General features: G+C 45.4%; 3 protein-coding genes, 1 long non-coding RNA gene and 1 pseudogene across 7 annotated transcripts; 2 read left to right on the top strand and 3 right to left on the bottom strand.

Moving 5' to 3' along the window:
• Window positions 1-21431: 21431 nt before the first annotated feature.
• LOC109738660 (uncharacterized) lies at window positions 21432-27851 on the bottom strand. Of its 2 annotated transcripts, XM_073502941.1 has the most exons (9): window positions 27353-27851; window positions 26448-26602; window positions 26231-26339; window positions 23970-24107; window positions 23652-23885; window positions 23125-23232; window positions 22725-23042; window positions 22532-22593; window positions 21432-22431 (listed from the first exon to the last, which is right to left on the bottom strand). In XM_073502941.1, exons 1-9 carry the CDS (start codon window positions 27693-27695, stop codon window positions 21955-21957), a joined length of 1944 nt encoding a protein of 647 aa, XP_073359042.1. In that variant the 5' UTR covers window positions 27696-27851; the 3' UTR covers window positions 21432-21954. The 2 variants fall into 2 exon arrangements, with proteins under 2 accessions (XP_073359042.1, XP_040250895.2); XM_040394961.3 differs by lacking the exons at window positions 26231-26339; window positions 26448-26602 and having other exon boundaries at window positions 27353-27774.
• Window positions 27852-32206: 4355 nt separating this feature from the next.
• Window positions 32207-36535, bottom strand: LOC109738659 (probable methyltransferase PMT18; annotated as a pseudogene).
• A 5166-nt stretch (window positions 36536-41701) lies between these two features.
• On the top strand, window positions 41702-46138 carry LOC120968309 (uncharacterized). The gene is made up of 2 exons (XR_005762697.2): window positions 41702-41980; window positions 42282-46138. It is a non-coding gene; the product is annotated as an uncharacterized lncRNA (long non-coding RNA).
• A 510-nt stretch (window positions 46139-46648) lies between these two features.
• LOC109738663 (probable methyltransferase PMT17) lies at window positions 46649-50542 on the bottom strand. 3 transcript variants are annotated; one of them, XM_020297756.3, is made up of 7 exons: window positions 50346-50526; window positions 49698-49999; window positions 48879-49581; window positions 48578-48788; window positions 48171-48468; window positions 47234-47701; window positions 46649-47129 (listed from the first exon to the last, which is right to left on the bottom strand). In XM_020297756.3, exons 3-7 carry the CDS (start codon window positions 49560-49562, stop codon window positions 46901-46903), a joined length of 1890 nt encoding a protein of 629 aa, XP_020153345.1. In that variant the 5' UTR covers window positions 49563-49581; window positions 49698-49999; window positions 50346-50526; the 3' UTR covers window positions 46649-46900. The 3 variants fall into 3 exon arrangements, with proteins under 3 accessions (XP_020153345.1, XP_020153346.1, XP_040250894.1); XM_020297757.4 differs by lacking the exon at window positions 49698-49999 and having other exon boundaries at window positions 50346-50542; XM_040394960.3 differs by lacking the exon at window positions 49698-49999 and having other exon boundaries at window positions 50351-50523.
• Window positions 50543-54048: 3506 nt separating this feature from the next.
• On the top strand, window positions 54049-54366 carry LOC109738661 (ethylene-responsive transcription factor 3-like). The gene has a single exon (XM_020297754.1). It carries the CDS (start codon window positions 54049-54051, stop codon window positions 54364-54366), a length of 318 nt encoding a protein of 105 aa, XP_020153343.1.
• Window positions 54367-71376: the final 17010 nt, after the last annotated feature.

The following is a 71376-nucleotide window of genomic DNA, read 5'->3' as shown; positions in this document are numbered from 1 at the left end:
TGAAAGACGATGGTAGCAACTATACGGACTGGGTCCGGAACTTGAGGATCATCCTCATAGCTGCCAAGAAAGCATATGTCCTTGAAGCACCGCTAGGTGAAGCACCCGTCCCAGCAAACCAAGACGTTATGAACGCCTGGCAAACACGTGTTGATGATTACTCCCTGGTTCAGTGCGGCATGCTTTACAGCTTAGAACCGGGGCTCCAAAAGCGTTTCGAGCAGCACGGAGCATATGAGATGTTCCAAGAGCTGAAAATGGTTTTCCAAGCTCATGCCCGGGTCGAGAGATATGAAGTCTCCGACAAGTTCTACAGCTGTAAGATGGAGGAGAATAGTTCTGTCAGCGAACACATACTCAAAATGTCTGGGTTGCACAACCGCTTGTCTTAGCTGGGAGTTAATCTCCCGGATGACGCGGTCGTTGACAGAATCCTTCAGTCGCTCCCACCTAGCTACAAGAGCTTTGTGATGAACTATGCAGGGGATGGAAAAGACCATTCCTGAGGTATATTCAATGCTGAAATCAGCGGAGGTGGAGATCAAAAAGGAACATCAAGTGTTGATGGTGAATAAGACCACTAAGTTCAAGAAAGGCAAGGGTAAGAAGAACTTCAAGAAAGACGGCAAGGGAGTTGCCGCGCCCGGTAAGCAAGCTGTCGGGAAGAAGACAAAGAATGGACCCAAGCCTGAGACTGAGTGCTTTTATTGCAAGGGAAACGGTCACTAGAAGCGGAACTGCCCCGAGTACTTAGCGCATAAGAAGGCCGACAATACCAAAGGTATATGTGATATACATGTTATAGATGTGTACCTAACCAGCGCTCGTAGTAGCTCCTGGGTATTTGATACCGGTGCGGTTGCTCATATTTGTAACTCAAAGCAGGAGCTGCGGAATAAGCGGAGACTGGCAAAGGATGAGGTGACGATGCGCGTCGGGAATGGTTCCAAGGTCGATGTGATCGCCGTCGGCACGCTACCTCTACATTTACCTACGGGATTAGTTTTAAACCTCAATAATTGTTATTTAGTGCCAGCTTTGAGCATGAACATTGCATCTGGATCTCGTTTAATGCGAGATGGCTACTCATTTAAATCCGAGAATAATGATTGTTCTATTTATATGAGAGATATGTTTTATGGTCATGCCCCGCTGGTCAATGGTTTGTTCTTAATGAATCTCAAACGTGATGTTACACATATTCATAGTGTGAATGCCAAGATATGTAAGGTTGATAATGATAGTCCCACATACTTGTGGCACTGCCGCCTTGGTCACATTGGTGTCAAACGCATGAAGAAACTCCATGCAGATGGACTTTTGGAGTCTCTTGATTATGAATCATTTGACACGTGCGAACCATGCCTCATGGGAAAAATGACCAAGACTCCGTTCTCTGGAACAATGGAGCGAGCAACCAACTTATTGGAAATCATACATACTGATGTGTGCGGTCCAATGAGCGTTGAGGCTCGCGGTGGCTATCGTTATGTTCTCACCCTCACTGATGACTTGAGTAGATATGGGTATGTCTACTTAATGAAACACAAGTCTGAGACCTTTGAAAAGTTCAAGGAATTTCAGAATGAGGTTGAGAATCAACGTGGCAAGAAAATAAAGTTCTTACGATCAGATCGTGGAGGGGAATATTTGAGTCACGAATTTGGCACACACTTAAGGAAATGTGGAATTGTTTCACAACTCACGCCGCCTGGAACACCTCAGCGTAATGGTGTGTCCGAACATCGTAATCGCACTCTATTGGATATGGTGCGATCTATGATGTCTCTTACCGATCTACCGCTATCATTCTGGGGTTATGCTTTAGAGACTGCCGCATTCACTTTAAATAGGGCTCCGTCGAAATCCGTTGAGACGACACCGTATGAATTATGGTTTGGAAAGAAACCTAAGCTGTCGTTTCTTAAAGTTTGGGGATGAGATGCTTATGTCAAGAAACTTCAACCTGAAAAGCTCGAACCCAAGTCGGAAAAATGCGTCTTCATAGGATACCCTAAGGAAACCATTGGGTATACCTTCTACCTCAGATCCGAAGGCAAGATCTTCGTTGCCAAGAACGGGTCCTTTCTGGAGAAAGAGTTTCTCTCGAAAGAAGTAAGTGGGAGGAAAGTGGAACTTGATGAGATGACCCCTCTCAAACCAGAAAGTAGCGCGGCACAAGAAAATGTTTCTGTGGTGCCTGCACCGACTAGAGAGGAAGTTAATGATGACGGTCATGATCAAGTAACCACTGAACTTCGTAGGTCCACAAGGACACGTTCCGCACCAGAGTGGTACGACAACCCTGTCCTGGAAATCATGTTGTTGGACAACGGTGAACCTTCGAACTATGAAGAAGCAATGGCGGGCCCAGATTCCAACAAATGGCTTGAAGCCATGCAATCCGAGATAGGATCCATGTATGAAAACAAAGTATGGACTTTGACAGACTTGCCCGATGATCGGAGAGCGATAGAAAATAAATGGATCTTTAAGAAGAAGACGGACGCGGATGGAAATGTTACCATCTATAAAGCTCAACTTGTCGCTAAGGGTTATCGACAAGTTCAAGGAGTTGACTATGATGAGACCTTCTCACCCGTAGCGAAGCTGGAATCCGTCCGAATCATGTTAGCAATTGCCGCATTCTACGATTATGAAATATGGCAAATCGACGTCAAAACGGCATTCCTTAACGGCTTCCTTAAGGAAGAATTGTATATGATGCAGCCGGAAGGTTTTGTCGATCCTAAGAATGCTGACAAAGTATGCAAGCTCCAGCGCTCAATCTATGGGCTGGTGCAGGCATCTCGGAGTTGGAACATTTGCTTTGATGAGATGATCAAAGCGTTTGGGTTTACACAGACTTATGGAGAAGCCTGTGTGTACAAGAAAGTGAGTGGGAGCTCTGTAGCATTTCTCATATTATATGTGGATGACATACTATTGATGGGAAATGATATAGAATTCTTGGAAAGTATAAAGGCCTACTTGAATAAGTGTTTTTCAATGAAGGACCTTGGAGAAGCTGTTTACATATTAGGCATCAAGATCTATAGAGATAGATCGAGACGCCTCATAGGTCTTTCACAAAGCACATACCTTGACAAGATATTGAAGAAGTTCAATATGGATCAGTCCAAGAAGGGGTTCTTGCCTGTATTGCAAGGTGTGAGATTGAGCACGGCTCAATGCCCGACCACGGCAGAAGATAGAGAAAAGATGAGTGTCGTCCCCTATGCCTCGGCCATAGGGTCTATTATGCCATGCTGTGTACCAGACCTGATGTAAACCTTGCCGTAAGTTTGGTAGGAAGGTACCAAAGTAATCCCGGCATGGAACACTGGACAGCGGTCAAGAACATCCTGAAGTACCTGAAAAGGACTAAGGATATGTTTCTCGTTTATGGTGGTGACGAAGAGCTCGTCGTAAAGGGTTACGTCGATGCTAGCTTTGACACAGATCTGGATGACTCTAAGTCACAAACCGGATACGTGTACATTTTGAATGGTGGGGCAGTCAGCTGGTGCAGTTGCAAGCAAAGCATCGTGGCGGGATCTACATGTGAAGCAGAGTAAATGGCAGCCTCGGAGGCAACACATGAAGCAATCTGGATGAAGGAGTTCATTGCCGACCTAGGAGTTATTCCCAATGCATCGGGGCCGATGACTCTCTTCTATGACAACACTGGAGCTATTGCCCTTGCCAAGGAGCCCAGGTTTCACAAGAAGACCAGGCACATCAAGCGTCGCTTCAACTCCATTCGTGAAAATGTTCAAAATGTAGACATAGATATTTGTAAAGTGCATACGGATTTGAATGTCGCAGATCCGTTGACTAAACCTCTTCCACGAGCGAAACATGATCAACACCAGAACTCTATGGGTGTACGATTCATCACAATGTAACTAGATTATTGACTCTAGTGCAAGTGGGAGACTGTTGGAAATATGCCCTAGAGGCAATAATAAAATGGTTATTATTATATTTCCTTGTTCATGATAATTGTCTATTGTTCATGCTTTAATTGTGTTATCCGAAAATCGTAATACATAGACCATAACATGTCCCTAGTGAGCCTCTAGTTGACTAGCTCGTTGATCAATAGATGGTTACGGTTTCCTGACCATGGACATTGGATGTCATTGATAACGGGATCACATCATTAGGAGAATGATGTGATGGACAAGACCCAATCCTAAGCATAGCACTAGATCGTGTAGTTCGTTTGCTAAAGCTTTTCTAATGTCAAGTATCATTTCCTTAGACCATGAGATCGTGCAACTCCTGGATACCGTAGGAATGCTTTGGGTGTACCAAACATCACAACGTAACCGGATGGCTATAAAGGTGCACTACAGGTATCTTCGAAAGTGTCTGTTGGGTTGGCTCGGATCGAGACTGGGATTTGTCACTCCGTATGACGGAGAGGTATCTCTGGGCCCACTCGGTATTGCATCATCATAATGAGCTCAATGTGACTAAGTAGTTAGTCACGGGATCATGCATTACGGAACGAGTAAAGTGACTTGCGGGTAACGAGATTGAACGAGGTATTGGGATACCGACGATCGAATCTCGGGCAAGTAAAGTACCGATTGACAAAGGGAATTGTATACGGGATTGCTTGAATCCTCGACATCGTGGGTCATCCGATGAGATCATCGTGGAACATGTGGGAGCCAACATGGGTATCCAGATCCCGCTGTTGGTTATTGGCTAGAGAGGTGTCTCGGTCATGTCTGCATGATTCCCGAACCCGTAGGGTCTACACACTTAAGGTTCGATGACGCTAGGGTTATAAGGAAGGTTTGTATGTGATTACCGAATGTTGTTCGGAGTCCCGGATGAGATCCCGGACGTCACGAGGAGTTCCGGAATGGTCCGGAGGTAAAGATTTATATATGGGAAGTCACCATACGGTCACCGGAAATATTCGGGGGTATACCGGTATTGTACCGGGACCACCGGAGGGGTTCCGGGGGTCCACCGGGAGGGTCCACCTGCCCCGGAGGGCCTTATGGGCTGTAGGTGGGAGGGAACCAACCCTTAGTGGGCTGGGCGCCAACCCCCCTAGGGCCCATGCGCCTAGGGTTTGCGGGGGAACCCTAAAGGGGGCGGCCCCCTTGCTTGGGGGGCAAGCCACCTCCCCCCTTGGCCGCCGCCCCCCCTCTAGATCTCATCTAGAGGGGCCGGCCCCCTTCCCCCTTCTCCCTATAAATAGAGGGGTGAGGGGAGGGCTGCAGCACCACATCCAAGGCGCAGCCCCTCCCCTCCCCAACACCTCTCCTCCTCCGCGTGTGCTTGGCGAAGCCCTGTCGGAGAACTGTCACTCCACCACCACCACGCCGTCGTGCTGCTGTTGGAGCCTTCTTCCTCAACCTCTCCCTCCTCCTTGCTGGATCAAGGCGTGGGAGACTTCACCGCTCCGTACGTGTGTTGAACGCGGAGGTGCCATCCGTTCGGCGCTTGGATCATCGGTGATTTGGATCACGACGAGTACGACTCCATCAACCCCGTTCTCTTGAACGCTTCCGCTCGCGATCTACAAGGGTATGTAGATGCACTCCTCCCCTCTCGTTGCTAGTAAACTCCATAGATTGATCTTGGTGATGCGTAGAAAATTTAAATTTCTGCTACGATCCCCAACATCATTCCGTTTGGACTCTGTTTGATATTCCTTTTCTGCGAAACACTGAAACAAGGGAAAAACAGAAACTGGAACTGGGCTCTGGGTTAATAGGTTAGTCCCAAAAATAATATAAAAGTGTATAATAAAGCCCATAAACATCCAAAACAGATAATATAATAGCATGGAACAATAAAAATTATAGATACGTTGGAGACGTATCACTACTTTAGCTAATTGCTCCCACTTTCAATATGTATCCGGATTGTGACTTAGAGTCATTCAGATTGGTGTCAAAGCTTGCATCGACGTAACTCTTTACGACGAACTCTTTATCACCTCCATAACCGAGAAATATTTCCTTAGTCCTCTAAGGATAATTTTGACCGCTGTCTAGTGATCTACTCCTAGATCAAAATGTACTCCCTCGCCAAACTCAGGGCAGGGTATACAATAGGTATGGTACACAACATGGCATACTTTATAGAACCTATGGCTGAGGTATAGGGCATGACTCTCATTCTCTCTCTATCTTCTGCCGTGGTCGGGCTTTGAGTCTTACTCAACTTCACACCTTGCAACACAGGCAAGAACTCTTTCTTTGACTGTTCCATTTTGAACTACTTCAAAAACTTGTCAAGGTATGTACTCATTGAAAAAACTTATCAAGCATCTTGATCTATCTCTATAGATCTTGATGCTCAATATGTAAGCAGCTTGACCGAGGTATTTCTTTGAAAAACTATTTTCAAACACTCCTTCATGCTTTCCGGAAAATTCTACATCATTTCCGATCAACAATATGTCATTCACATATACTTATCAGAAAGGTTGTAGTGCTCCCACTCACTTTCTTGTAAATACAGGCTTCACCGCAAGTCTGTATAAAACTATATGTTTTGATCAACTCATCAAAGCGTATATTCCAACTCTGAGATGCTTGCACCAGTCCATAGATGGATCGCTGGAGCTTGCACACTTTGTTAGCACCTTTAGGATCGACAAAATCTTCTGGTTGCATCATATACAACTCTTCTCTAAGAAATCCATTAAGGAATGTAGTTTTGACATCCATTTGCCAGATTTCATAAAATGCGGCAATTGCTAACATGATTCGGACAGACTTAAGCATCGATACGAGTGAGAAAATCTCATTGTATTCAACACCTTGAACTTGTCGAAAACCTTTTTCGACAATTCGAGCTTTGTAGATAGTAACACTACTATCAGTGTCCGTCTTCCTCTTGAAGATCCATTTATTCTCTATGGCTTGCCGATCATCGGGCAAGTCAACCAAAGTCCACACTTTGTTCTCATACATGGACCCCATCTCAGATTTCATGGCCTCAAGCCATTTCGCGGAATCTGGGCTCATCATCGCTTCCTCATAGTTCGTAGGTTCGTCATGGTCTAGTAACATGACTTCCAGAACAGGATTACCGTACCACTCTGGTGCGGAACGTACTCTGGTTGACCTACGAGGTTCGGTAGTAACTTGATCTGAAGTTTTATGATCATCATCATTCACTTCCTCACTAATTGGTGTAGGCATCACTGGAACTGATTTCTGTGATGAACTACTTCCCAATTCGGGAGAAGGTACAATTACCTCATCAAGTTCTACTTTCCTCCCACTCACTTCTTTCGAGAGAAACTGCTTCTCTAGAAAGGATCCATTCTTAGCAACGAAAATCTTGCCTTCGGATCTGTGATAGTAGGTGTACCCAATATTTTCTTTTGGGTATCCTATGAAGACGCACTTCTCCGATTTGGGTTCGAGCTTATCAAGTTGAAACTTTTTCACATAAGCATCGCAACCCCAAACTTTAAGAAACGACAGCTTAGGTTTCTTGCCAAACCATAGTTCATATGGTGTCGTCTCAACGGATTTAGATGGTGACCTATTTAACGTGAATGCACCTGTCTCTAATGCATAACCCCAAAAGGATAGTGGTAAATCGATAAGAGATATCATAGATCGCACCATATCTAATAAAGTACGGTTATGATGTTCGGACACACCATTACACTGTGGTGTTCCAGGTGGCGTGAGTTGCGAAACTATTTCACATTGTTTCAAATGAAGACCAAACTCGTAACTCAAATATTCTCCTCCACGATCAGATCGTAGAAACTTTATTTTCTTGTTACGATGATTTTCCACTTCACTCTGAAAATCTTTGAAATTTTCAAATGTTTCGGACTTATGTTTCATCAAGTAGATATACCCATATCTGCTTAAATCATCTGTGAAGGTTAGAAAATAACGATACCTGCCGCGAGCTTCAACACTCATCGGACCACATACATTAGTATGTATTATTTCCAATAAGTCAGTTGCTCGATCCATTGTTCCGGAGAATAGAGTCTTAGTCATCTTGCCATATGAGGCATGGTTCGCAAGCATCAAGTGATACCAAAAGCCCATCAGCATGGAGTTTCTTCATGCGCTTTACACCAATATGACCTAAAAGGCAGTGCCACAAATAAGTTGCACTATCATTATTAACTTTGCATCTTTTGGCTTCAATATTATGAAATATGTGTATCACTACGATCGAGATTCAATAAACCATTTATATTAAGTGTATGACCATAGAAGGTTTTATTCATGTAAACAGAACAACAATTATTCTTTGACTTAAATGAATAACCGTATTGCAATAAACATGATCCAATCACATTCATGCTCAACGCAAACACCAAATAACATTTATTTTAGGTTCAACACTAATCCCGAAGGTAAAAGGAGTGTGCGATGGTGATCTTATCAACCTTGGAATTAATTCCAACAAACATCGTCACCTCGTCCTCAACTAGTCTCTTGTTTATTTTGCAACTCCTGTTTCGAGTTACTACTCCTAGCAACTGAACCAGTATCAAATACTGAGGGGTTGCTCTAAACACTAGTAAAGTACACATCAATAACATGTATATCAAATATACCATTGTTCACTATGCCATCCTTCTTATCCGACAAGTATCTAGGGCAGTTCCACTTCTAGTGACCATTTCCTTTGCAATAGAAGCACTCAGTTTCAGGCTTGGGTCTAGCTTTGTGCTTCTTCATGGGAGTGGTAACTTGATTGCCATTCTTCTTGAAGTTCCCTTTCTTTCCCTTGCCCTTTTACTTGAAACTAGTGGTCTTGTCAACCATCAACACTTAATGCTTTTCTTGATTTCTACCTTCGCCGATTTCAGCATCGCGAAGAGCTTGGGAATTGTTTCCGTTATCCCTTGCATATTATAGTTCATCACAAAGTTCTAGTAACTCAGTGATAGTGACTAGATAATTTTGTCAATCACTATCTTATCTGGAAGATTAACTCCCACTTGATTCAAGTGATTGTAGTACCCAGACAATATGAGAACATGCTCACTGGTTGAGCTATTCTCATCCATCTTGTAGGCAAAGTACTATCAGAGGTCTCATACCTCTCGACATGGGCATGAGTACGAAATACCAATTTCAACTCTTGGAACATCTTATATGCTCCGTGGCGTTCAAAACATTTTTGAAGTCCCGGTTCTAAGACGTAAAGCATGGTGCACTAAACTATCAAGTAGTCATCATACTGAGCATTGTCAAACGTTCATAACGTCTGCATCTGCTCCTGCAATAGGTTTTTCACCTAGCGGTGCATCAAGGACATAATACTTTTGTGCAGCAATGAGGATAATCCTCAGATCACGGACCAAGTCCGCATTATTGCTACTATCATCTTTCAACTTATTTTTCTCTAGGAACATATCAAAAATAAATAGGGAGCTACATCGCGAGCTATTGATCTACAACATAGTTATGCAAATAATATCAGGACTAAGTTCATGATAAATTAAAGTTCAATTAATCATATTACTTAAGAACTCCCACTTAGATAGACATCCCTCTAATCATCTAAGTGATCATGTGATCCATATCAACTAAACCATGTCCGATCATCACGTGAGATGGAGTAGTTTTCAATGGTGAACATCACTATGTTGATCATATCTACTATATGATTCACGCTTGACCTTTCGGTCTCAATGTTCCGAGGCCTTATCTGCATATGCTAGACTCGTCAAGTTCAACCCGAATATTCTGTGTGTGCAAAACTGGCTTGCACCCGTTGTATGTGAACGTAGAGCTTATCACACCCGATCATCACGTGGTGTCTCAGCACGAAGAACTATAGCAATGGTGCATATTCAGGGAGAACACTTATACCTTGAAATTTTAGTAAGGGGTCATCTTATAAAGCTACCGCCAAACTAAGCAAAATAAGTTGTATAAAAGATAAACATCACATGCAATCAAAATATGTGACATGATATGGCCATCATCATCTTGTGCCTTTGATCTTCATCTCCAAAGTACCGTCATGATTTCTATCGTCACCAGTGACACCATGATCTCTATCATCTTGATCTCTATCAACGTGTCTTCATATGGTTGTCTCACCAACTATTGCTTTTGCAACTATTGCTATCGCGCAGCGATAAAGTAAATCAATTACATGGTGCTTGCATCTTATGCAATAAAGAGACAACAATAAGGCTCCTGCCAGTTGCCGATAATTTCAAAAACATGATCATCTCATACAACAATTTATATATCATCACGTCTTGACCGTATCACATCACAACATGCCCTGCAAAAACAAGTTAGACGTCCTCTACTTTGTTGTTGCAAGTTTTACGTGGCTGCTACGGGCTGAGCAAGAACCGTTCTTACCTACGCATCAAAACCACAACGATTTTTCGTCAAGTATGTGCTGTTTTAACCTTCAACAAGGACCGGACGTAGCCACACTCGATTCAACTAAAGTTGGAGAAACTGACACCCGCCAGCCACCTGTGTGCGAAGCACGCCGGTAGAACCAGTCTCACCTAAGCGTACGCGTAATGTCGGTCCGGGATACTTCATCCAACAATACCGCCGAATCAAAGTATGACATGCTGGTAAGCAGTATGACTATTATCGCCCACAACTCACTTGTGTTGTACTCATGCATATAACATGTACGCATAAACCTGGCTCTGATAGCACTGTAGGGGAACGTAGTAATTATAAAAAAATTCCTACGCACACGCAAGATTATGGTGATGCATAGCAACGACAGGGGAGAGTGTTGTCCACGTACCCTCGTAGACCGTAAGCAGAAGCGTTATGACAACGCGGTTGATGTAGTCGTACGTCTTCACGATCGACGGATCCTAGCACCGAAAGTACGACACCTCCGCGATCTGCACACGTTCAGCTCGGTGACGTCCCACGAACTCACGATCCAGCAGAATGTCGAGGGAGAGCTTCATCAGCACGACGGTGTGATGATGGTGATGATGAAGCTACCGACGCAGGGCTTCGCCTAAGCACTGCAACGATATGACCGAGCTGGATTATGGTGGAGGGGGCAACGCATATGGCTAAGAGATCAATTATCAACTTGGGTGTCTTTGTGGTGCCCCCTGGTCACGTATATAAAGGAGCAAGGGGAGGGTGCCGGCGGCCTCATAGGGTGCGCCCCAAGGGGGGAATCCTACTCCTACTAGGAGTAGGTTCCCCCTTTCCTAGTCCAACTAGGAGGGGAAGGAAAGAGGAGGAGGAGAGAAGGAAATAGGGGGCTAGCCCCCAAAGCCCTAAACCAATTCGGTTTGGGCCTGGGGGGGGGGGTGCACCCCACACTTCCTTGATGCCCTCTATTTCCACTAAGGCCCATGAAGGCCCATTGACCCTCCCGGCGAATTCCCGTAACTCTCCGGTACTACGAAAAATACCCGAATCACTCGGAACCTTTCCGTTCGCCTTTTTCTCGCCCGCTTCTCGTTTGCTCGTGTGTTGGATTGCTTGCTTGTCACGATGGCTCAAGATAATACTAAATTGTGTGACTTTACCAATACCAACAACGATGATTTTCTTAGCACTCCGATTGCTCCTCTTACTGATGCTGAATCTTGTGAAATTAATGCTGCTTTGTTGAATCTTGTCATGAAAGATCAATTCGCCGGCCTTCCTAGTGAAGATGTCGTTACCCATCTAAATAGCTTCGTTGACTTGTGTGATATGCAAAAGAAGAAAGATGTGGACAATGATATTGTTAAGTTGAAACTATTTCCGTTTTCACTTAGAGATCGTGCTAAAACTTGGTTTTCGTCTTTGCCTAAAAATAGTATTGATTCATGGAAATAAGTGCAAAGATGCTTTTATCTCTAAGTATTTTCCTCCCGCTAAAATCATCTCTCATAGAAATGATATCATGAATTTTAAGCAACTTGATCATGAACATGTTGCACAAGCTTGGGAGAGAATGAAATTAATGATACGTAATTGCCCTACTCATGGTTTGAATTTGTGGATGATTATTAAAAAAATTTATGCCGGATTGAATTTTGCTTCTAGAAATCTTTTAGATTCGGCCGCAGGAGGCACTTTTATGGAAATCACTTTAGGAGAAGCTACTAAACTCCTAGATAATATTATGGTTAATTATTCTCAATGGCACACCGAAAGATCTACTAGTAAAAAGGTGCATGCAATAGAAGAAATTAATGTTTTGAGTGGAAAGATGGATGAACTTAAGAATTTTTTTGCTAATAAGAGTGTTTCTGCTGATCCTAATGATATGCCTTTGTCTACCTTGATTGAGAATAATAATGAATCTATGAATGTAAATTTTGTTGGTAGGAATAATTTTGGTAACAACGCGTATAGAGGAAACTTTAATCCTAGGCCGTTCCCTAGTAATTCCTCTAATAATTATGGTAATTCCTACAACAACTCTTATGGAAATTTTAATAAGATGCCCTCTGAATTAGAGACTAGTGTTAAAGAATTTATGATTTCTCAAAAGAATTTCAATGCTTTGCTTCAAGAAAAATTGCTTAAAGTTGATTGGCTAGGAACGTGGATAGAATTTCTCTTGATGTTGATTATTTGAAACTTAGATCTATTCCACCTAAGCATGATATCAATGAGTCTCTCAAAGCTATGAGAATTTCCATTGATGAGTGCAAAGAAAGAACCGCTAGGATGCGTGCTAAGAAAGATTGCTTTGTAAAAGCGTGTTGTTCTAATTTTTACGAGAATAAAGATGAAGATCTAAAATTTATTGACGTGTCCCCTATTAAATCTTTGTTTTGCAATATGAATCTTGATAATGATGGGACTGGAGATGAGTCAACTTTAGTTAGAAGGCGTCCCAAAAATTCGGATTTTTTAGATCTTGATGCAAAAGTTGGTAAAAGTGGGATTGAAGAGGTCAAAACTTTAGATATCAATGAACCCACTATTTTGGATTTCAAGGAATTTGATTAATGGGCTTTGTTATACACTTTTATATTATTTTTGGGACTAACCTATTAACCGGAGGCCCAGCCCAAATTGCTGTTCTTTTGCCTATTTCAGTGTTTCGTAGAAAAAGAATATCAAACGGAGTCCAAACGGAATGAAACCTTCGGGAACGTGATTTTTGGAACAAACGTGATCCAGAGGACTTGGAGTGGACGTCAAGCAACAGACGAGGAAGCCACGAGGTAGGGGGCGCGCGTACCCCCCCCCCCCCCCCCCCCAGGGCGCGCCCTCCACCCTCATGGGCCCCTCGTGGCTCCACCGACCTACTTCTTCCTCATATATATACCTACGTACACCCAAACCATCAGAAGCACCCACGAAAACCTAATTCCACCGCCGCAACCTTCTGTACCCGTGAGATCCCATCTTGGGGCCTTTTCCGGCGTCCTGCCGGAGGGGGCATTGATCACGGAGGGCTTCTACATCAACACCATAGCCTCTCCGATGATGTGTGAGTAGTTTACCTCAGACCTTCGGGTCCATAGTTATTAGCTAGATGGCTTCTTCTCTCTCTTTGTATCTCAATACAAAGTTCTCCTCGATTCTCTTGGAGATCTATTTGATGTAACTCTTCTTTTGCAGTGTGTTTGTCGAGATCCGATGAATTGTGGGTTTATGATCAAGTTTATCTATGAACAATATTTGGATCTCCTCTGAATTCTTTTATGTATGATTGGTTATCTTTGCAAGTCTCTTCGAATTATCAGTTTGGTTTGGCCTACTAGATTGATCTTTCTTGCAATGGGAGAAGTGCTTATCTTTGGGTTCAATCTTGCGGTGTCCTTTCCCAGTGATAGCAGGGGCACCAAGGCACGTATTGTATTGTTGCCATCGAGGATAAAAAGATGGGGTTTATATCATATTGCATGAGTTTATCCCTCTACATCATGTCATCTTGCTTAAAGCATTACTCTGTTCTTATGAACTTAATACTCTAGATGCATGCTGGATAGCGGTCGGTGTGGAGTAATAGTAGTAGAAGCAGAATCCTTTCGGTCTACTTGTCTCGGACGTGATGCCTACATGATCATACCTAGATATTCTCATAACTATGCTCAATTCTATCAATTGCTCGACAGTAATTCGTTTACCCACCGTAATACTTATGCTATCTTGAGAGAAGCCACTAGTGAAACCTATGGCCCCCGGGTCTATTTTCCATCATATTAATCTTCCAACACTTGGCTATTTTTATTGCCGTTTATTTCTCTTTATCATAAAAATACCAAAAATATTATCTTATCATATCTTTCAGATCTCACTCTCGTAAGTGACCGTGAAGGGATTGACAACCCCTTTATCGCGTTGGTTGAGTGGTTCTTATTTGTTTGTGTAGGTGCGTGGGACTCGAGCATGATCTCCTACTGGATTGATACCTTGGTTCTCAAAAACTGAGGGAAATACTTACGCTACTTTACTGCATCACCCTTTCCTCTTCAAGGGAAAACCAACGCAGTGCTCAAGAGGCAGCAAGTGTTTAGGCGAAGCCCTGCACGGATAACTTCACCATCCCCGTCACCACGCCGTCGTGCTGACGGAACTCTTCCTCGACACTTTGCTGGATCGAGAGTTCGAGGGACGTCATCGAGCTGAAAGTGTGTAGAACTCGGAGGTGCCGTACGTTCGATGCTTGATTGGTCAGAACGAGAAGAAGTTCAATTACATCAAACGCGTTAACAAACGCTTCCGCTTTTTGTGTACGATGGTACGTGGACACACTCTCCCCCTCTCGTTGCTATGCATCTCCTAGATAGATCTTGCGTGATCATAGGAATTTTTTTGAAATTGCATGCTACGTTCCCAACAGCAGTATACGCCATGACTGAGAAGGATAACAAGCAGTAGATGGAGGTCATGCTCCGTCCTCCGCATCAATGGCCCGGCGGTGCCGTTGTAGATGCGCCTCCACCTCAAGCTGCAGCCGGCGTCTCCTCCCCGCTCTCCGCGCAACTGCAGCATGCAAATCGGATGTCGCGTCAAGGAGTGGCTCTCGGTGCCACCCCTACGTGTGAAGGATGAGTAGCTCTCATCGTCGCCCTGGCTTATCAAAGTGGAGTGGTTCTCCCCGCTGCCCCACCACATGAAGGAGGAGCGGCACTGCCCCATGTGATCGCCGCGAAGGTGCTCGGTCGCATTCGAAAGCGGCAGCAACTCGTCCTCCCGAAGCGCCCTAACGGCGGAGGAATACGCCAACAAGGAGCGGCATCGGCGGAATAAGCACAATGCAGTGCACCGGTTGGAGTTCGTCAACTCCGATGTCCCACTGCCACACAACATGGCGGACCCGGAGCGGGCTACGGCCTAGGCCTTGGACCGCTCCAAGATGACGGCAGTGACGAGAAAACACAATCTCCGCCGCCTCGGAAAGGAGATGGCCAAGTACGACCTGGAGTGGTCTCACCGCGAGTCCACTGCGTCCTCCAAGGCTCGCCGCCCTCTCCCGCGCACATGTTGGCGGTGGTTGCGGCTGCACCGCGCACAGCGCACGAGCAAGCGAACAGGATAATCCACGAGCATCAGGCGGCTGCCGGGAAGCCCTGCAGCGACACCGCACCCTTCCGCTGCCCGAAGCCCAACGACTATGAGTCTATGAATCCAAAAACGGCGATGACGATGATGACAGAGGAACCGCCGGCCAGCCCAACATGGCCTACCAGGTCACCGTTAAGTATAGGATTAGGTTTTAAAAGGTTTATAGTTCACTGGACGAAATATGTTCGATTTTTTGTAAAATTTATCATAGTTTGAATGAATATTATCAAGTTTGTTTGAGTTTGCTTCAAATTTGATAAATTTCCTTAATTTTTTAAATCCAACCAGACATTTGCGGCTATCATTGGATGGGCGGCTCCTGCATCCGTATATGCGGACGGATGCATCGGCGTTGGAGATGCCCTCATGAGTAAAGACCTAGAGGGTATTAAGCTCTCACAAAGCTCCGAGACTCTTGGCCGTTCGATCGGATTTCTTCCGTCATATTGGCAGTCCGATCTCGGACTAGGATCATGTGGGATGTTGAATCTTCAGCCAGCCATTCTAGGTCGTCAGATAAAATTTCAATTGCATTCCTTCGTAATATCCATGCCCCCAATGGGGCAATTTCGTCATTGCACGTCCTAGCCTCCCAGGAGATGGGTACCGATAGATTAGTCCGTCTCGGCCATTCTATTATATACTATCCTCGCATCGGTGGGACATCTCCGGAGGAAGCAATGGTTGCTGCCGGTCTTCTTCGTTTCGTCAAGCTGCCGGTGTCGGCATTTGTTTCTCTTTCTTTTCACGTTTTATCTTTTGGGCTTGGTTGTGCTGCGGCCCAACATGCTTGTTGAATGTGTTTGCTTTATAATATATATACAGCAGGGGAAACCCTTTATGATCTTATTATCCTGGCTTCCCCATCTCCCCTAACCCTAACCCTAGCCCCACTTCTACGGTGCCGCCCCTACCGTCCCTCTCGGCGCCACCCCTCTACCTCCTCCCCTTCCGTCACACACCTGCCCCTCCTCCTCCTGCCGGTTGCGTTGCTGCTTTCCTGTCGTGCTCGAGCGTCATGGGAGGGAGAGATAGAGAGAGCAGGGCCCGTCAGATAGAGAGAGCGGGTCGCTCCCACCGTCATTGTCGTTGCCTTCTCCGCCTGGAGAGGCCATGGACAGAGGGAGGACGTGTCGTCTGATCTGCACCATCTCCGTGGCCTCCCCTACGTACTGTCTCCTGCTCCTCCTCTGTCCATGCGTCCCTCAAAAAAGAAGCAAGGTGTGTTGTTGCTCCTCCCTACCAATTGCTCCCTACACTGCTTGATGTTGCTATTCCTCTCCTCCCTCCACGGCAACAGATGTGCTGCTGCTGTTGTAGATTGAAATTTGTATGCTGCTGTTGTAGATTGAAATTTGTATGCTGCTGCTGCTGCTGCTGTAAATTTGATTATTTGTAGCCTTGTGTGCCGGCTGCCGCTGCAGCTGTAAATTTGATTATGTGTAGCTTTGTATGCCACCGCTGCTGCTGTATGCTTAATGCCTGTGTGCTTTGTATGCTGCTGCTGCTGTCGAATATTTGTTTCTAATTTGCGGATTTGTTGCCATCAAAAGTCAAAGATTCTACATCAGATGGTTATGCTTTTCGTTGCTGTTTTTCCTTTGTTCAGTGTGCATAAGACATAAAACAAGATCTCCAGCTAATATTGATATGTGTTCCTTTACCTATCCAATATGTTGGTTCTCTTCTTCTGGTAACTAATCTAACCACATTTTTTTTCGAAAAGGGGAAAGTCCCCGGCCTCTGCATCATCATGATGCACACAGCCATCTAATCTAACCACATGTCTGTTTGTTTTGCACTAATCCTACATGTCTGTTTGTTTGGCACTAATCCTATGTATCTAATCTGGCCATTGACTTAATAAGCCGGCCGATAGTTTGGGAATGCAGTTCTGATTCCAGAATTTGGAATTGTACTAATTATTCTGTCTAACCCAGCACCACGGGATTGAACTCGTGAGGCTGTGAGGATCTTGCGATTTACTCTTGTCTTTAAGAGTGATTCCTTCTTATTTTCTCTTTTAATCTTTCTTATTATCATTTTTGTTTCATGGCTGTAGCACATAATGCCAAGTGACTGCAATTCTGAAAGATGGTACGAGGGGATTCTTTGTCATCATCTTATTATTATTGTGATATGTAAGCTGATTCTTGCACTCAAACCATGAAAAGGTTTTTTCTTTCAGTTGTTTGCTCCGGCTCATGAAAACATACTAATTCTTCCTGAATGAGGTAGAAAGTGATTATACTCTGAGATAACATCTTATTCCATGCCCATTTTTGGACCATCTGGGTTTTCTGAACTGTACTGTTTTTTAGCCCATCACATGCATGAATTGCACGGAACAAAAATGAGGTTGGTAACCGGTACATTTATTGACCTTTGGCAATACATATGTGTTCAGCCAGTGAGTATAATGGTGAAGTCATGGCATCTGATAATTTTGGTTCTTAGAATTATAATAGATTTGTGGCGGTCTCATTTCAGTTTTCTTCTATTAAAATAAGGCTATGCCTAAATTGAGATTTGTTCATACTTCATGACCATGGATTTAGCTACTGGTTAAATATTTTTGTATAAGCGTACTGATGATTAAGCAGAGCCCTGCATGGCATAGTTATTTATTTATAGTATTGTTATTGTAGAAAAAAGGCACTAATTTTCTTTATTACACTATTTGTTACTTTCTCTTTATTATATCATCTCTCACACCTTTCTACATATTTTTCATTGACGTGTTAAATCTGTCATGATCTTGCACTATATATCTTATTTTAGCGCTAGAGATACTGTATGGAGCTGCTATTCCTCTCAAACTTCATTTCTTCATTATATGTAGTTCCAAGAATCTGGGTTCTACCTCCATCCTCCTCCAGTCTGGATATGGTAGATGCTTATTAATTTCCTTATGTGACTGTAACATGTGTAAATCTATTAAGACGACATGATTAATGCACTGTTCTTAAGTACTTCCCTACCAATAATAAGCTGGCAGTTTCATCTTTTCGTTTAACCTTTGGCCTCTAGGTGTAAACTTGATCAATAAAAACTGTGAGTGTAGTAATATAATTTTAAATTTGTGAGCTTGTGTTTTTTACTAGAAAATGATATGTTATTCTTTCCATGTAAATTGCAATCTCTATAAATCATCATGTACAAATAATACTAAAGTATATAGCAGATTTAACAATATTCATAGGATCTAAAGATGAATTTGTTCTCTTTACGAACTAGTACATAAATATTCCCTAGAAAGAATAAATATATATTCCTCAATCAATTCATGTCTTTCGTACCAAAGGAAACCAAATTACAATGCCTATCCAATGTGAAATGAATGTAGGTATTTCGCAAGTGCCCTCGCAAGGCATTCAGAACTTATATTTCGTCCTTGCATCAAGCTGCTTTGGTTGAAATTTGTATGACACATATCATTTCCACTCAAAATATAATCTGCTGATAATCCGATGGCTCTGTTCATTTTGATACATATATCATTTTTATTTTCTTTTGTGCAGCCAAAACTTATCTTGGATTCTTGGTCCTAAATGGGTGCTCTTTACTTTTGTGTACAAATTAATTATTACTGATTTGTAAATTTTCTTGTCCTTCCGATTTTTTTGTCTCGATTCCTTTTAGTGAAGTGCATGCGGCTTGCACTCTCTGCACCTCATGAGAAAAGCTTGGTGAAAGTACACAGTGAATGGATTTTAGCACAAAAAATTCAGAGCCAATTATCGAGGAGCTAGCCAGTCCAACACAGAAAGAACATTCAGAAACATTGGAAAATGATATTGAAGATTATGATCCAGATACTCGTTAAATGTTCTATGAGCAATTTTGGTTGGCATTTCAGCAGTATATGGATCATAATCTTCAATATCATTTTTCAAAGTTTATGTATGTTCTTCCCGTGCTGGACTTGTTGGCTCCTTGATAATTGGGCTAGAGTTGTTAGTGTGAAAATCCTTTTCCTATGTACTTTCCTTAAGCCAAAAATCAGATAGTAGAATTCAGAGTGGGCATGCTACCACTCACTTCATCAAAAGGAATTGGGGAACAGAAGAAAATTCAGAAGAACTAAGAATTTCACAAATCAATAAGTACACAAACATAGGAGGTCCAAGTTAAGACCAAGAATCCGAGATAATTAAGTTTTAGTTGCACAATAAAATGAAACATCGTGTTTATCAAAACTAATAGAACCAACTAATTAGCATTTAGTTGTATTCTGAGTGAAAGTAATATGTGTCTCAAAAATCTCAATCAACATAAGGCAGTTTGGTGCAAGGATCGAATATAAGTTGCGAATGTCTTGCTTAATGCCTACAATCACTTCTCATTGGACAAGGATTGCAATTTGGTTTGTTTTTTGTATAGAAGACCTGCATTGATCGTGGAAAAATATTAAGTTACCTTTTGACGGAATATTTGTCTACTAGTATTATTATTATCTAAGAGAAGAATAATTATTTTGAGAATATGCAGGTTACTCAATTGACCTTACATTCAACATTGCATCATTCATCATCCCAATTCATTCTTGTAAAAGATGCACTCCTGTACAAAGATCGACGACACTTTCTTTGGGTCTGAGGGAGTTCCTACTGAAAATGTTAACGCTATATGTACCGCAGAAGTCATATCTAACAAATGTTCATTCCCACCACGCTGATTTCGATGACTCCCCCGATGTGTTGCTTGATCTCCTCGCATTAGAAACAGATTACAGAGCTAAATCATTTTTATTTGGTGGTTGGGAAGGCTGCGGTGTAGGAGCATCTGCTGTTCTTAGAGTCACAGCCACTCTTGAAATCCAGAAGAAGTGATCCTGATACGAGAGAGCAGTTTAGAAAAATTATCCATGTATATTGTTTTTAGTGGAAAAATAGAAGAGCCCTGCAGAGGGCAACCACACAGGCTATTTTTTAAAAATAATAATACAATTTTCACTAATTAGATAAATAATACACAATTCTGAAAATTTTCAGAAATAATACACCGTCGGCTTAGGCGATGACGATTGGACTCTGTCGGTCTCGACGAAGCCGATTAAGCTGATTGACCACTCGGCCTCAGCCTCAGGCATGAGCTTCAGTCAGTTTTAGCGGTTTCAGAGAGAATGGCTCGCCTGAGGGAGGTTGCCCTCCACCATGGCGCCATCGTTCTATCTCAGGCAGAGGTTAAGTCATGGCGGCTTGATCTGTAAGTGCTCTGTCTGTGCCCAACTAGGGTTTGCTTCGGATGCTTTCTGAATTGGACCGGCAAGGATGGAGCGGGGTGCCAAATGTTCCTTGCTCCAAGAGAAAAAATGGTTGCAGCCGCCGGTAACGTGTGGGGAGGGGCAGACTATTAATCCAACATGCCCTGATCGGGCGGGGAGGGAGCTTCAAGGTTTGCCTACGCCCGCCAATAACATGTTCATAAGCAGAGAGTACAGAAGAGACGTTCGTCTCCAGACTCCTCAGCAGCAAAGCGAATTAATGGGAGAATATCAGGTGCACCCACACCTTATATGCTATGGTGATACAAGCTCCTGTAGCATGAGTTTTCATCTCTAATTAAATCAATCCTTTGTGACCATGTGTTCCCATTAGCAGCGAGGGGCACAAACCTCCGTCCCAAATTCTCATGTGTAATCCACATCTATTGTTTTTTTTACAAAATGAAGTGTTTGGAGCAAAATACAACATTCTGTTACTTTTTCATGCTAAGGTTAGCACGCATAATTTAGGACAAACATCATAAAAAAAATCTTCTTCTTAAGAACAGGTTGATTTCCTGATTACATTCATGGAACCAATGTTTCAATACACAACATCAAGAAACAAAATAAGGATAAAGGCACATAACTTATCGCTATTTTCGTAATAATGGACGTGTACTACCGAAAAGGATTGGGACTGTATGCCCCCTTGCATTTCATATCGGATATACCGAAAATCAAATGATTTTTATTGGCAATCTATGTTCTTTTACACACACAAAAGCACTGTTGTGGAACCACCGGGTACTAACAACACATGGTTGATCTAGTTCCAAGTTGGTAAGACACATCGGAATTACCGCTCAAGTTTTACGCAGAACTACCGGCTGGACATTTATCAGTGTGCCCTGCAGCTTAATAACTGCTTGGTACCATCAGCTAAATTTCTACCGGCAGTACTGGACTCTGTAAAAACTGAAGATTGCATCTTTTTACAGGTTTTAATTCGAAACTCTTTCTGGATCTATGTGTGTCTTATGTATGCTTCTTATCTATATAATTTCATGGGTGTTTGCTTTGCTCGGTGTGGTGGGTCAACTCAGTGGCCTGTGTTCATTTCAATTGGTCTTTCTCAGTTGCCTGGTTGCCAGTTCAGTGCTGCTATCAATATGTCAGGATCAAACACCAATGCCACTCATACATGTCTTCTCTTTTTCAGCACTGTTTCCCAATAACTTCCGAGTTCAGAATTCAGAATGAGGCCCAGGCAGATGTTTGTGCACCCACTGAATGAGGGAACGACAGGCCCGGAGAAGGAGGAGCAGCCGACCCACCTTGCTCGATAATTTCAAAGTGCACCAGGAGCCGCGTGATCAGCACGCCGATGACGCAGGACAGCCCCGATGAGCTCACAGCGACCGTCAGGTAGTACATTAGGGTCTTGAAGTATGTCCTGGGTGCTGCCTTGACATGCGCCTTTCCAAGTGCTAGTAGAGCGATGCAGACGAGTGAAGCACCAGCGACGGCCATCATCTTGTTCTCCCTGTCATTGCTCTCACGGAATGACAGACCATAGAGGATTGGTGGAAGTAGCCCGAACACGATGTATGAGAGCAGGGCCAGGATCATGTGGAGTCGGGCTTTCGACCGCCTTCCGAGCTGCAACCAGTAGTGGCCGACGCGCTCGTTGTCCTCATTCACATCTCGAATGTCTCTTAGATCGGCAATCTGTTGTCAACGGGGAAAGGAAGGATATGTTAGTTTTCCGAGTTTTCTGCAGTGATCAGTAAGAACAGTGTGACATTCAGTGAGGAGAGAAGTTTGTTACATTGTGGAAAATGAGAGGAAGCCCTCCCATAAGGTTGGCTATGCCCAAGATGAATATGTCCACTACAGGCAAGTGAAAAACAGAATTTAATTAGATGGAACAATATAAATATCAGTGTCAAAATAGTGCATTCATCATGTGTTTTTTTGTGCAAAGAATTCATCATGTAAATAAGTGAAAGTAAGTAACTGACATGTTTTTGCTCCACTTGATGCTGCTGCTGAAACAACCGAGAGGCTGGTGACTGACTCCACTAAGCCACCATACACTATGGCTTTCGGTATATCCCAGTCATCACTCTGTTGGGAGCTAGGAGCAGCCGGATTCACATCTTGAGGGACTGACACTGCTACATAAGGTTGATCTGCTGCTTGAGGTATCGGCGAGGTTGGTAAATCACCCCTCACGATAGTGGTCACATTCGGGCAATCGACCTTGAGTTCTGTTATGCGACTTACATGGGTGGTAAATGAGCCATTCTCGAAGGTTGTCGTTGTAGTTCCATGAACATCTGAGCAAATATAATTACTGCTATCAGGCTGCAGCTCTGAATAACAGTAGTCCATGCATACTGAGCACTTTATTAGGCCTACCCCCATGTCCAAGTAGGTGGTGAGTTGCATCCATGATAACTCCATCGGCAGGCTTCAGGGGAGGCGTGTCACCTGTCATCCCTTCCATTACTTCTGCCTGAAAGATTCCTGCATGCGAATGTTTCTGTTGTCTGTTACTCTAGTGCACTACATTGACATAGTGATCCTAAAGAAACTGTGATGATGCAATTAATATGGACACGTAAAGCTTCGTGATCTAATGCCTGCTTGTTCTTTCATGAAAAAAAAATGTAAGTTGGTAGCTTTGTAGCTAGCTCTTTTTCTCTCTTGTATCTCATAACTTTGTATGCACAGTTTGGTTTTAATTTATTGGTTCAGGCCGGCGTAAGCCTGATGTAGTACCGTCAAAGAAATGTAGGTTGGTATAATGGTATGCTTGATGGAACTCTGCTAACCCCCTTTGGCATACTTTGCATTTCTATTCAAATATATAGCCATTGCAGCCTATTTTTGAAAAAGGGAACATCTCCAAGTCCATTAGAAAAACAATGGTGCGCGCGATGTACCTGTAGCAGACGATGAGTGAGTTGTTGCTGCTGCTGATGTGGTTGTAGAGGTTGTGGTAGCTGTTGCCGATGTGGTTGTAGTTGTGGTGGTTGTCGTGTTCTGATCTGCCGGCGATGATTCGGTTATCGAGTGCTCTGGTTTTACAACTGTGCCATGACTATGATGAGCATATGTGCGAGATTCAATTTTAGTGGTTGTATCGTTGGAGTTCTGCATCTCGGACTGCACTTGATCTGGAATGTAGTAATAAATTGCTCAGCTGATGTAACAAAGCATCAATTGCAGATAAATTGGTCAGGAGAACATAAGTAACACACCTGCAGCAGCTTGGTTCTCCGAATATGATTCAACTGCCAAATGCTCTGGTTTTAATAAGCCTCGATGATCTACGGTACGATTTCCACACGGACTAGCCAAGCGGTACGTCCAATCGCAGTGCCGGCACTTCCATAGTCCTTCAGTAAAGCAACAGAATGCAAGCTTTACTACATTATCAAACGACCAGAAAGCTAACCCTTAAGTAAAGCAATGGAATGCTAATTTTAAGAGAGGGTTGGTGGCTAATCTCAATTTTTTTAAAAGAAGGATAACCACCGTCCAATGCATCAGGATGATGGATACAGTCATATATTATTAATAGTGCAAAACTCAGCAGCCGAACACCATCTACCCAGAAATAAAATGGAAAACAAACCCTGAGGCCTTATACCTCACGGCATTACCTCCCCAGATAGCGACTAATCCCTATGATACAAGACACGACATAAACGAAAAAAATACACCATTCCTAGACTACGCGTTCAAGAAGGGATCACCGCACGTGCGCCAATGATGGCGAGTCCACCACAAGGTTGAACTCCGGATTCTCATCACCAAAGCCAAGCTTCAATCCACCACCTTCAGCAAAGACACGACACAGGCGCGCGACGACATAGTCTGATCAAAGATCTTGTGCTTCCACCGGAGTGCATAAACTCGTTGCTGAAGTCGTCTGTACTATCCGCCCTTATCCGTCTACCGACACCTCGATAGCCAGATACCTCTGAAGGAGAAAACGGAAGACAAAGACGTCCCATACCGCCTGCCTCCCGCTACCGTCGCACCATCTTCGATCCGACAGCAACAGGCTAAACATGACACCTCTGCCAGAGCCACCATGCATCACCTGCCGGTAGCAGGCATGACTTGGAGTCTCCATATAAGACGTCGTGCGTAGAATCCGTCGGTAGCACATCCACCGGTGGCCTCACCTACCGGTGGCAGGCACCGCCCGACAACTTCGAAAGAGGCAAATGTGTCACCTGCCGAGCCGCATCGAACCCAATCTATTGATGGACGGGATGTCCCATACCGCCACCAGCCTAAGATGGTTGTCACCACCTCGAGACCCTAACTTCGAATCGCGCACATGATCCCGGAGTCGGCCGCCGTTGAAGAAGAGAAGCCGCCGCACCGATTCCGGGCTCTACAGGGAGAACCCACCGTCATGCCAGCCGTTATCGTCGCCCGTACAACAGCAACCGTCGCCGCGATCCCGCATCAAGCATCGTCGATGCCGGAGGAAGCTCCGGCCGCCATGTGCGTCCTGCGACGTCCCCGACTGCGGGATCCCAAGATCCACCGGCGCCGCCGCAAGGACCCACCATCTGGCCCGTCATCCCCGGCAAAGGGGATGCCGCCACCGCCATGTTCGGATCCGGGCCGGAATCGCCTCCGCCAAGAGCGGATCCGGGCCGGACGCCACCGCCGCCACCGGCCACGTCCAGACCCATCTCCATCTTCTGGCCATCTCTCCCCACACCACCACAAACGCCTCCAGCACAAGCCACCGCGCCGCCATGGATCGAGGAAGAGGCCGCACCTCCACAGATCTGGCGCCCTCGCCGCCATGCAGCCCGGGAAGGAGCAGCCCTCCGCCGCTGCCGTCGAACGCACGGGCTCTGCCCGGCGCTGTACCCCGGCGGTGGCGGAGGGGAAGGACAGATGGGATCGCGACGGTTGGGGTGCTAGGGTTGGCCCCCCGATTGCGCTGCAGGGGCGAGCGCCGAGGGGGTACAGAGAGGGAAATATCCCATGAAAGAAAGCAAAGCAAAGCTTTCTAGTTCTATTTCATAACTCAGTGATAACTTGTAAGAAAGACTTTGCGGATACAGGGAGCTTCTGAATCGCCGTCGACATCTGCCATGGAAGGCCACATATTTGAGTGGTCAGCAAAAGGTTTCCAATGATTCTGAGTGCGGCATAGATTAGATTTAGATGAGAGGGATGTCGGCACCTATCACTTTCACTGAGATTTTGTCCTTTTTAGTATGTGTTTCCCGTGTCCTTTTTTGTTTGGTTTCTGAATAATATCTACAGAATACTGAATGCAATAATCACAAGGTAAAACTGAGGGAGCAGAGACAGCAGCAGCAAATTAAATTTTCTCACATTTTTCACCATCCAGCTAGAGCTCTTGCACAACAGATATGGATTACTTTTGGCTAATTAAATCTCATTCTTTTCTTCTTATATTCTTCCTCCCGTGAGAAATTAATTAATTATGCAGGAGCATATGGGTAAGAATCAGAGGTGTGACCTTTGGCTGCATCGAAGAAGATACTCTTGTGCCGCAGCTGCTCCTCTTTCGCAACCTTGGGTTCTTCAGGAGCCTCCTCCTCCTCCTTCTCCTCCTCTGCTTGAGGAGGCTTGAGCAAAGAAACAAAGATAGAATTGCAGGTATGCCAGATAAACTGAAGTTAATCACAACTGTCCTAAATTTCGTTATTGCCATACTGGTCGGTCTCAGCACTAACCTTTGTTCGGTGAACCGTTTTACGATCCTTTTTCTCAACCAACGATTCGAGATTCTGCTCGATTTGGTGGCGATAGCCTCGATGATCTACGGTACCATTTTCGCATGGACTAGTCAGGCGGTACGTCCAATCGCAGTGCCAGCACTTCCATAACCCTTAAGTGAAGCAATAGAAAGCTAACCTTTCAGTAAAGCAATAGAAAATTAGCTTTACTATATTATAAAACTACCACAAATCTAACGCTTCAATGATAACTTTTAAGAAAGACTTCGCGGACTTGGGGAGCTTCCGAGTCACCGTCATCATCTGCCATGGAACGCTACATATGATTAATTTGAGTGGTCAGCAAAAGGTTTCCAATGATTCAGAGTGAGGCCTAGATTAGATGAGAGGGATGTTGGCATATATCACTGTCGCTGAGATTTTGTCCTTTTTAGCATGCGTTTCGCGTGTCCTTTTTTGTCTGGTTTCTGACTAAGATCTCCAGTGCAATAATCACTGCATCCTGTTGATCCCTCCCAGGTAAATAAAACTGATTAGGGAGCAGAGACAGCAGCAGTAAATAAAATTCTCTACATTTTTCACCATCCAAACACTGCCTAGAGCTCTTACAAGATGACAAAGTTAGTTTTGCGCAGCACATATGGACTATGTTTTGGAGAATTATTGCTTTCCAGAAATGCACAAATTAAGGAATAAGAAGCAGATGGATCCTGAAATAACTGCAGCAGGAGTTCTGTCCTGCAGGAAAATAATGCAGCCTCCACATCCATCAAGAAAGAAATTAATTAAGCAACCAATTAAATCCCATTCCTATCTTCTTCTTCTTCTTCTTCTTCTTCTTCTTCTTCCATGAGATGAAATTAATTAAGCAGGAGCAGATGGGTAAGAAACAGAGGTGTTACCTTTGGCTGCATCGAAGAAGATAGTCTGCTGCAGGTGCGACTTCTGCTCCTCTTCAGCAACCTTGGGCTCTTCAGGAGCCTCCTCCACCTTGTCCTCCTCCTCGGGAACAACCTTGAGCTCCTCTGGTCCTCCTCCACTGACATGGCCATGGCCATTCCCATTCTCATGGGCGTGGTTCAGCAACCTCTTCTTGATCTCCCTGGTCAGCAGCTCCCCTGCAGCAGCAGTGGCGGCGGCTGCGGCTGCGGAAGCACCACCATTCTCCTCCTCCATGATCTCCACCTTCTCCTTGAACTGGTCCCAAGCCGCCGGCTGCGGGCTCTCCACCGCCACCTCCATCATTCTCTCTCCTCCTCAAAAAGTACTAGAGCACTAAAGATCTTCTCTCTAGTCTAGGTCCTGCTCTGCTCTGCTCTGCCTCGCCCCCAAGGGGGGAGCTGGGGTTTTTATACTAGTGGCGTAGGCGTAACGTCAATCTCCATGCTAGCAGCCCTGCCCGTGTGTGGTGTGGGAAGTAGAGAAAGGATTAATCTTTTTTTTGCGATGAAAAAGGAGTTTTATTCCATATTGATAGAGTTACAGTCGAGAGGCAAAAGATCCTCGATACATCCAGTTCAGACGGGTGTTAGTTGGTGAGAGATGGACCGCCTGGATGCATTTGGTTCGGAGACTGATAGACGTTCAACTCTCCGATCAACCGGATGCGTCACAATGGAAGTTAACTAAGAATGGGATTTTTACGGTGAAATCTTTCTATACGGATTTGATTAATTCTGGCCCGCTCTCAAGGTCATTGCACATTTGGAAGATCAAGGTTCCTTTGCGTATTAAATTTTTTATACAACCTATTTTTGTCCACTTCAATGAAAGTTAACCAGAAGAACTCACAACCTATATTTGTCCACTTCACCTTTAAGAATGTTCACCACAGCACAGTTTTGAAAGCTCAACCAGTTGGACTCATTAGCTACATGCACATCAACATGGTAGAAACCAAGCCCCCTTGGCCCACTGCCAAAGAAAGCAGCAGTGGGTGAACCTTAGACCATGCAGCACAGTTGTTAACATTGTGATTCTGTTGGCAGACGAAACAAGTTTTTGGCTTGGCACAGTTACCTACATAGTGACCTGGGCCTCCACAATTAAAGCAGATCATATCCTTATACCTCGGATCTAGCACCTGCTTGATTTCTCCCTTCACAGGTTGAGAGGATTGTACCTGAGAGGAAGCAGTCGTAGATGCTGTGGACTTGGTAGGTTTCGGGGCAGGAGCAGGATCTTTGGAGGGCGGGGGCAGATGGCTGCTTACGCCCCCATAGGAACTGGACTTCTGCACGGCTGTTTTTGAGGGGCCAGCCGTGCCAGAGCTGGTTCCACCAGTTCGCCGGTCCGACATCTTCAGACCTCGCTTCACTATTGCTGCAAAAGATAGAGATCTGGGGCCCAAACCCTCTGTCTATACCTTAATGGTTCTTGGAACTGGATCAAAGGCGCGGCAGGAAGTAGGGTGGCAATCAACGCCAGTAAACGATCTAGACTCGATCAAATCCTTTCGGATCCAGCAAATTTACCCAGAGGAGGGGGCAGCTCGGGGGGTGGGGGTGGGGGTTGGCAGATTCGGGGAGGGGATGGAATGAGCCAAAGGTGGCCAAAGTGCTCCTCAATATATTCTAGGTCAGTCTTCTTCTGCGAACGCGTAAACTGGTAGTCCGTTTTCCTCACGGGGTCACGCACCCTGAAAGTGGGGCCCGCCATCACCTGGAAGGACGGAGAGGACGAACTGTGACTCGGCGTCGACTCCTTGGACAACAAATTTCCGGCAGATTTTGAAATAATCTCATCATTCGCGACCGCAGAAACGTCCTCAGAACCAATCGGACTAGCCAAAACGCAAGGGAGAACCCTTGAGACCATACTATCAGCTTCACAAGGCCGCAAAACTCGGGTGCTAATCGGGTTTTTGACATGATTTCTATGCAAACGAAAATTCAGCAAGTGAGCACGCAACGATGAATTCAAATGGATGGAATGCATACCTCCCTCACCCGGCCAGGGACGGGGATTGATGGCTCGTCGCTGGTGCATGGTGGGAGGGGTGCCGAGCTCATCGTTGGGGCATGGTGGGAGGGGGCGCCGATTCCTTCACAGGCGGCGGCGGGGCAGACGCACCCCGGGCGGGAGGAATTCCGGCGGAATGCTGGCAATCCCTTCCACCGACGGCGGCCTGATGTTGAGTCGAGATGGATTTGCCGTCCTGAAGTAACCCAACCTCGCTGCCTGGATTGGATCTGGGGATTCGGCCTCCTGGATCGCCCAGAAGATGAGTTCCACGTCCATGCAGCTGCCGTCTCCGATGAACCGCGCGCGCACGGTGAAGTTCGCGTAGCGGATGATGTTGAGGTGGATGTCCCCCCGCTCGTCCCTGTTGGGGAACCACTCCATCACCAGCTGTCGCATCTCCCGTCGAGCCTCCGTCGAGTTGGCAACGATCTGGAGCGGCGGAGCCACCCTGGAGGTGGTAGCGCCAGTGGCTCCACCACCCGCGTCGCCCCTGCCATGAGAGCTAGTAGGTGGAGACTGGGGGCGGGGAGGACTCAAACTAATGCAGGGTAGGTGGGGGAGGCGAGCTGTGTGGGGATTTTGTCTCGCTCCGGTCTCGCCGCCCGAGGAAGGGGAAGGGGAAGGGGGGAGAGAGCCATCAACTTATTCATTGCATTCCCTCTCTTCCTCTTCCTCTTTCTTTCTTACATCAATTTGGTGAAATGTATGTTTTGGTTTCGTGAAGCTCGTTCTCTCTTCTTGTTATTTTGTTTTTCTGTGGTTCGTCCATTTCAACTTAACATATTAAATACCTATGGTTCCATAGGTCGCTGGAACTGAAGGATATGCATCGCCGGAGTACATGAAAACTGGGCACCTCAGTTCAAAACATGACGTATGGGGTTACGGTGTGCTCCTCTATGAGCTCATCACCGGTCGCCGTCCCGTTGACGGGAACCGCCCAAAGGGCGAGCAGAAACTCCTGGATTGGGTGAGACCATACGTTTTTGACATCAAATCGTTCCCCACCATTATAGACCCGCGACTCGAGGGATTCTACGACCTCAAGTCCATGATAAAGTTGGCAGATGTGGCGAATCGCTGCCTCCGCGTGCTACCGAAGGCACGCCCAAAGATGAGCGAGGTGTATGAGATGGTCCAGAGGATTGTCGACAGAATTGAGAGTGGCTCACCAGAGCCTCGTTTGCACTACCATGGCTTGACTTCTGAACCAGGTGAGAAACAAACGATGAAAGGGTCGCTGAAGAGAATCTTCCGAGAATTCAAATTCGGTTACCACCAGAGAGTATGGCGCCGGAAGAAGTCGAGCCATCCCAAGGAGAAGACTATAAAAGGCCGATTTGCGGACAAGATAGACGGAGGTGCTCCTGATTCATCAAAGACGAGGACGACACATTCATATACTACATCGAGTCTGTTGTCCTCTTATGCAGTGGGTACAGAAACGTCTACCTCGGCCTCATCCTGCTGAATTCCCTGTGACTGGTGATGCCTCACAAGAACGAGCTCAGAGAAAGTCCCTGGAGAAACATCCGATTTTGTGTTATTTTGTTGCAAAATTTTTTTAGAACCATCATTTTCAGTACATTCTTCGGATGATTTTCAGCAGCAAACTTTGTCTGATCTTGAGTATTACTCTCTTTTCTGTTGAAGATTGTTTCAATTATGAAGTTCAGTGTTACTCTCTTTTACCGAAAATCGTGCCCTAGCACATTTACTGTCACTTACTTGAAACATCAACTTCAGTGTTACTCTCTTTCCTGTTAAAATTGTTCCAATTATGAAGAACGCAGGTACTCCCTCCATCCGAAAATACTTGTCATTAAAACGGATAAAACGGAATGTATCTAGACATATTTCCATTCTAGATACATCTCTCTTTATTCATTTTGATGACAAGTATTTTCGAACGGAGGGAGTAATTCCTAAAGAAGCACATTCATTTTAGCATATTTTCTCACATTTAACATATATCAAACTATGTGTAAACATCCTGTCGAAACGGACGGTTGCGTGCATACCATTGATCTTATACACCATCGTGGTGCCAACCATTGATCTTATATACACCGTTGCGATGCATCACGACTCACAAGCATGCTATGCAGCCAAGGAGTCATGTAGGGGTGGCCGGGTGGGCATAAAAACCGACGAACCGAGACCGCACCGATGCCGAAACCAAAAAAACCGAAAGTTCGGTTTATTTTGTTCCTACAGGAAAATTCGGTTTTTAGCTATGTCAACCGAACTTAATTCCTTGGGTTCGGTATTAGCATGGTTAACCGAACAGGAAACCGTGAATCTGCAGCGATGCTCCCGCGCTATGCAGCCTCCAGAGCGCGCGTGCGGTCGCGATAAAAAGATTCCATGGGCCAGACCGCCTGCCTGCATGCAGGCCCAAACTTACAAGCTATTATGGATTTATGGGCTTCTTTTTCACGTGTAGTTTGATCGTTTAGTCCCACCTCGGCCAGCCACGCACAAAGAGGTGGATAGCTAGGCTATAAGACAGCGCAGGTAGAAACGCTGGGAGGCACGCTGCCCATTCTTTGGCACATTCAGCAAAATAGCTCCTTTTAGAAGCTATTTTCGGTTTTTATCTTTGCTAACCGAATTTACAAAATAACGGAATGGCAGAAACCGAAAATTCGGTTTCTACCGAATGCCCAGGAAAGGAGTCATGTCCACAGAATCCCATCTACAGAGTTCATTTTGCCTAATATGTACAGACACCTTGAAACTATAAAAGAAACCCACAAGTCATGTGTAGATTTCGCTGAGACGAAGAACGCCTATTGCTTTTGGGCCGGTTCTGCGGTCCAGTAAGTCTTGACAGGCACAAGTATCTTCTCAGGGTTGAACGGTCTGGATTCATGATCCATAATTTGGCTCTTCCATCGCATGTCGTTGGTGATAGCCTGTATCTTCACTAGCATCTCCACGGTATCTCTGAAGAAGATCACTAGAATCCGGTCCATCTCCAGGAGAATGTATGTTATGTCACTCCTGCAACCATTGATATCAACAGTACAAGTAGTTCATGGATAAGATGAAAATCGTTAGTTTCTCCACAAGCATGCAAATGCAGCAAAAAATATATATATATCAGGAGAGGTGCATTTCAAATGTACAAGAAAAACCTAACCAAATCTTTGATTATTTACCGAAAAAGCCCCCCCCCCCCCCCCCCCCCCCGCGTTGTATTCCAAAACAACCAACACCATACACATAGCATTGCTGGGGCGAGCAGTGCATCAAACCCAAAAGAAAAAAAGAAACAAATGCCAACAACGGCAGCTCGACAAAGCACGGATGAAGCGCCACTGCTGCGCCCTCCAGAAACAAACCACCACAACCCGATGCTCCAATCCTCCGCGCACCAAGCAACACCTCCAAGAAGGAATGTGACGCCGACGGCACTGCCGCCCGGGCGTGTCCTAGGGTTCCTTCCGCCACGCGGAAGGAAGTGGGGGATGGCTACCACTGACACCCTCCAGGAAGGAATGGTGGCACCCGTTGGTGTCACCGCATCGGAGCCGGACGGACGGGCAAGGATTTCTCCCGCAACCCAAACCCCACCGCCCAACCGGAGCCGACCAGCCAAACCATCGCCCAACACCATGTGCCATCGTGGTTGCGCGGTCACCGACGCTGTCTCACTGCGAACACCAACGCGATGCCAAGAAGACTGAAGAGAAGTGCCAAGCGACGGGAGCAGCAACACCGAAGCTGAGCAGGAGGGAACCATCTCCACCACCATCGTGCGAGAGGCCCGCGCCTCCGGCAACGTCGCGGTCGCCGCCCGGACACGGTAGCAGTGCATACTAGGCAACCCTTGGCCCGGCCAGGCCCAAAATGGGCCCGCTAAGCCCTACCGGCCACGCTGCAGTAGGCCCGCGTCAGCGCCGCCAGAACCCAGCCGCTCCCCGCCTCCCGGAAGTCACGCCGCAGACGCGCCCCGCCGCCGGCTCGCCAAGGCGCAAATGGGGCCCGCACGGCCCAGATCTGGGCCAAGCGACCGCTGCCAGGTCGCGCCACCCTGCCGCCCGCCCGCGCGCGCCGGGGAACCCTGCCGCCACCCGGACCGTCGCCGCCTAGAAACACCCCCGGTGCAGCTCGGCCATCTTTGATTATTTTCATTACCTGTCCTGAATCCTGATAAAAGCTGAACACTTTGTTAGTGTGGATGAGGTCATACGTCCTGGGATACGTCGAGAACGCCTCGCACCAGTCATGGTATAACACTGAGGGCGTCAGGAGCAGCACCCGCAGGCACCACGTTCATCACCTAGAGCGGATGCTTCATTAGCGCAGCCGCGAAACCACCCATCCTGTGAGGATCTCTCTACTAGTTCACTCAATTGACATGGATTTCGGAGATTACAACTTGTTCACAGTGGGGAATTCGAGAGGAAGATGGAGAACAGAGGAAGGGGATGATGAACAGTACTATCCTTGCACACCAAGCCTCAGCCGAAGCCGCCTTCTGTCCAAATGTAAGACACTGTGATTTCAGCGAGGCCCAGGTCGTCCATCACGTTCCTGCTTAGTATGTAAGACACTGTGATTTCTGCTAAATGAAACCGGAGAGGGAGTTCTCTTTTATCAAAAAATAATAATGTTCATCACGTTCCTGTATCGCCTCTTGGCCAGTGGTGGGATCAGTTTCTAGTAGTGGTCCGCTCTCTCTGCCCATAACTGATTGTCCTCTTCGAACTTGTCAGGGGTGAGGCCCGCCTGATACGAAACCTTTGGTTATTCTTGGGGGGCTCTTTTTGGCCAGTTCTCGAGAGCTCTGCCAGCAACTTCTTCCTCGGTTTTCACTTCCGGCAGAGGAGATATGCATGTCTCCATCTTCTTATACCTATGTGGTCACACTGTTAGTTTGTTTTCTGATCAACAAAATAACAGAAGAAGGCCTTGGTGGCTATGTATGTACTAATGTTCAGCTATGTTCCCAGAATGGTGAGTTGTCGTATTGATTGTAACTTAATAGTATTTTTTTTCTTGAGAAATCACCGGGGGAGGAGTCCCTCCACCTGAATATATTACTGAAAGTGGTCATTATGCCAAGAGAGTGATCCAGTTTATAGGGAGACCGGATCGAAAACCTGAACATGTTGTGACCCTGTTTATAAGGGAAACCGGGCCGAAAACCGTACAAGTAACAAGGTTACAAAAAGATGAGAGGAATAAAACGCCCAAGATATGGCAGAACTCTTACCGAGCAGAGTCCACATCACTGCTGATGCAAATCTGCGGGGTCTCGTCTACCTGTCGATTATTACCGCATTCCATGTGGTTGACAGGTTTATTCCATATAGCAAGATCATCTTTCTCTACTACTCCCTCTGTACGAAAATACTTGTCATCAAAATGGACAAAAAGGGATGTATCTAAAACTAAAATACATCTAGATACATCCCCTTTTATTCATTTTGATGACAAGTATTTCCGGATGGAGGGAGTACTTTCTTCAAGCAGAGGCACTTAGCTAAGTCCTCAATCTCATCTTTCTCTTGCTTCAGGTCTTCTTCTGTTCTTTGCCTCCCCTTGGAGTGTCTCTTCCAATGGATTGGAGTTGGAGGCCCAGGGAGGATCCAGTAGCCTCCTGGTCTTAGAACTTTGTTACTTCAACCAGATATAAACCGTCTGTCGACAAGAATGATAAAACATAAGCTCTACTTATACATTCATAGAACATATGTTCAGTGCAATGTAACTAAAAATCTGTAACAATGTCATGACAAACTTACCGAGCTTGTTCCCTGGGATAAAACATCTAGAGCAGTGTCCATATCAAATGCTCTAGCAGGGTATGGGATTCTATCGGTTGCCCTCACTCCAATCATGGCTGGCACCGCTTGTTGTATACTTTTGCATATGAAGATATGATCAACAGCTCATATTATATTTTCTTTTGTTTTCCAAAAAAGAATATCACATTGTTTCTTTTGATGGTATATCTATGTAGCTGAGTTTTGAAGCTGACCTGCCGGAGATCCATTGATGATGGTGATGGTGTTTAATTATGCCTCCATGCATCCCTGCTGGCTGTAGGCTGCAGGAGCATATGCTTAACCAGACCTGCTTTCTTTTCCTGTTGTTTGTCGCGACTGAATGATGTAATTGTTGACGGTATTCCGTTTCGTTATTGCCTAAAATGAAGATCAAGGCTTATTTCTATGTATAGGCTTATTGCTTGTGGGGGATCCGTATATCTTAACTGAGGTTTGTGTTACAAAGAAGGGGTTCGAAAGGTATAGCAGAGTGTATAGGTTTGCAGTTTCCTTTTCCAAAAAATAAGTTTTGCAGTGCGGCAGAAACTGTGGAGCACTCGTGTTTCCCGGGATCTGTTTCTGAATATTTCTGCTGCGTGGTGAAGTGTACACTGGATACTCAGGTTGCTCCTGTTTTTATCTTTCGATTTGGATCGGGCAACGGGGGCTGATAGACCACCCCCTGTTCAGCGGGCTGTGTGTTATCATGTTTCTTTTGATGGTCTATCTATCTATGTAGCTGAGTTGTGAAGCTTACCTGCCGGAGATCAATTGATGATGAATCTGATGATGGTTTTAGTTATGTCTGTCTTTTGAGAGCTTTTGCTCTGTTTGCCTGCAGCTAGCTTTGCTCTGCTTTTCTGAACTCTGAATACTACTTGCATGTTGCTTCCTCTGCTTTTGCTCTGTTTTCTAAACTCTGAGTATTTGGCTGCAGCCTCAGGTCCGTTTCAGGCGTCAGCTCGACTCCACTCGGGGCCTGACAGACAATCTTCCTCCTTCGGACCACGGACGGACGGAGTCTCTCTTTCTTTTTAGCAAAGGAATACACACTAGACTGTATGATACTCGTCAATTTCAGGCAGTGTGCAGTTGGGTCACCGACATGTGGGCCCACATGTCCGTGACCCAACCGCACCCTGCAGCACGTCAGGGGAGTTGAGTCCAGCTACCCACAGTCCACAGACCCAACACTTACATATCAATCAGCTCTGGAACTGTTCGCTCGTCGCTTCTCCGGCATCTCTTTCTCTCTCGACTCCTCTGCACCAGAGACCAGAGAGACGCCCGCCTCAGCGGCAGGTGTGCTCGCACGAATTGCAGCGCGGATCCGATGGCCATGGAAACTCGGTTGTGATTTAGTATGTCCTTTTTTTTTTCCTTACAAATCATGCCTTCTAACCATTTTTCAGGTGGCTGTTTCTGCTATGGTATATCCATTTTTTACGAGTACAAGTTATTAGTCCTCTGCATATATCTATACTCTGTAAAGCAAAAGAAGCAAAGAAGAAGGAAAAAGAAAAGGCTGACAAACTGCATCGGTAATGTGCATTGTGTAAGCAAGGAACCATCATGAGAGATGCTTTTTAGGGAAAGAAGGGACACCGTGGATTCTGCGCCTTGCTCAAAAGATTTTTCGGTCTGCCCTTTCTTGGGTTGAAAATTGTTCAGACTCTGGAAGAAGCGAATGATTCGGAAAGAAGAACATTCATCTGAGCCATCTTTCTCAAAACTATGAGTATACACCATTGCATCATGTCACACTCATAGCTCACAACCACGAAATGCCCCTCACGAGTCAGAGACTACAAAATTAAACTGACGATGATATAGCAAATTCCCACCTACTATATACAGATATATCCTTGAGCTAAGAGAGAACCAGCCATGACAGAAAGGTTTTCTGTTTGAACTTCCGCAGCTGATGACATAGATAGAACAACACTAAGGAAGTCTTGACAGCCACAAGGATCATCTCAGGGTTGAATGGCCCGGATTCATGATCCATGATCCGGCTCTTCCATCGCATGCCGTCGGTGATGGCCTGTATCTTCACCTGAAGATCACCGTCCTTGGCCACGGACCCACGGTGTCCCTGAAGATCACCGTCCTTCAGGCCTCAGAATCGGTCCATCTCCAGGGGAATGTATGTTATATCACACCTGCAATCATTATCCAAAATTGATCAAACATTACAATTAGTTCATGGATAAGATGACAATCATTAGCGTCTCTACTTGCTACATCTGAACTTTCTTATAAAAGCAGAAGAGGGAATAAATCTTCAGTTATTTCCATTACCTATCCTGATAAAGCTGAACACTTTGTTAGTGTGGGTGAAGTCATACATCTTCGGATACGTAAGAAAGCCTCGCACCAGTCGTGGTACGTTCCAATGAACCCCCGCTCATAGATAACCCCGAGGGCGTCAGTGGCAGAACCTGCAGGCACCACGTTCATCACCCAGAGTGGATACTTCATCAGCGCAGAGGCAATGTGTATACGAGGACTCAAATAAGAGACGAATATGTGAACTTATGACAACGTAACCACCTGCAGGAACCGAGCGTGGTTGAACGAACTCAAGGTCATCGTCACGAGAGTCCTCCCTCCTCCCAACCCTAGCCGCCCCTCCTCCTCACCCCCTCCCCCCCTCTTCCCTTCCTCGCCACCGCCTGAGGCAGCCGTCGGGCAAGCCCGGGGCGCCAAGGATGGTGGAGGCGGGGCCTCGGTTGCCCTGCCTCTGCTTGAGGAACTCCGGATCTAGAGCGGCGGCTCCATTGGCAAGGCACGGCCGGCAAGCAGCCGTGCGGGCGGTGGATCTGGCGTCCCGGCCGTGCGGGCGGCGGGCTTCGGTGGTCGTTGGCGGCCGGCGGCAGCTTCTGCGGCGGTCGATGCGCATGATCTAGCGCCTTCCATCCTCCCCTGTTCGGCGTGCGGGCCAGCCTGGTTGGGCCGCGCTTCCTCTTGGTCGCCGGTTCTGTACAGGAGGCGCTGCTGGTGGCGGGGATCTAGTTCGGGCGAAATCCCTGGCCGGCCATGACGGGCCGCGCCGACGGCGACGCCTGAGGGCGCCGTTCCCCTCCTTGGAGGCGTCGGTATGGACTGATCTCCTCACTTCGCCTTCCCCTAGGTCTCTCGGGCGAAAACCCTAACTTTGTTGGGCGGTGGCGATGCTCACGGCGCCGTTCCCTTCTTGAAGGCGCCGCTTTGGGAACCTTGGGGTTGGGTGGCGTTTGTGGGTGGTGGGTGACGGCGGTGGTGCGGCCCTATCCTAGCATGGATTTACGTCTGTTGCTTGGAGATGGACTCGCGCAGGCGGAGGTCGTCGTGCTGGCGTCAATGGCGGAGGACCTGCCAAGGCTCGGGTAGGTGGAGGTCGTCGTTTGGCGTCGTGGTGGCATCGATGGCGGAGGACCTGCCAAGGTTGTCACCTCAATCTGCTCTGAAGATGGACCAGTGGAAGATGGCGGCGACAACTCATGTGAGTGCGTCGGGTTTGAGCCCCAGACTCGGCAGATGGCTTGGTCCGGGCCTCCGGCTTTAGATGTTAGGCTTAGGTGAGAGGTCTGGGTATGTGGCCCAGCTTGCCCCCCTTCATCATTTGGATAGGAGTAGCGGCAGATGTTGCCAAGATGGCGGATCCAGGCATATTGTTGTTCTATTTTGTAAGGTCCTCGAGAATAATCAATAAAATGGCCGTATGCATCTCCCCAGATGCAGAGGCCGGGGGTCATTCTCCTTTTTTTTTAAATGTGAACTTATAACTGATGTTATGTTAAGTGCTACAGACCCACACATTTGTTTATTTTTTCATTATCAAAGCCCGGAGGCTTCTCCTCGCAACCGTTTGAGTAGAAAGCATACATTCCTTGTAGTTATTAGGAGTACAAGCTACTTGTCCTTTGCATATTGTGCGGAGAAAGCAAAAGAAGCAAAGAAGGAAAAAGAAAAGGCTGACAAAGTGCATTGGTAATGTGCATTGTGCAAGGAACCATCATGGGAGATGCTTTGGGGAAAGAAGGAAAATGAGCAAAGTCATAGAAGAGGCTGTGAATCCCCCTCCCTCCCACGACGCTCCCGTGGGCGTCCAGGGGGAAGCCCTAGCTGCGCCGCCACCGGTCCCCCCTCCTCCTCTCCCTCCTCTCTCGCCGTCGCCGAAGGGTGCGAGCGGACTGGCGGCGGCGGGGCCTTCTCGTCTCCATGCGTGAGGGATTCGGCGCGGGCCGGACCCCTCCGGCCGAATGCGGTGCTGGGCGCTGGGCGCGGCAACTCGGCGGCACGCCGGCGTGGGCCGACGACGGCGCCTGACGACGATGCGAAAACGGCGCGTCGGTGGTGCAGGCTCGAGGTTGGTGGCGGCATGGCGGCACGTCCAGATCCGCCTCTAGTGCGGCGGGTCGTGGGCGACCTGGGTCGCGGTCGGCCTTCCCGGCCATGGCTCGTGGGTGGGTGGGGGTGGTGGCAGCGGGTGGATGCGTGCGCCACGGCCAGGCCGGGCCCTTGCGGCTGGTCGCGACGCACGGCGTGGGAGACTCCCCTGGTGTCCATCCTTGGACGCGGTGGCGGGCTCTGCTCCCTTCTCTCCGGTGACGGGCTTTCTGCCGTGGTCGTGCTCAGGGTCGGGCCTGTGGCAGGGTGGGGCGAAACGGTGGTTTCGGGGGGGGGGGGGGGGGGGTTGGAGGGACGGGGGCTCCGCTGCCGAGCTACCTGTCGCCGGCACTGCGTTGTCGCCGGTCGTGGCCGCGGGCCACCCCTCCCCTTCCCCATCCCTGTTTGTTATCAGTTCCAGCATTGTTCGACGGCTTTGCTAGCGGTCTCGGAGGTGGTTGGGGTGCGGATTGTTCAAAGCCTCGACCTTCGGTGGTTCTCGAGGCGGTCTGGATGCAGGGCGGCGGCTCTGGCGGTGGGAGGCGTGTTTGTCGTGGGCTGACCGCATGCTCGGGTGCGGGTGGGCAGTCATGGTCGCTTGGGCGACATGGATGCGGGTAGTTGGCGGAGCGAGGTTGCGACGGAGGGGTAGGAGCACCCGGGTTCACCACTCGACCAGCCCGGTACTGGCCCACGGAGGTGGCGTCCGTGGATGTCGTTCTCCTTCTTGCAGGCTCCGTCGTGGTGCTCCCATTGCCTTCGTGGCACTCCATGTGAAAACCTGATCTCTTGAGGGCATCGTATTGGACTCCTTGCTCCGGCTTTGTCCATCTCATCACCCCTCGGTGGATTGCTCATCTTTATGGTGGTCTTTGGCTTATTATTAGGGTGCTTAGTCGTTGTTAGGGTTGTGTTTTCGGAGCTCGGCACCTTTGTATCTCGTCTTGGGTGTGTGTTGAGTGCGGTGGTGGCGTGTGTCTGCTTCTTGCTCGATGTTGTGGTGATGGTTACTTTATATATAAAGTGGGGGAAACCCTTTTTCGTCAAGAAGGGAAATAAATGTACGTAGCTCTCTGCACCATTGCCCATTGCACCCATCTAGTATCTAAGCTATCTGCCTTAAAATTCTCAGGTTTGCTGCTACCGGCGTGAGTGAAATCATCTCCGATTTAGGTGACACATCTTGGAAGCTATAGGTATACTGCAGCTGCAAACTTAACATTGCATCTATGATCAGCATGTATAATTAAGCTGGAAATACTTTTGTTTATGCTTTGTCAGATTGGCAAATCTATGGGGAGTAGAGTATTAGTCTAATCTGCTGGCTGGCGATGGGCTAGGTATGCCCGGTCGTCCTTGTTTTCTTCTTCTACTACTGGTAGCACTGGTAACTACTCCCTCCGTTCCAAAATAGATGACCTAATTTTATACCCAAAGTTAATATAAAGTTAGGTCATCTATTTTGGAACGAAGGAAGTAGCTACTTTCTTTGAAGAAGATCAAAATAGATGGTCCATACTACATGGTTAGTACCTCGATCTCTCCTTGCTATCCTCTCGTGAATTGTGACATGGGGGTTGTTGTTTTTTTAAGGAATTGTTTGTTCAAAATTTGATCTTGTTAGCAAGTGCAACGATGGTAACTAGACCACACAGGCACAGGACAATACTTAGTTACTCACACATCTAACATCCAACATTATGGAAGTGCATTTTTCTTCCTTTTCTTTTCTTTCAAAGCTATCCTCTCGTGAATTGTGACATGGTGGGGGGTTGGGGGGGGGGGGGGGGGGGGGGGACGACGAGGACATATGAACCAGTTATTTTGTGCATCTCAGCAGTAAAGACCCGGAACGGAATGAAGCTCTGACAAAGCTCAGAGACTCATGACCGTCCGATCAGATTTCCGTTCGATCAGATTTCTTCTGCGATACTTTCCGTCCAATCACGTGTTTGGATCATCCGAGACGTTGGATCTTCAGCGGTCGTTATGGCCCGTGAGATGAATTTTCAATTGCATTCCTTGGTAATATCCATGCCCCCACAAGGGGCAGTTTGGTCATGCACGCGCCACGGCCCAGGAGGTACCGATAAATAGATATAGATAGACCGTGTCGGCCATTATCCTCGCTTCCCTCCTCTCCCATAACCCTAACCCTAGCCCTTCTTCTACGCCTCTACCGTCCTTATCGACGCCACCCCTCCCCTCTACCTCCTCCCCGCCTGCCGGTTGCGCTGCTGCTTTCCCGTCGAGCTCGTGCGTCAGATTTGGAAGGACGGGTCGCTCCCATCGTCCATGTAGTTGCGTCCTCCGCCTGGGAGGCCCTGGACAGAGGGAGCCATCTCCGTTGCCTCCCCTACTATCGATGCCGCTGTCTCCTGCTCCTCCTCTGTCCATGCGTCCCCAAGAAGCAAGGTGTGCTGTTGCTCCTCCCTACCAATTGCTATTGCTCTCCTCCCTCCACGGCAACGGATGTGCTGCTGCTGTTGTAGATTGAAATTTGTATGCTTCTGCTGCTGCTACTGCTGTTGTAGATTGAAAGTTGTATGCTGCTGCTGCTGTAAATTTGATTATTTGTAGCTTTGTGTGCCGCCCACCGCTGCAGCTGTAAATTTGATTATGTGTAGCTTTGTATGCCACCGCTGCTGCTGTATGCTTAATGCCTGTATGTTTTGTGTGCTGCTGCTGTTGCTTAATATGTCTTTCTATTTTGCAGATTTGGTGCAATCAAGTCAAAGATTCTACATCAGATGGTTATGTTTTTCGTTTCTGTTTTTGATTTGTTCAGTGTGCATAAAACATAAAACAAGATTTCCAGCTAATATTGATATATGTTCCTTTACTTATCCTATATGTTGGTTTTAGTTGCTTCTTTTCTGGTTACTAATCTAGCTATTACCACATGTCTGTTTGTTTTGCACTAATCCTATGTGTCTAATCTCGCCATTGACTGAATAAGCCCATGTTTTGGATTTGTACTAATAATTCTGTCTAAGCCACCACCACGGGATTGAACTCATGAGGCTGTGAGGATCTTGCGATTTACTGTTTTCTTTAAGAGTGATTCCTTTCTTAGTTTTTCTTTTAACCTTTCTTATTATCACTTTTGTTTCATGGCTGTAGCACATAATGGCAAGTGACTGCAATTCTGAAAGATAGTACGAGGGGATTCTTTGTCACCATCTTATTATTGTGGTATGTAAGCCAATTCTTGCACTCAAACCATGAAAAATTGTTTCTTTCAGTTGTTTGCTTCGGCTCATGAAGACATACTAATTCTTCCTCTATGTAGAGAGTGATTAGACTCTGAGATAAGATCGTACTCCATGCCCATTTTTGGACCAGCTGGGTTTTCTGAACTGTCTACTGTTTTTGAGCCCATCACATGTATGCATTGCACGGAACAAAAATGAGGTTGGTAATGTTTCCGGTACATTTATTGAACTTTGGCTATACATATGTGTTCAGCCAGTGAGTATAATGGTGAAGTCATGACATCTGAACTTTGGTTATCGGAATTATAATAGATTTGTTACTGTCCCATTTCAGTTTTCTTCTATTAGAATAAAGCTATGCCTAAATTGAGAGTTGTTCACCTTCGCGACAATGGATTTAGCTACTTGTTAAATACTTTACTTTGGTGTAAGCATACTGATGATTAATGGCCTCTATCAACTATAAAGCAGAGGTCTGCATGGCATAGTTATTTTATTTATAGTATTGTAGACAAAATGCACTAATTCACTTTATTACACTATTTGTTACTTTCTCTTTATTATATCATCTCTCACACCTTTCTACATATTTTTCAGTGGCGTACATGTTAAATCTGTCATGATCTTACACTGTATATTCTTATTTTAGCGCTAGAGATGCTGTATGGAGCTGATATTCCTCTCAAACTTCTTTTCTTCATCATATGTAGTCCCAAGAATCTGGGTTCTAACTCCATCCTCCTCAGTAGATGCTTATTAATTTCCTTATGTGATCGTAACATGTGTAAAGCTATTAAGACAACATTATTAATGCACTGTTCTTAAGTACTTCCCTACCAATATTAAGCTGGCAGTTTCATCTTTTCGCTTTACCTTTGGCCTCATAGGTGTAAACTTGATCAATAAAAGCTGTGAGTGTAGTAATATAATTTTAAATTTGTGAGATTGTTTTTTACTAGCAAATGGTATGTTATCCTTTCCAGGTAAATTGCAATCTGTATAAATCATCATGTACAAATAATAACTAAAGTATATACCAGATTTAACAATATTCATAGGATCTAGAGATGAATTTGTTCTCTTTACGAACTAGTACATAAATATTCCCTAGAAAGGATAAATAAATATTCCTCAATCAATCCATGTCTTTTGTACCAAAAGAAACCAAATTACAATGCCTATCCAATGTAAAATGAATGTAAGCATTACGCAAGTGCCTTCGTAAGGCATTCAAAAATTATATTTGGTCCTTGCACCAAGCTGGTTTGGTTGAAATTTGTGAGACACATATTATTTTCAGTCAAAATATAATCTGCTGATAATCCAATGGCTTTGTTAGTTTCGATGCACATATCATTTTTATTTTCTTTTGTGCAGGCAAAACTTATCTTGGATTCTTGGTCTTAAATGGGCGCTCTTACTTTTGTGTACTTATTAATTATGATTGCTTTGTGAATTTTCTTGTCCTTTCGATTTTTTTTTGTTTTCTCGATTCCTTTTAGTGAAGTGCATGGCTTGCACTTTCTGCACCTAATGAGAAAAGCTTGGTGAAAGTACACAGTGAATGGATTTTAGCGCTAACAACTCAGACCCAATTATCGAGGAGCTAAGCGGTCCAGCACAGAAATAACGTTCAGCAACTTTGGAAAATGATATTGAAGATTATGATCGCAAGGTATTTCAGCAGTATATGGATCATAATCTTCAATATCATTTTGCAAAGTTTCTGGATGTTCTTCCTGTGCTGGACTTGTTGGCTCCTCGATAATTGGCTCTGAGTTGTTAGTGTTAAAATCCTTTTCTTGTGTACTTTCCCCAAGCCACAAATCAGATAGTAGAATTCAGAGTGGGCATGCTACCACTCACTTCATCAAAAGGAATCGGGAAAACAGAAGAAAATTCAGAAGAACAAGAATTTCACAAATCAATAAGTACACAAAAATAGGAGTTCCAAGTTAAGACCAAGAATCCAAGATAAGTTTTAGCTGCACAAAAGAAAGAAAAATGATGTTTATTGGAACTAATAAAACCAGCTAATTAGCAATAAGTTGTATTCTAAGTGAAACTAATGTGTCTCACAAATCTCAATCAACATAAGGCAGTTTGGTGCAAGGGTCGAATATAAGTTGCGAATGTCTTGCTTAATGCCTACATTCACTTCTCATTGGACAAGCAATGGAATTTGGTTTGTTTTTGGTATAGAACACTTGCATTGATCATGGAAAAATATTTAGTTACCCTTTTGACGGAATATTTATCTACTAGTATGTATTATATTATCTAAAAGAAGAATAATTCTTTTGAGCATCCACAGGTTAGTCAACTGACCTTACATTCACCATTGCGTCATTCATCGTCCCAATTCATTCATGTAAAAAATGCACTCCTGTACAAAGGTGTACTAAATCGATGACACTTATTTTGGGATGGAGGGAGTTCCTACCGAAAATGTTAACACTATATGTACCTCACATTAGAAACATATTACAGAGCTAAATCGTTGTCATTTATTGCCCGTGTATACCAAGCATTGCAGGTGAGATCAATGCTTCTCTAGGAAATGAAAGATTTCTGAAGATTTTTCATTATGGGGGAGAAGAAGACATTGATCTGGCAGGGTGTGGTATTCCTAATCGTGAATTTGGACCCTATGCTTCCGGAAAACTGTTCAGGTCTTAGAGAGAAAAGAGAAGTTAAGTCCAACTCTTCTTGTTTCAGAACAGTTATTTTGAATTACTGGTTTGAGAAAGATGTGAGTCAACTACTGTATCTTTCATTGCACGGAGAAGCTGCCGACGTGGTTGGTTACGCCATCATGGATGACGTCAACCTGGAGCATGGAATCTCATAAATTGATGTTTTCCATTTCCATTTCCATTCCTTGTTTCCTAGGTAATCTGGAGCATGGAAAGGGATCAGTCTATCTCTGTTACAATCAAGTTGTGATCTCATCACGGCTCTCTGGAGTCTGGAGTGTTTATTTCCCATTTTCAGTGTCTGTTTGGCAGTGAAGTGTGTTTGTTGCAAGCTCCATCTGCGGTATGGTGAGGGTGTTGGTTTCTTCAACAGGATGCATATATACCTGATTTGGGTGTGCTTGATTGGATTGGATTGGTGTGTAATTGTCAAGCGGGCACTGGATTGCTTGCTTGGTTTATAGCTCCAGCTTGGTGTGGTGTTCACAGTTGATCAAGCTGGTTCTTAATAAAATGGTTGTGTGTGCCGGTTGTGCATCAACCCAGATTTGTAAACCCTGCGTGGTGTGATGAACAATATATAAACTGAGCTTACTTTGTATTCGGTTGATGGAACAAGAAATGTTATTACTATCATGAATGCTTTGTTAATTATATGGAAATCTACGATTGTACTAATGAGTTTGAGTGGATAATTTTTTTTGTGCTGCCACCATAGTAGTAGTATTGTCTCTTAAAAAATAGTAGTGGTAGTGATATTCTTGTTGCTGCTGGCTGCCTGGTAGGTTTCATTCAGACGATGAACTGTAAGTTAAGTCATTTCCCAACCCCAAGTTCAGTCTTTGTTCTCCTTCCTATTGAAGATTGTATGGATTCTGAAGAAGGAATAGTTAGGAAGCCAGCACATTCAGCTTGGCACATCATACATTCTGCCTGGGCCTCCTCTTTCAGTCTGATTTTTCTGCAAAAAAAGAAGAATCATTCTGTTCGCAAATCAGCCTTTCTTTTGGCAGGCTGAGTGTCAGTTTCTGAACAGATGTTTCGTATTTGGATTCTGTGCCTTGTTCAAAAGATTGTCTGGTCTGCCCTTTTCTTGGGGTGAAAATTGTTCAGACTCAAAAAAAAAAAAAAAACCAAATAATCCGGACAGAAGCACATTCATCTGAGCCAGCTTTCTCAAAACTACGAGGGAATATCCTCTTTTGTAACGGTTGACTGAATACCATCGTGTAGCATCGTGTCATACTCACAGCTCACGAGTCAGAGACCGCAAAATTGAACCGATGATGATACAGCGAATTCCCACCTACTATATACAGATATATCCTGAAGCTAAGAGAACAGTCGATGAAGACTCAACAGAGAGGTTTTCTGTCTGAACTTTCGCAGCAGATGACATAGAACAACACTGAGGAAGGCGATAGCTATTGCTGCTTTTGGGCAGGCTCCGCGGTCCAGTAAGTTTTGACGGCCACAAGGATCTTCTCAGGGTTGAACGGCCCGGATTCATGATCCATGATCTGGCTCTTCCATCTCATGCCATTGGTGATGGCTTGTATCTTCACTAACATCTCCACGGTGTCCCTGAAGATCACCGTCCCTTCAGGCCGCAGAATCCGGTCCATCTCCAGGAGGATGTATGTTATGTCACACCTGCAACCATTGTCCAAAATTTGTTCAACATTACAATAAGTCCATGGTTTAGCAGAAAAAGAAAGCACCAGCTCAGGAGTCAATTCATTGGCTGTTTCTGCTACCTGTCATGATAAAAGCTGAACACTTTGTTAGCGTGGATGAGGTCATACGTCCTGGGATACGTCGAGAAAGCCTCGCACCAGTCATGGAATGTCCCGATAAACCCCCGCTCGTAGATAACACCGAGGGCATCAGGAGCAGAACCTGAAGGCACCACATTCATCACCCAGAGCGGATACTCCATCAGCGCAGCAGCAAAACCCCCCATCCCTGCATCCATGTCCATCACGTTCCTGTATCGCCCCTTGGCCAGTGGCGGGATCAGTTTCTTGTAGTGGTCCGCTCGCTCTGCCCACAACTTATTGTCCTCTTCGAACTTCTCAGGGGTGATGCCTGAAACTGAACCTCGGGTTATTCTCGGCGGAACTGCGGATGCTCTTTGTGGCCAGTTCTCGAGAGCTCCGCCAGCAACTTCTTCCTCGGTTTGCACTTCCGGCAGAGGAGATATGCACGTCTCCATCTTCTTGTACCTATGTGGTCGCACAGTCAGTTTTGTTTTCTGATCAAGAAAATAACAGCGAATGCATTGTGATGATCTTGAGGTTCAAAGCATCTATGACTGTACTAGTGTGCTGCTAGGTTGCTACAATGGCAGGTTATTATATGATTGTAAGTGAACTGAGCCACAAGCCAGTCAAAAGACTGTACAATGTTTCCAAAACTGTCAGGAAAGATAAACTGATACTTAGCTTCACTTAAGTAGACGCCATTCAGAATGGTGTTAGCGAAACCTGTTAAATCACTTTCTTTTTCAAAGAATAGGAAATTCAAACTATGATTTCAAGCATGAGGTTCATACAATGATAATCTTGGTAAAACAAACCGGGCTATATATTTCAGAACAGCCAGAAATAGAAGTTATTCCGGAACTACAGATAATGAGCTACTGCAAGCGTACAAAAAATACAATACTCAGAGAAAGCATAACAGAAATCTTACCAAGCAGAGTCCACATCGCTGTTGTTGCAGAACTGCAGAGCTTCGTCGGCATTCCGATTATTAGCACACTCCATGTGGTTGATAGGCTTCTGCCATACAGCAAGATCATCTTTCTCTACTACTTTCTTCCAGCAGAGCCGCTTTGCTAGGTCCTCAATCTCATCTTGCTCTTGCTTCAGGTCTTCCTCTGTTCTTTGCCACCCCTTGTAGTGCTTCTTCCAACGGATTGGAGGCCCAGAGAGGATCCAGTAGCCTCCTGGTCTTAGAACTCTGTCCACTTCAACCAGATATAAACCGTCTGTCGACATGAACGATAAAACATAAGCTCTAGTTAGTTATACATTCAGTAAACATGTGCTCATTATAATGTAAATAGAAGATCTGTAACAATATCATGAAAAACATACCGAGCTTGTTCCATGGGATCAAACATCTAGAGCAGTGCGCCATGTCGAATGCTCTAGCAGGGTATGGGATTCTATCGGTTGCCATCACTCCAATCATAGCCGGCACTCCCCTCTCTAACGCAAACTGTACCTGTGCCTCGTGCGAATCCCTTGGTGCAAATGACATGGTGATGATGCCCCTCTTCAGAAGAAAAGCACCCCAACTTGCCACCTGAAAAACAGCCAGAATGCTTCCATCCTAAGACCCTAAAACCTTCAGAGATAAGAAACAATATCATAGAAATTTGTCAAGCAAACTCACCCCACATCCAGTATCAAGTGCAGTTCTGATGTTTCCGTCAGTTAACGGTATGAGCGCATTGATATCATCGATATAAGCATCAGCACCATGCGGGAACATCGTCCCACCACCAGGGAACCTAAACCGGTCCCCCTCAACCTGAATCCAGTTCTGGACAGCCTTCTCGATACTCAGCTCCCGGTGAGGGATGTTGTCATACCAGGCGTAGTCCCGACTCTGCGGCCACGTGAAGGGGTTCTTATAGTTCGGGGGTGCAGGGATCAGGCACCGGAACAATTTATCTTTTGTGGGGCAGTGCCTCTCCCTGTACTGCATCATCGCCTTTGGAAACTTCCTCGCTCTCCTCGGGTCATGGCAGGGCGTGTACTCGCTGTACTTGAGCTGGCATGGCGGGATCATCTCCGTCGCCAGCGACGACTCGTTCAAGGCCACACGGTGGTGTGCCTGGAAATCAAGACGGGCACCTGAGGATGCCACCGACGCGACCCTGGTGGTGCCTGAAGCATTGCTGGGGGCACGGGAGGGGGCGTCGTCGCACTGCGTCTTGGCGTACACAGGTCGAGGGGCGTCCTTTATGGCGGACGAGGTGCCTTGCCAGGCGCCGAGGATGTACGCCGTGGCGCACAGGCCGACCACGCCGATGGCCAGCGTCACGCGCATCCTCTGGAACTCCAGGTGGCGCATCCCGCTCTGCTCCTGTCACCTGCAAGAAGGTGCAGTTCAGCAGCACATATGGATGGAGCAGTAGCACTATATAAAATCGCTGTGTGATTGCAGAAAAGAACAGATGGAGGTGATCCATAACTCTGAAACATTTACCAGGGTGGAATTTTTGCTACTAAATTCAGTATATGATTGTGGATTCAGAGAAGGCAAAGTGGAATGTGACAGCAGGTAGCTGTGAATGGATGGACGGGGGTTAGAAGAAGCTCTCTCTCCCCTCCATGCTCCTGATTAAACAAGAATGGCAGCTGCAGAAAGTGTAGAAGAGCAGTTGCTGCTGCAAATGAGTGCCATCATCCTTGCCAGACACTAGTTCCCGACAGAAGAGAAACACAATGATGTGCAGCAAAGTGCACACATCCGTAGGCCTTTCCAGCCAAACGAACCAAGCAAAGAACCTGCAAAAAAGAAAAGAAAAAAAAAGTAGCAGAACCTCATCACTGATTTTGGGAGTCGAGACCCAAAATCCGCTCATGAATTTTCTCTACCGAGTTAATCGTCCCATTGCCCGCAGGAACCAACCAGGGAGAGGGGGGAAAAAGAATCTATCTTTTGGGCGTGCAAAAATCCTTCCTTTTCAACCAGGGGGAGGGGATGGAGACGAAATGCTACCAACGGCAATCTCTAATCCGCCCCAACAAGAAAGATGAGATTGGGTTCCTTGAAATCCCTACCCTAAGCTAGGTGGCCTGCCTCGGACGAACAGGAGGAGAGTGCGAGTGAGCTGGTGTGGGATAAGGTTACCTTGCCTCTTCCCCTGTAGCGGCGCTTTCCCCTGGGTGCAGGTGCAGCAGTATCGCCGGCGAGGTGACGAAGCAATCCGGCGGCGGCGACCGCCTGCGGCTGAGAGCGGCGGCGGCGGCGGCGAAGAATTGGATTGGTTGGAGAAGAAAGGGGGGAACCAAATCTAGTACTAACCCATGTGTTTAGGCTATAGTTATAGTTTTTTTTTAGGGGTAGGCTTGTTATAGTTAATTTCTTTCTGGCGTTTGCTTCGTTGTTTACTCTGGCCATTCGCGAGCCCGGCCCACACCCATGTCCATGAGGCCAGCCAGTCTCCCTTCCCTGGGCCTTGTAGCATTTTGCTTTTTCTTGTTACTGAGATTTGGGCCTTCTTGCATGCCTCCACGCCGGGGCTCCGTGGATTCCACCGCCCGCCCGGACCGACGAAGAAGGTGAATGTTGATGGGGCTGTGTCAAAACCCGAATTCCATCTATTTTCCATTCTTTTTTGGTTTTCCTTTTCCTTTTTATATTTTTTTTCTAATTTCAAAATATTGTTACTAGTTAAAAAAAACTATTCCTCTCAAACAATGTAAGTTTTTCTAAAAATTGTTTATAACAATATAAAAAAATGACACAGGTTCCAAATTTTCTTTGAAATTTCAAATGCTTCCGTTTTAAGAAAAATGTTCAGGAATTTCAAAAAATGCTTTAATTTCAATGTTTTATTCAGAAATTTCCAGTTTTGTAAGTAATCTCAAAAACATCAATTCTTCAAAAAATCCTCGCAATTTTTCAGGAAACGTTTTCAGTTCTGTGTGCCGCTGTTACTTCTTTAATGTTCGTGTTTCTGCATATATCTCTAGTAGTCATCACTTCCAGTAGCTAGGAATAGGTGCTCACCGACGCAAGTTGGATTCCACACAAGCGCACACGTTTTTCAGCGATTATAAGTCACATGTGGTGCCGCCCAATGGGCTGGTCCAGTTTTGTCTGCCCTATGTATCACACTCCTATTAATTTAACCCCTCGATGAGCAAGGCATGTACGGTGAGAAGAAACGACGCCCCAAATTCCGGGCGCGGCTATGTGACGCTTACTACGAGGCACACTGGTGCCTCGCTATAGGGCGTCATGGTGGGGCGGCCCATTAACACGTGACTCCCGTCAGGCTGAAGTCATCTGATTTTTTACTTTTATTTCGTATTTGAAATGCATATAGTTCAAAAGCTTAAATTTACATAAGAAAATTTAAAACGAGCAATTTTAAAAATGTTACCCTAGTATAAAAATTGTTAGCACAGTTTTAATATAGGTTGATAACTTTCAAAAAAAACACCGTGCCAATAAAAAAAATCCCATGTTTCAAAGAAATCAATGCAGATTGTTTCTGAAAAATGTGTACACAACTTAAAATAAAAGTTTACGTATTGTAAAAAAGCTCGCACCATTAAGAAAATGTATGTGAAATTTTATGGAAATATTCCCGCGTTTCAGTAAAATTATTATGACATTTCAAAAATGTTATATACAATGCAAAAATATGTTTCACCCAGGTTAAAATGTTTATTGTCAACTACAAAATGAACCTGATATTTTAAAGAAGTAATCACCTGTTGCCAAAAAATATCCATGATTTTTTTCGAAAATGTTTATACAGTGATGAAAAATGTTCATGTAGTCTAGAAAAATGAAAAAATGGCATTAAAAAAATACTATACAAGATGCATTGGCAAAAAATGTTTCCGTGAATTTGAAAAGTTTTCAAAACATGTATGTGTTTAAATGGACGTCATGTATTTGAAAAATGTCCTGCATGTATCATAAAAATGTTTACATTGTGTACTAAGAAAAAAGAAGAAATGTGTTGGAAGAAACAGATAAAAACCTACAAAGAAACATAAACAAAAGCAGAAAAGCCTAAAGAAAACCAAGAAATAAACAAAAGAAACATAAGATATAACAAAGAAAGGAAAAATTAAAAAACATTGAGAAAACAAAGAAAAGCAAAAAAACCTGAAGAAAACGAAGAAAACCCTGAAACGAACCAAAGAAAACCAAAGTATAACATAGAAGGAAAAACAAAAATCAAAGAGAAAACCAAAGAAAAAATAAAAATAAAAATAAAACCTTTTTTTCGGGTGAAAAGCAAAGAGAAGCGATGAAAAACAAATAAGACCGTAGAGAAACGGACCTGAACGAACCTACCACGCGCGGTGAACAATCCATGCTACTAGGTCGGCCTGTTATGGGCGACACATAGGCCTAGCGTCGATTTCAGTCCCTATTTTGAGGCACTTTGTATCAAGTTGTTGTTGTTGTTGATTTGCACAGATACAACTGACATGGCCCGTGTTTCGAAGAAATCAATTCAATTTGTTTTTGAAAAATGTGTATACAACATAATATAAATGTTTGCATATTGAAAAAAACTCGCACCATTAAAAAATGTATGTGACATTTTATGGAAATATTCCTGCATTTCAATAAAACAATCATGACATTTAAAAAATGATATATACAATGCAAACATACAACGCGTAGTGAACAATCCACGCTACTAGGCTGACAGATAGGCCTAGCGCCGATTTCACTCCCTATTTGAGGCGCATCAAGTTGTTGTTGTTGATTCGCACAGAGACAACTGACATGGCCTGTCACATTTTAGACAGCAAACAAGTACTCCCTCCGTTAAATGTTCTTATATTATAGGACGGAGGGAGTACATCACTACCAGTTTCGGGAACCAATCTGTCTAGGTTTTTGCCGGTTTTGAAAACCTTCTAGAAGGTTCATGCACTAATTTCAGTCTGGTTTCTCCATTTCTTTTCTTTTCTTTTTTTCCTTTTCTTTTCCTTTGTATTTTTTCTAGTTTAGTTTTACTTTAACCTAATTTTTTTAATTTATTTGTTCAAATGTGATTCCTAAATTTCAAATATAGTTCCCATTTTAAAAAATGACCGGGAATTTAACAAAATGTGCCCCATTTTGGCAAAATGTTTTTGTGTTAAATTTATTTTACTAACTTAAGAATGTTCATATTGTGACAAAATCTTCAAGAATTCCAAAATTTTCTTCACTATTTCTAAAAATGGTCAGAAAAGTAGAAAAACCATTAGTAAACAATTGTTTGTAATTTTGATAATTATTTGAATCTTGAAAAGTTCAAACAATTTTTCAAGAAAAGTTTTTTAGTTCTGTTGCCACCATTAGTTCTTCAATGTTCACGCCGCGCCTCTGTTATCATGATTCATCAATTCCAGCAGCTGGGAAGAGGCGCTCGCTAGCGAGAGGTCGTGAGTTTTAATGCTTGCTACGGTGCCAGCTTGCCACCTCCTTCGGAGTGGGCCAACCCATGACCTCGCTCGGAGTGGCAAGAAATCGCCATCCGTTTGGGTCGAACGGAGATTTCGTCCGTTTTTTGTCCGTTTGGGTCGGTCGTCCGCTCAGCGTCCGGCCTCTTTTATATTTGGGTCGGCAGGGCGCCCAACGCGCCCACCCATTTCATGTCCGCGCGGAATTTTTAGGGCCCACGGCCATAGATCATGCCAGCGACCATGTCGTCGCCCTGGTTTTGGCGCTGCAGCGCGCGGGGAAAAATTGGCTGCGCTGGTTTTGGCGCGCCGCGTCCGGCGCGCGTTATTAAGAAGGCGTTCCCTCCACACTCTGTCGGCCGCCCACTCGCTTCGCCCCCTCTCACTCGCCTCGCCGCCTCTGCGCCACCATGTTGATGCGCCGCCTGGGCGCTTCGGCTTTTCGCGGAGTCCGCGAGCGCCGCTCCGGCGTCTTCTCCTCCGAAATCTGGTTTGGCGAAAAACGCGTCAGTCTCGGCACCTTCGACACCGCAGAGGAGGCGGCCCGCGCGTACGACGCGGCGGCGCCTCGTTGGGAGGTGAATTTTCCCAACGTGTCGACGAGCCAGCGGGCGCAGGATCTCGCGCCTCTCCCGCAGCTTTTCACCGACGAGGATCGTCGTGACAACCGGAGGCGGCAGCGTCGCCTCGCCATCGCTGAGATGGACGTGGAAGCCATGGCGGTGTAGCGCGAACGCTTCCCACAGGACATCGTCAACGAGCGCCAGTTCTACAAGCAACGGAGGACGGAGAGGGAGGCGAGGAGGACGGAGCGAGCCGCCTATCGGTAGGACAAGCGTGCGCGGAAGCAGGCCGCTCAATTGAACATGAAGCTAGGAGAAGCTTCATCCTGAGACTCCGAGGACGAGCGGTATGCTGACGCCTACATTCAGACGTCGGAGGAGGACATTACTGAGTCGGAGTCGGAAAACGACGAGTAATTGATCTTTTCTTTTAACAGTCTATGCTATGAACTATCTATGTATCCTTATATTATCCAGCCACCCCGGCGAGTAGTTCATCTTTTCTTTTAACAGTTGATCCTTGGTACTGGCCAGCGGCGCCGGCGATGAAGGAGGCGGGCCAGGGTGCGTTGTTGGAGGGGAGAGGGCGAGCGTGCGCGCGTCCGTCTCGTGTCCACGCCGACGCAAATCCGGCTCAAAAATGGGCCGGGAATGGGTCGCCCGCGGACGAAAAGCGGACGTGCGTCCGTTTGGGTCGGCACGTTGGGCCGCCTTTTGTGTCTGCACCGACCCAAACGGACGGCGGCGGACGAAATGGGTCGCCCCATTGGAGTTGCTCTGACTATTGAAAAAACCAACACAACGGACATCACCAACCGGGTAGCTCGATAGCGTCCAACAGCGACCAAATTCACTGTTTTGACCCTTTGCACATCTTTTAGCCGCATCTGACCCCTCTTTGAATTTTTTTTGGATCTGACCCTTTTCCTACCGCCACCCGAGCTGGCGGTAGGCTAAAACACCCTACCGCCAGAGGTGCTGGCGGTAGGGACCGGATCAATGTCAACGGCGCCGTCTGCCGCGCTGACGTGGATAAGTGGCTATCACCACAGACTGTGGCGGTAGGATGTCGCTCCCTACCGCCAGAGCGGCTGGCGGTTGATACGTCTCCAACGTATCTGTAATTTTTGATTGTTCCATGCTATTATATTATCTGTTTTGGATGTTTAATGGGCTTTAATATGCACTTTTATATTATTTTTGGGACTAACCTACTAACCAAAGGCCCAGTGCAAATTGCAGCTTTTTTGCCTATTTCAATGTTTCACATAAAAGGAATATCAAACGGAGTCCAAACAGAATTAAACCTTCGGGAGAATCGTTTTTGAAACAAACGCAATCCAGGAGACTTGGAGTGGACGTCAAGCAAGCAATGAGGCGGCCATGAGGTAGGAGGGCGCGCCCAGGGGGAAGGCGTGCCCCCACCCTCGTGGGCCCCTCGTGGCTCCACCGACCTACTTCTTTCGCCTATATATACTCATATACCCCGAAAACATCCAGGAGCACCACGAAACCCTATTTCCACCGCCGCAACCTTCTGTACCCGTGAGATCCCATCTTGGGGCCTTTTCCAGCGCTCTGCCGGAGGGGGAATCGATCACGGAAGGCTTCTACATCAACATCATAGCCTCTCCGATGATGTGTGAGTAGTTTACCACAGACCTTCGGGTCCATAGTTATTAGCTAGATGGCTTCTTCTCTCTCTTTGGATCTCAATACAAAGTTCTCCTCGATCTTCTTGGAGATCTATTCGATGTAATACTTTTTGCGGTGTGTTTGTCGAGATCCGATGAATTGTGGGTTTATGATCAAGTTTATCTATGAACAATATTTGAATCTTCTCTGAATTCTTTTATGCATGATTTGATATCTTTGCAAGTCTCTTCGAATTATCAGTTTGGGTTGGCCTACTAGATTGATCTTTCTTGCAATGGGAGAAGTGCTTAGCTTTGGGTTCAATCTTGCGGTGCTCGATCCCAGTGACAGCCAGGGAAACGACACGTATTGTATTGTTGCCATCGAGGATAAAAAGATGGGGTTTAGATCATATTGCTTGAGTTTATCCCTCTACATCATGCCATCTTGCCTAATGCGTTACTCTGTTCTTATGAACTTAATACTCTAGATGCATGCTGGATAACGGTCGATGTGTGGAGTAATAGTAGTAGATGCAGAATCGTTTCGGTCTACTTGTCACGGACCTGATGCCTATATACATGATCAGGCCTAGATATTCTCATAACTATGCGCTTTTCTATCAATTGCTCGACAGTAATTTGTTCACCCACCGTAGAATATGCTATCTTGAGAGAAGCCACTAGTGAAACCTATGGCCCCCGGGTCTACTTTCCATCATATAAGTTTCCAATCTATTTTATTTTGCAATCTTTACTTTTCAATCTATACAACAAAAATATTTATCTTATTATCTCTATCAGATCTCACTTTTGCAAGTGGCCGTGAAGGGATTGACAACCCCTTTATCGCGTTGGTTGCAAGATTCTTAATTGTTTGTGCAGGTACGAGGGACTTGCGTGTACTCTCCTACTTTGATACCTTGGTTCTCAAAACTGAGGGAAATACTTACGCTACTTTGCTGCATCACCCTTTCCTCTTCAAGGGAAACCAACGCATTCTCAAGAGGTAGCAAGAAGGATTTCTGGCGCCGTTGCCGGGGAGATTTACCCACAAGTCAAGACATACCAAGTACCCATCACAAACTCTTATCCCTCGCGTTACACTATTTGCCATTTGCCTCTCGTTTTCCTCTCCCCACTTCACCCTTGATGTTTTATTCGCCCTTTTTCGTTCGCCTCGTTTCGCGTACCTTTTGTGTGCTCGCTCCTTGTGGGATTTGCTGCCATTATGTCTGAAATTGGGGAGGCTATCGTTGATAAGGACATTAGTAATAACATGGGAAACTTTGATACTTTTGATGATCCTCCTGAAGAACCTACTATCTTACACACTAAAAAGTTTCGGATCGGTAGTGGTAATATTATTGGAAAAGGAGTTATTCAAGATTTCTTTACTTGTGCCGGTGCTTTGCCCACTATGGGTGGATCTATTCTTCATAGAACTAGTAGTCTTGCGGATGCTATATCTTTGCGCATAGTTGAACTTGAAAGACAGTTTATTCATATGCATCCTTGCATACAAAGGATTTTTCTAGAATTTTCCAATATTGAGCACTCTTCTGTTAAGCGAGCAACTACTATCTTTTTGGCTCATGAGTTTAGATTTATAATGAAAGAGGCCAAAGAAAACATAATGCGTTTACAATCTTTAGATCATGTTGCTTATAATGAAAACCTTAGAGAGAAGATTCCTACCGATGTTCTAGTTGATGGAATCTCTGAACTCAATGATGATTTTGCTATTCAAAACAATGGGTTAGGTTTTTCTCTTGAACAAAGGCTCATGACTTTTTGCCAAAGGAATGCTTATAATGATGAATTGGTTGTGCAATTTGAGGAGCCAAAGGAGGAACCCATACCTCCTGAGCTTGATCTTGGGGAATTTTGTCCCATTAAATTTAGCCCTTTTGATTACTTTTGCTTGCCACAAAGAAAACTTGCTGCTGAACGTAGGGAATATGAGATGAGTTTTCATGATTTGCCATATCATTATGGCAATACCTAGATCTATTCTCATTTTTATGCCTAGCTAAGGGCGTTAAACGGTAGCGCTTGTTGGGAGGCGACCCAATTTTATTTTTATTCCTTGCTTTTTTTTTCCTGTTTAGTAATAAATAATTCATCTAGCCTCTGGTTAGATTTGGTTTTATGTTTTAATTAGTGTTTGTGCCAAGTTAAACCTATAGGAACTTCTTGGATAACAATTATTTGATCTTGCTGAAAAAGTCAGAAACTTTCTGCTCACGAAAACAATTGTTAAAAATCACCAGAAAGTGATAAAATACTGATTCCAATTGCAGTAGATCAATAAACAAATTATATAGGTTGTCCTATTTTGGTAGAGTTACCGAAGTGTGCGTTTGATACAGATTACTACAGGCTGTTCTGTTTTTGACAGATTCTGTTTTCCGTGTGTTGTTTGCTTATTTTGATGAATCTATGGCTAGTATCGGGGGGTATGAACCATAGAGAAGTTGGAATACAGTAGGTTTAATACCAATATAAATAAAGAATGAGTTCATTACAGTACTTTATTTTGGTGGTTTGTTTTCTTACACTAAGGGAGCTCATGAGATTTTCTGTTGAGTTTTGTGTTGTGAAGTTTTCAAGTTTTGGGTAAAGATTTGATGGATTATGGAATAAGGAGTGGCAAGAGCCTAAGCTTGGGGATGCCCAAGGCACCCCAAGGTAAAATTTAAGGACAACCAAAAGCCTAAGCTTGGGGATGCCCCGGAAGGCATCCCCTCTTTCGTCTTCGTCCATCGGTAACTTTACTTGAGGCTATATTTTTATTCACCACATCATACGTGTTTTGCTTGGAGCGTCTTGTATGATTTGAGTCTTTGCTTTTTAGTTTACCACAATCATCCTTTCTGTACACACCTTTTGGAGAGACACACATGAATCGGAATTTATTAGAATACTCTATGTGCTTCACTTATATAAATTGAGCTAGATAATTTTGCTCTAGTGCTTCACTTATATCTTTTTAGAGCACGGTGGTGGTTTAATTTTATAGAAATTATTGATCTCTCATGCTTCACTTATATTATTTTGAGAGTCTTTGAGAACAACATGGTAATTTTCTTTGGTTAAAAAAGGAATTAGTCCTAATGTGATGAGCATCCAAGATAGGTATAATAAAAACTATCATATAAAGTGCATTGAATACTATGAGAAGTTTGATTCTTTATGATTGTTTTGAGATATGAAGATGGTGATATTAGAGTCATGCTAGTTGAGTGGTTATGAATTTGAGAAATACTAGTGTTAAAGTTTGTGATTCCCGTAGCATGCACGTATGGTGAACCGTTATGTGATGAAGTCGGAGCATGATTTATTTCTTGATTGTCTTCCTTATGAGTGGCGGTCGGGGACGAGCGATGGTCTTTTCCTACCAATCTATCCCCCTAGGAGCATGTGCGTAGTACTTTTTTTCGATAACTAATAGATTTTTGCAATAAGTATGTGAGTTCTTTATGACTAATGTTGAGTCCATGGATTATACGCACTCTCACCCTTCCACCATTGCTAGCCTCTCTAATACCGCGCACCTTTCGCCGGTATCATACACCCACCATATACCTTCCTCAAAACAGCCACCATACCTATCTATTATGGCATTTTCATAGCCATTCCGAGATATATTGCCATGCAACTTACCACCGTTCCGTTTACTATGACACGCTTCATCGTTGTCATATTGCTTTGCATAATCATGTAGTTGACATCGTATTTGTGGCAAAGCCACCGTTCATGATTTTCATACATGTCACTCTTGATTCATTGCATATCCCGGTACACCGCCGGAGGCATTCACATAGAGTCATATTTTGTTCTAAGTATTGAGTTGTAATTCTTGAGTTGTAAGTAAATAAAAGTGTGATGATCATCATTATTAGAGCATTGTCCCAAGTGAGGAAAGGATGATGGAGACTATGATTCCGCCACAAGTCGGGATGAGACTCCGGACTAAAAATAAAAAAAGAGAAAAAAAGAGGCCATAGAAAAAAAGGCCCAAACGAAAAAAGGAAAAAAAATGAGAGAAAAAGAGAGAAGGGACAATGTTACTATCCTTTTACCACACTTGTGCTTCAAAGTAGCACAATGATCTTCATGATAGAGAGTCTCCTTTGTTATCACTTTCATGTACTAGTGGGAATTTTACATTATAGAACTTGGCTTGTATATTCCAATGATGGTCTTCCTCAAAATGCCCAAGGTCTTCATGAGAAAGCGAGTTGGATGCACACCCACTTAGTTTCTTTTGATGAGCTTTCACACACTTATAGCTCTAGTGCATCCGTTGCATGGCAATCCCTACTCACTCACATTGATATCTATTGATGGGCATCTCGATAGCCCGTTGATACGCCTAGTTGATGTGAGATTATCTTCTCCTTTTTGTCTTCTCCACAACCACCATTCTATTCCACATATAGTGCTATGTCCATGGCTCACGCTCATGTATTACGTGAAAATTGAAAAAGTTTGAGAACATCAAAAGTATGAAACAATTGCTTGGCTTGTCATCGGGGTAGTGCATGGTTTAAATATTTTGTGTGATGAAGATAGAGCATAGCTAGACTATATGATTTTGTAGGGATAACTTTCTTTGGCCATGTTATTTTGAGAGACATGATTGCTTTATTAGTATGCTTGAAGTATTATCATTTTTATGTCAATACTAAACTTTTGTATTGAATCTTTCAGATCTGAACATTCATGCCACAATAAAGAAAATTACATTGAGAATTATGCTAGGTAGTATTCCACATCAAAAATTCTGTTTTTTACCTACTCGAGGACGAGCAGGAATTAAGCTTGGGGATGCTTGATACGTCTCCAACGTATGTATAATTTTTGATTGTTCCATGCTATTATATTATCTGTTTTGGATGTTTAATGGGCTTTAATATGCACTTTTATATTATTTTTGGGACTAACCTACTAACCAAAGGCCCAGTGCAAATTGCAGTTTTTTTTCCCTATTTCAGTGTTTCGCAGAAAAGGAATATCAAACGGAGTCCAAATGGAATTAAACCTTCAGGAGAATCGTTTTTGGAACAAACGCAATCCAGGAGACTTGGAGTGGACATCAAGGAAGCAACGAGGCGGCCATGAGATAGGAGGGCGCGCCCAGGGGGAGAAGGCGCGCCCCCACCCTCGTGGGCCCCTCGTGGCTCCACCGACCTACTTCTTTCGTCTATATATACTCATATACCCCTAAAACATCCAGGAGCACCACGAAACCCTATTTCCACCGCCGCAACCTTCTGTACCCGTGAGATCCCATCTTGGGGCCTTTTCCGGCGCTCTGCCGGAGGGGGAATCGATCACGGAGGGTTTCTACATCAACATCATAGTCTCTCCGATGATGTGTGAGTAGTTTACCACAGACCTTCGGGTCCATAGTTATTAGCTAGATGGCTTCTTCTCTCTCTTTGGATCTCAATACAAAGTTCTCCTCGATCTTCTTGGAGATCTATTCGATGTAATACTTTTTGCGGTGTGTTTGTCGAGATCCGATGAATTGTGGGTTTATGATCAAGTTTATCTATGAACAATATTTGAATCTTCTCTGAATTCTTTTATGCATGATTTGATATCTTTGCAAGTCTCTTCGAATTATCAGTTTGGGTTGGCCTACTAGATTGATCTTTCTTGCAATGGGAGAAGTGCTTAGCTTTGGGTTCAATCTTGCGGTGCGCGATCCCAGTGACAGCTAGGGAAACGACACGTATTGTATTGTTGCCATCGAGGATAAAAAGATGGGGTTTATATCATATTGCTTGAGTTTATCCCTCGACATCATGCCATCTTGCCTAATGCGTTACTCTATTCTTATGAACTTAATACTCTAGATGCATGCTGGATAATGGTCGATGTGTGGAGTAATAGTAGTAGATGCAGAATCGTGTCGGTCTACTTGGCACGGACGTGATGCCTATATACATGATCATGCCTAGATATTCTCATAACTATGCGCTTTTCTATCAATTGCTCGACAGTAATTTGTTCACCCACCGTAGAATATGCTATCTTGAGAGAAGCCACTAGTGAAACCTTTGGCCCCCGGGTCTACTTTCCATCATATAAGTTTCCAATCTATTTTATTTTGCAATCTATACTTTTCAATCTATACAACAAAAATACCAAAAATATTTATCTTATTATCTCTATCAGATCTCACTTTTGCAAGTGGCCGTGAAGGGATTGACAACCCCTTTATCGTGTTGGTTGCAAGGTTCTTAATTGTTTGTGCAGGTACGAGGGACTTGCGTGTAGTCTCCTACTGGATTGATACCTTGATTCTCAAAAACTGAGGGAAATACTTACGCTACTTTGCCGCATCACCCTTTCCTCTTCAAGGGAAAACCAACACATGCTCAAGAGGTAGCAGCGGTAGGTGCCGAACAGGCAATTCCTGTTGGGAATCGTAGCATAATTTTAAAATTTTCCTACGTTCACCAAGATGCATCTATGGAGTATACTAGCAACGAGGGGAAAGGAGTGCATCTACATACCCTTGTAGATCGCGAGCGGAAGCGTTCCAATGAACGTGGATGACGGAGTCGTACTCGCCGTGATTCAAATCACCGATGACCGAGTGCCGAACGGACGGCATCTCCGCGTTCAACACACGTACGGTGCAGCGACGTCTCCTCCTTCTTGATCCAGCAAGGGGAAGGAGAGGTTGATGGAGATCCAGCAGCACAACGGCGTGGTGGTGGATGTAGCGGGTCTCGGCAGGGCTTTGCCAAGCATCTGCGAGAGGGAGAGGTGTTGCAAGGGGAGAGGGAGGCGCCAGGGGCTGGTGTGTTGCTGCCCTCCCTCCCCCCCACTATTTATAGGACCCCTGGGGGGGCGCCAGCCCTTGGAGATGGGATCCCCAAGGGGGGGGGGGGGCGGCGGCCAAGGGGAAGGGGGGGGGGGGTGGCTTCCCCCCAAGCCAAGTGGGGCGCCCCCCCACCCTAGGGTTTCCAACCCTAGGCGCAGGGGGGAGGCCCATGGGGGGCGCCCCAGCCCACTAGGGGCTGGTTCCCTTCCCACTTCAGCCCACGGGGCCCTCCGGGATAGGTGGCCCCACCCGGTGGACCCCCGGGACCCTTCCGGTGGTCCCGGTACAATACCGATAACCCCCGAAACTTTCCCGGTGGCCGAAACTGGACTTCATATATATAATTCTTCACCTCCGGACCATTCCAGAACTCCTCGTGACGTCCGTGATCTCATCCGGGACTCCAAACAACTTTCGGGTTTCCGCATACACATATCTCTACAACCCTAGCGTCACCGAACCTTAAGTGTGTAGACCCTACGGGTTCGGGAGACATGCAGACATGACCGAGACGCCTCTCCGGTCAATAACCAACAGCGGGATCTGGATACCCATGTTGGCTCCCACATGTTCCACGATGATCTCATCGGATGAACCACGATGTCGAGGATTCAATCAATCCCGTATACAATTACCTTTGTCAATCGGTATGTTACTTGCCCGAGATTCGATCGTCGGTATCCCAATACCTTGTTTAATCTCGTTACCGGCAAGTCTCTTTACTCGTACCGCAATGCATGATCCCGTGACCAACGCCTTAGTCACATTGAGCTCATTATGATGATGCATTACTGAGTGGGCCCAGAGATACCTCTCCGTCACACGGAGTGACAAATCCCAGTCTCGATCCGTGCCAACCCAACAGACACTTTCGGAGATACCCGTAGCGCACCTTTATAGTCACCCAGTTACGTTGTGACGTTTGGCACACCCAAAGCACTCCTACGGTATCCGGGAGTTGCACGATCTCATGGTCTAAGGAAAAGATACTTGACATTGGAAAAGCTCTAGCAAACAAAACTACACGATCTTTTATGCTATGCTTAGGATTGGGTCTTGTCCATCACATCATTCTCCTAATGATGTGATCCCGTTATCAATGACATCCAATGTCCATAGTCAGGAAACCATGACTATCTGTTGATCAACGAGCTAGTCAACTAGAGGCTTACTAGGGACACGTTGTGGTCTATGTATTCACACATGTATTACGATTTCCGGATAACACAATTATAGCATGAACAATAGACAATTACCATGAACAAAGAAATATAATAATAACCATTTATTATTGCCTCTAGGGCATATTTCCAACAGTCTCCCACTTGCACTAGAGTCAATAATCTAGTTACATTGTGATGAATCGAACACCCATTGCGTCCTGGTGTTGATCATGTTTTGCTCTAGGGAGAGGTTTAGTCAATGGATCTGCTACATTCAGGTCCGTATGTACTTTACAAATATCTATGTCTCCATTTTGAACACTTTCACGAATGGAGTTGAAGCGACGCTTGATATGCCTAGTCTTCCTGTGAAATCTGGGCTCCTTCGCAAGGGCAATAGCTCCAGTATTGTCATAGAAGAGAGTCATTGGGCCCGACGCGTTGGGAATCACCCCTAGGTCGGTAATGAACTCCTTCATCCAGACTGCTTCCTGTGCTGCCTCCGAGGCTGCCATGTATTCCGCTTCACATGTAGATCCCGCCACGACACTTTGCTTGCAACTGCACCAGCTTACTGCTCCTCCATTCAAAATATACACGTATCCGGTTTGTGACTTTGAGTCATCCAGATCTGTGTCGAAGCTAGCGTCGACGTAACCCTTTACGACGAGCTCTTCGTCACCTCCATAAACGAGAAACATATCCTTAGTCCTCTTCAGGTACTTCAGGATATTCTTGACCGCTGTCCAGTGTTCCATGCCGGGATTACTTTGGTATCTTCCTACCAAACTTACGGCAAGGTTTACATCAGGTCTGGTACACAGCATGTCATACATAATAGACCCTATGGCCGAGGCATAGGGGATGACACTCATCTTTTCTCTATCTTCTGCCGTGGTCGGGCATTGAGCCGTGCTCAATTGCACACCTTGCAATACAGGCAAGAACCCCTTCTTGGACTGATCCATATTGAACTTCTTCAATATCTTGTCAAGGTATGTACTCTGTGAAAGACCAATGAGGCGTCTCGGTCTATCTCTATAGATCTTGATGCCTAATATATAAGCAGCTTCTCCAAGGTCCTTCATTGAAAAACACTTATTGAAATAGGCCTTTATACTTTCCAAGAATTCTATATCATTTCCCATTAATAATATGTCATCCACATATAATAAGAGAAATGCTACAGAGCTCCCACTCACTTTCTTGTAAACACAGGCTTCTCCATAAGTCTGTGTAAACCCAAACGCTTTGATCATCTCATCAAAGCGAATGTTCCAACTCCGAGATGCTTGCACCAGCCCATAGATTGAGCGCTGGAGCTTGCATACTTTGTTAGCATTCTTAGGATCGACAAAACCTTCCGGCTGCATCATATACAACTCTTCCTTAAGGAAGCCATTAAGGAATGCCGTTTTGACGTCCATCTGCCATATCTCATAATCATAGTATGCGGCAATTGCTAACATGATTCGGACGGACTTCAGCTTCGCTACGGGTGAGAAAGTCTCATCGTAGTCAACCCCTTGAACTTGTCGATAACCCTTAGTGACAAGTCGAGCCTTATAGATGGTCACATTACCATCCGCGTCTGTCTTCTTCTTAAAGATCCATTTGTTTTCTATGGCTCGCCGATCATCGGGCAAGTCAGTCAAAGTCCATACTTCGTTTTCATACATGGATCCTATCTCGGATTTCATGGCTTCTAGCCATTTGTCGGAATCCGGGCCCGCCATCGCTTCTTCATAGTTCGAAGGTTCACCGTTGTCTAACAACATGATTTCTAGGACAGGGTTGCCGTACCACTCTGGTGCGGAACGTGTCCTTGTGGACCTACGAAGTTCAGTAGTAACTTGATCCGAAGCTTCATGATCATCATCATTAACTTCCTCCCCAGTCGGTGTAGGCACCACAGGAACATCTCCCGCGCTGCGCTACTTTCCGGTTCGGAAGGGGTGACTATCACCTCATCAAGTTCCACTTTCCTCCCACTCAATTCTTTCGAGAGAAACTCCTTCTCTAGAAAGGACCCGTTCTTGGCAACGAACATCTTGCCTTCGGATCTGAGGTAGAAGGTATACCCAATAGTTTCCTTAGGGTATCCTATGAAGACGCATTTCTCCGACTTGGGTTCGAGCTTTTCAGGTTGAAGTTTCTTGACATAAGCATCGCATCCCCAAACTTTTAGAAACGACAGCTTAGGTTTCTTCCCAAACCATAATTCATACGGTTTCGTCTCAACGGATTTCGACGGAGCCCTATTTAAAGTGAACGCGGCAGTCTCTAAAGCATAGCCCCAAAATGAGAGCGGTAAATCGGTAAGAGACATCATAGATCGCACCATATCCAATAGAGTGCGATTACGACGTTTGGACACACCATTTCTCTGAGGTGTTCCAGGCGGCGTGAGTTGTGAAACTATTCCACATTTCCTTAAGTGTGTACCAAATTCGTGACTTAAATATTCTCCACCACGATCTGATCCTAAGAATTTTATTTTCCTGTCACGTTGATTCTCAACTTCACTCTGAAATTCCTTGAACTTTTCAAAGGTTTCAGACTTGTGTTTCATTAGGTAGACATACCCATATCTACTTAAGTCATCAGTGAGAGTGAGAACATAACGATATCCTCCGCGAGCCTCAACACTCATTGGACCGCACACATCGGTATGTATGATTTCCAATAAGTTGGTTGCTCGCTCCATTGTTCCGGAGAACGGAGTCTTGGTCATCTTACCCATTAGGCATGGTTCGCACGTGTCAAATGATTCGTAATCAAGAGACTCCAGAAGTCCATCTGCATGGAGCTTCTTCATGCGCTTGACACCAATGTGACCAAGGCGGCAGTGCCACAAGTATGTGGGACTATCGTTATCAACTTTATATCTTTTGGTATTCACACTATGAATATGTGTAACATCACGTTCGAGATTCATCAAGAATAAACCATTGACCAGCGGGGCATGACCATAAAACATATCTCTCAAATAAATAGAACAACCATTATTCTCGGATTTAAATGAGTAGCCATCTCGAATTAAACGAGATCCAGATACAATGTTCATGCTCAAAGCTGGTACTAAATAACAATTATTGAGGTTCAAAACTAATCCCGTAGGTAGATGCAGAGGTAGCGTGCCGACGGCGATCACATCGACCTTGGAACCATTCCCGACGCGCATCGTCACCTCGTCCTTCGCCAGTCTCCGTTTATTTCGTAGTTCCTGTTTTGAGTTACAAATATGAGCAACCGCACCGGTATCAAATACCCAGGAGCTACTACGAGTACTGGTAAGGTACACATCAATTACATGTATATCACATATACCTTTGGTGTTGCCGGCCTTCTTGTCCGCTAAGTATTTGGGGCAGTTCCGCTTCCAGTGACCACTTCCCTTGCAATAAAAGCACTCAGTTTCAGGCTTGGGTCCATTCTTTGACTTCTTCCCAGTAACTGGTTTACCGGGCGCGGCAACTCCCTTGCCGTCTTTCTTGAAGTTCTTCTTACCCTTGCCCTTCTTGAACTTAGTGGTTTTATTCACCATCAACACTTGATGTTCTTTTATGATTTCCACCTCCGCTGATTTCAGCATCGAATATACCTCAGGAATGGTCTTTTCCATCCCCTGCATATTGAAGTTCATCACAAAGCTCTTGAAGCTTGGTGGAAGCGACTGAAGGATTCTGTCAATGACCGCGTCATCTGGGAGATTAACTCCCAGCTGAGTCAAGCGGTTGTGCAACCCAGACATTCTGAGTATGTGCTCACTAACAGAACTGTTCTCCTCCATTTTATAGCTGAAGAACTTGTCGGAGACATCATATCTCTCGACCCGGGCATGAGCTTGGAAAACCATTTTCAGCTCCTCGAACATCTCATATGCTCCATGTTTCTCAAAACGCTTTTGGAGACCCGGTTCTAAGCTGTAAAGCATGCCACACTGAACGAGGGAGTAATCATCAGCACGTGATTGCCAAGCGTTCATAACGTCTTGGTTCTCTGGGATTAGTGCTTCACCTAGCGGTACTTCTAAGACATAATCTTTCTTGGCTACTATGAGGATGATCCTCAGGTTCCGGACCCAGTCCGTATAGTTGCTGCCATCATCTTTCAGCTTGGTTTTCTCTAGGAACGCGTTGAAATTGAGGACAACGTTGGCCATTTGATCTACAAGACATAGTGTAAAGATTTTAGACTAAGTTCATGATAATTAAGTTCATTTAATCAAATTACTCAATGAACTCCCACTCAGATAGACATCCCTCTAGTCATCTAAGTGAAACATGATCCGAGTTAACTAGGCCGTGTCCGATCATCACGTGAGACGGACTAGTCAAGATCGGTGAACATCTCCATGTTGATCGTATCTTCTATACGACTCGTGCTCGACCTTTCGGTCCTCCGTGTTCCGAGGCCATGTCTGTACATGCTAGGCTCGTCAAGTCAACCTAAGTGTATTGCGTGTGTTCCGAGGCCATGTCTGTACATGCTAGGCTCGTCAACACCCGTTGTATTCGAACGTTAGAATCTATCACACCCGATCATCACGTGGTGCTTCGAAACAACGAACCTTCGCAACGGTGCACAGTTAGGGGGAACACTTTTCTTGAAATTATCATAAGGGATCATCTTACTTACTACCGTCGTTCTAAGCAAATAAGATGCAAAAACATGATAAACATCACATGCAATCAAATAGTGACATGATATGGCCAATATCATTATGCTCCTTTGATCTCCATCTTCGGGGCACCATGATCATCTTCGTCACCGGCATGACACCATGATCTCCATCATCATGATCTCCATCATTGTGTCTTCATGAAGTCGTCACGCCAATGATTACTTCTACTTCTATGGCTAACGCGTTTAGCAACAAAGTAAAGTAATTTACATGGCGTTATTCAATGACACGCAGGTCATACAAAATAATAAAGACAACTCCTATGGCTCCTGCCGGTTGTCATACTCATCGACATGCAAGTCGTGATTCCTATTACAAGAATATGATCAATCTCATACATCACATATATCATTCATCACATCTTCTGGCCATATCACATCACATAGCACTTGCTGCAAAAACAAGTTAGACGTCCTCTAATTGTTGTTGCAAGTTTTTACGTGGTTTGTAGGTTTCTAGCAAGAACGTTTCTTACCTACGTATGACCACAACGTGATTTGCCAATTTCTATTTACCCTTCATAAGGACCCTTTTCATCGAATCCGTTCCGACTAAAGTAGGAGAGACAGACACCCGCTAGCCACCTTATGCAACTAGTGCATGTCAGTCGGTGGAACCAGTCTCACATAAGCGTACGTGTAAGGTCGGTCCGGGCCGCTTCATCCCACAATGCTGCCGAAACAAGATACGACTAGTAGCGGCAAGAAGAATTGGCAACATCAACGCCCACAACTGCTTTGTGTTCTACTCGTGCATAGTAACTACGCATAGGCCTGGCTCATGATGCCACTGTTGGGAATCGTAGCATAATTTTAAAATTTTCCTACGTTCACCCAGATGCATCTATGGAGTATACTAGCAACGAGGGGAAAGGAGTGCATCTACATACCCTTGTAGATCGCGAGCGGAAGCGTTCCAATGAACGTGGATGACGGAGTCGTACTCGCCGTGATTCAAATCACCGATGACCGAGTGCCGAACGGACGGCACCTCCGCGTTCAACACACGTACGGTGCAGCGACGTCTCCTCCTTCTTGATCCAGCAAGGGGAAGGAGAGGTTGATGGAGATCCAGCAGCACAACGGCGTGGTGGTGGATGTAGCGGGTCTCGGAAGGGCTTTGCCAAGCGTCTGCGAGAGGGAGAGGTGTTGCAAGGGGAGAGGGAGGCGCCAGGGGCTGGTGTGTTGCTGCCCTCCCTCCCCCCCACTATTTATAGGACCCCTGGGGGGGCGCCAGCCCTTGGAGATGGGATCCCCAAGGGGGGGGGGGGGCGGCGGCCAAGGGGAAGGGGGGGGGGTGGCTTCCCCCCAAGCCAAGTGGGGCGCCCCCCCCACCCTAGGGTTTCCAACCCTAGGCGCAGGGGGGAGGCCCATGGGGGGCGCCCCAGCCCACTAGGGGCTGGTTCCCTTCCCACTTCAGCCCACGGGGCCCTCCGGGATAGGTGGCCCCACCCGGTGGACCCCCGGGACCCTTCCGGTGGTCCCGGTACAATACCGATAACCCCCGAAACTTTCCCGGTGGCCGAAACTGGACTTCATATATATAATTCTTCACCTCCGGACCATTCCGGAACTCCTCGTGACGTCCGGGATCTCATCCGGGACTCCGAACAACTTTCGGGTTTCCGCATACACATATCTCTACAACCCTAGCGTCACCGAACCTTAAGTGTGTAGACCCTACGGGTTCGGGAGACATGCAGACATGACCGAGACGCCTCTCCGGTCAATAACCAACAGCGGGATCTGGATACCCATGTTGGCTCCCACATGTTCCACGATGATCTCATCGGATGAACCACGATGTCGAGGATTCAATCAATCCCGTATACAATTCCCTTTGTCAATCGGTATGTTACTTGCCCGAGATTCGATCGTCGGTATCCCAATACCTTGTTCAATCTCGTTACCGGCAAGTCTCTTTACTCGTACCGCAATGCATGATGCCGTGACCAACGCCTTAGTCACATTGAGCTCATTATGATGATGCATTACCGAGTGGGCCCAGAGATACCTCTCCGTCACACGGAGTGACAAATCCCAGTCTCGATCCGTACCAACCCAACAGACACTTTCGGAGATACCCGTAGCGCACCTTTATAGTCACCCAGTTACGTTGTGACGTTTGGCACACCCAAAGCACTCCTACGGTATCCGGGAGTTGCACGATCTCATGGTCTAAGGAAAAGATACTTGACATTGGAAAAGCTCTAGCAAACGAAACTACACGATCTTTTATGCTATGCTTAGGATTGGGTCTTGTCCATCACATCATTCTCCTAATGATGTGATCCCGTTATCAATGACATCCAATGTCCATAGTCAGGAAACCATGACTATCTGTTGATCAACGAGCTAGTCAACTAGAGGCTTACTAGGGACACGTTGTGGTCTATGTATTCACACATGTATTACGATTTCCGGATAACACAATTATAGCATGAACAATAGACAATTACCATGAACAAAGAAATATAATAATAACCATTTATTATTGCCTCTAGGGCATATTTCCAACAATTCCGTGCTTGGTGGCTGCGGGCGGGCCCTACCCCACCCACTAGCCCGTTCTTCCTCCTCCCCTCGACTCGAACAGAGGGCGAGCGGCGCCTCTCTCCTCCTCCCGATGCCCTCGCTCGATCTCCCTCTTCCCTCCACCATTTTCGTGGATCTTTGGGGCAAATCGAAGAGGCCGGTAAGCTACTCCATTCCCTCCAATCAGTTTTCGCAATGCTTTTTTATTTTTGAAGCTATTTTTGGCACTAGATGCAACCTAGGTTTTGATATTGATTTTTTTAATGATGTTTTAGTTGTTTAGTTGTATCTGATTTAGTAGTAGGCTTATGTA

This window comes from Aegilops tauschii, chromosome 7 (assembly GCF_002575655.3).
Source record: "Aegilops tauschii subsp. strangulata cultivar AL8/78 chromosome 7, Aet v6.0, whole genome shotgun sequence".
Classification (NCBI taxonomy): domain Eukaryota; kingdom Viridiplantae; phylum Streptophyta; class Magnoliopsida; order Poales; family Poaceae; genus Aegilops; species Aegilops tauschii.
The sequence above is the reverse complement of the archived record's forward strand: the minus strand, read 5'-3'. Positions and strand labels throughout refer to the sequence as shown.

Excerpts from the sequence above, each read along its gene's own strand:
- LOC109738660 (XM_073502941.1), bottom strand. The coding sequence starts at position 27,695 with ATGATGGAGGTGGCGGTGGAGAGCCCGCAGCCGGCGGCTTGGGACCAG. Across the intron at positions 23,886-23,969 it reads GGAGAACCAAGCTGCTGCAG|ATCAAGTGCAGTCCGAGATG; the intron begins GTGTGTTACTTA and ends ACTACATTCCAG. Across the intron at positions 22,594-22,724 it reads ATCAAGTGGAGCAAAAACAT|TGGACATATTCATCTTGGGC; the intron begins GTCAGTTACTTA and ends ACTTGCCTGTAG.
- LOC109738663 (XM_020297757.4), bottom strand. The coding sequence starts at position 49,562 with ATGCGCCACCTGGAGTTCCAGAGGATGCGCGTGACGCTGGCCATCGGC. Across the intron at positions 48,469-48,577 it reads GATCCCATGGAACAAGCTCG|ACGGTTTATATCTGGTTGAA; the intron begins GTATGTTTTTCA and ends TCATGTCGACAG. Across the intron at positions 47,130-47,233 it reads TTCAGCTTTTATCATGACAG|GTGTGACATAACATACATCC; the intron begins GTAGCAGAAACA and ends CAATGGTTGCAG.
- LOC109738661 (XM_020297754.1), top strand. The coding sequence starts at position 54,049 with ATGTTGATGCGCCGCCTGGGCGCTTCGGCTTTTCGCGGAGTCCGCGAG.